Source organism: Phoenix dactylifera, chromosome 14, assembly GCF_009389715.1.
Source record: "Phoenix dactylifera cultivar Barhee BC4 chromosome 14, palm_55x_up_171113_PBpolish2nd_filt_p, whole genome shotgun sequence".
Lineage (NCBI taxonomy): Eukaryota > Viridiplantae > Streptophyta > Magnoliopsida > Arecales > Arecaceae > Phoenix > Phoenix dactylifera.
In genome coordinates this window covers 23,856,398-23,928,486 of record NC_052405.1, presented here as the reverse complement: position 1 = coordinate 23,928,486, position 72,089 = coordinate 23,856,398, and the positions used below count along the sequence as shown (strand labels likewise).

Sequence of the window (72,089 nt, the reverse complement as noted above, 5' to 3'; positions counted from 1 at the left end):
TATATATCAAATAAAATATTAAAACTCAATCTTTTAGTGATGAAAAAATATTTGTCATCATTAAAAAAATTTTGTGACAAGGAAAGTCATCATGAAAACTACAATTCTTTTGTGATAAGCAATTTTCTCATCACTATAAATGTTTGCACTTGAGAGATTTTTTTTTATTGTCATGTAAATGTAAATATATGAAGTAATTCGTGCACGAAGCCAAACCAAATTATTAAGTCTATCCGATTAACTATTTAAAAACTCTTCTTCTCACGCACAAAAACTGGAAGGGATGTAAAATTTATGATTTCGGACATTTCTAACTATTGATTAGGAATTTGAATTATCTTTTGCAACTTACTTATAGAGTTTAATGATTATTTATCACATTGTAGTAGGTATTCAGTTACATGAAATAAATATTAATTATGTTAAAATGAAGAACATTAATAGTTATTAAATGCAAACTTGAGACGGTTGAGGCCAAAAGGATCGAGTCAAATATCAGTCGCACTTGGTTTATACTAAAATATATTCAAAATATAAAATATAATATTAAAACATAAACATCTATATCATATCTAATTTAAATACTAAAAGTTGAAAAATTTTAACAATAATTTATACTTCATAGATAAAGAGGTATCTATATGATATCCAAAGCTCCATATTGTTGAGAAAAATTGGATCTATAAATGTTCAATTATTTTTCTTCTAAAAGTGAAAAGCTACAAAAACTATGCTTTCAATATTCATTTATATACTTCTATAAGAACTCTTCCGATATAAGAAATAGGTTTTTGTGGTGCAAAGGACATATCAGATCACTTTACATTTGTAAGTAAATTCAACAAAATTGTTACACAATACTTCTTGAATAGATATATTTTATTATAGCAGTATTACAAGTTAATGAGTTGTTTTAATAGTTAAGAGGCTAAATCTACGTTCGATTGGTCAATGCTTTAAGGGAAGAGTTTCTCTAGTTTATTATAAAATATTTTATTAAAGGAAAAGAATTAGCCTGAGTCACAGAACCCAGCCATTCCGGTTGGGCCATGTGGAACCCAATCATGTTTGAGTTTCCTATGGATTTAATAAAATGATTATATATTTTGTGACAACATATGTCACCAAAAGTAAGGGCTTTTGTGATAATATTTATTGTCACCAAATAACAAAGCATCATCACCATTGCTGATATTAAATGACATAATATATATATATATATATATATATATATATATATATATGGTACCAACTTTTCTTGTCACAAAAATAAGCATGTTTGATGATAACACAGTATCGTTATGAAAATCTTTAAGCTTTGTCATCATGAAAACGTATAGCTATGGAAGTATATATAACAGCCAAAATCACGTCATGAAAACATTTGGTGACGAGATTTTGGATATTAGTATACTGACTTTTATGATAAAAAAAAAAAAACATGTTTTACTTTAGTATTTATAGACCATACGTTTCTAGCCAATCGTGAACCATTAATTTATTGGCAATGTGCAAGAAAATGACTTCTAGTTAGAACCAAGGGACATGAGACCCGAGAAATTATACCCTATATTTCGTGCACCACATAGTAGTGCATGCCGCCAATCACAGTTACCCATATTTGTAGGCTTTACTTGTCAGATGTTTACCTCAGTGTAGTACTATAGAAACGAGTGGCTATAATTATCGACATGCAGAACCAGGTGGTTCACGCTATTTCTCCATGAGACATTTAGTCTTGAATTGAAAAGACATGTAATAAAAGCTAAAGTGTTGCCGTCTGGGAAAGTGATATTGTTTATCCAATCCAAAGTGATGTTATCTTGCCTTTCCCTTCCAACAAGCGTTCTTTCAAGTAGTCTGCATGCCGTCCATTAGATGGCACTATATTTATTGCCATGGACGAATTTGCAAGGATTTAAGTAGCTCTGCAAATATAGGTGAGTCTAGGAGCCAAGTTTCAGAGTCTAGGATCCAAGTTTCAGCTGGACCCTACTCCATACAAGAGTCAGAAGACTGGGAACTTCATTATTATTATTCAGTAAACAAAAAGAGAGGTTTTGTTTCAGGTGCTGGCGAGCATTATATGCCCATAATGGAAGAGAGGTTGCATTACCTACTGCCCATCACCTTCATGAATTCATTTTGTGGACAAATGGGGATGACAACCTAAAATGCCCCCTTTCACCATCCAAAAGAACCAAACCTCCAATTGTGCATGTCCATCATTCTCCAATTCATGCAGCAAGTAAAGTAGTCTTGATTTAGGTACTTGTGACTTATTTGAGTTCAAATGCTACCTTCACCATCTTTCGTGTCCTCGATATTTTTCGAGAAATCTTACCCATCCTCTTCGCAAAAAGAGAATAATACAATATGATTGCTCTGGATGTCATGAAATATTTGATTTGTAGTAGGAAACTAAGAACCTATGTAACAGAGTTTTGGAATTGGCATATCTAATTAACTGTTTATTTTAATGTGAGAATGTTGATGATTTTAATTGCCCATTTGGTGTCTTCTTTTAATCTAAATCATTTGCATAACTAGGCACCTTTCTAATCTCTTTTTTTTTTTCTTACCCTGCTTCCTTGCATTCACTAACCTCTTCTATAAATCGATTTGTCTGCCTTGGTAATTCTTTGCTTTCCTTACCACTGATCTTGAATTAGATTTTACTTAAACTTCTGAGCCCATCGATCATCATAAAATTTTGCGGCTGACATTTAGTGCTACAGAGTGGATGGCATTACACATTTATTTCCAAGAAATAAATTTGTGTGTGATAGTAGAGGAAGAGGATTATTCAGCTGCCTCTGTAGTCATGTTCATAAAAAAAAATGGGGACAACATGCTTAGCTAATATCCTAGAGACATCCATTAACATGACACCTAATTCCTAATGCAAGATATCCTTGGAAGAAGTATGATAAAGGTTAATAGTGAGCCATTGTGGGCCTTTAACAGCAAGACCATCCATAGCTACTACTGCAATTAGCTATAATCGGTTGGATTCCATGTGTTTATGAGGATGAGAATTTTCTTATGACAATGCATGGTACTAGGTGACCATGCGAACTAACCTAAATAGAAAAGGTGGTCCTCTCAATCCAAATGAGTCATGAAGGGTCCTTTCCAACCTTGCTAGGAGGTTGGTAAGTGGTCCTAAAATACATGAGATATATAAGCATGGATGAATCCAAAAATATGCTACCTAAAGTAAATCATTTCACTATAAATGGTTAGCTGCCACTGCTTGAACCACCTAGGCCATGTGACAGCATCCATAAAAATACATCCAATGCGACCTTCGAGAAGGGGGAAGAAAACAAAAATCATAAATTTTCCTAGCTATGTGATCAATATTTCTAATCTATATTTACCTATTTCATCTTTCGAAACTTTTATACCGAAAGCTTCAAATGTATGAAATTTCTTGATAACATATTTTGTGGTGCTTATCTGAATCACTGCTAGGATGGTGCACCGAGGAATAAAATAAAAACCTACCTACAACTTAAGGGTAATGATGGAAGCACTTGCACAAGTTTAACTACTCAATATTAATCTCGGCCTAGCCCACCAAGAATCTAGGTCGAGATCACCAATGAGCTCTATGAAAGTGATTAGATGTGCAATTATAAGTGTGCCAAAAAAATCATCTGTGTGCGCAGTTTAGCTATATTGAGACTCTTGAACATGACACTGATTATTGAATAATGGAAAGTCCAGCATAAAATTGATTGGTTGAGGGCAAGTCACATTGTTAGAACTCCCTCAACTGTGCTCTTCTATAAAAGTGGTGAACGGCTTTTAACTAAAAATCAACCTAAAGTGCAATGAGAATTAACTCGAAAATAATAAAATCTTGCCCTTTTCATATCCACGTAGAAATCTATAGTTTAGGTTAGAAGGGACTTATGCTAATTCAACACAGACTTACCCGACCCAATCCAACCCAATACAAAAAATGCAACAATTTCACAACTTGATTTAAGATGTGTGGTCCAAACTCCAAACTACGCGAACGGCTGCTACACAACCAAAAGTATTCATAGGACAACTTTGATCACCACGGCATAATGAATCGACCCGCATCTATTAAATCCGATCTATTTGCAGCTCTAATGATTTGTCCTTAAGATCCAAAATAAACAGAAGCTTCTTCTCTATTATTGGCTTTGGACCTCCTATTCGCACGTGTGGGTCCGCAGCGGGAAGAAGTGAACACGTGCGACAGATCTTTTTAAAAAGTTGTGAACAATATACAAAGGGGGATATTGACCGGCAGGATGGTGGCCATCTTTTCACCTGAATGAAAATTTTAAATTTTTGAGGGGTAAAACGGTCAGGTGATGGCCGGGAATGGTGGCCGCCTGGGGGTCTGAACCGGGCCATGGGAACCCGACCGGGGCCGGGTTAACCGGCGAAGGCAGGAATTAATTGCAATGATTGACCCGGGCATGAGGGGGACTAATTTAATATTTAAACCCCTAAAGTGTTAGTACTAATAGCAAACAAGTACATGATAAATTAATGATACCCTCCATTTGATTAACCTTTTATGCTCAAATACTATTTGATTAACATTTGATGCTTCCAATTCACTCTGACTTTTTAACCCCACTGGCCATTTCTTCCTTTGACTCCAATGATTGCAATGGATAGAAATTTCAAAAGTTTCCCATATTTCACCTTGGTTTTCGAAAAATAATATTTATTAATATTATTTTTTTTGCCAAACTATTAATAATAGTTTAAGTGGCAAATAGAAGGGGATGGGTGGACCATATTAGTTTGTTTATATTAAATTAGGTTATTCCATGAGGTAGAGTAGGAGGTGGGGGAGAAGGGGGATTGGTGGAAGGCCACCACCGCTCAAATCAAATATATGTATTTTACCTTCACTAGCATGTGCCTATCAACAGAAATCCAAAGGCACCGAGGATAGAATAGCATTAAGGGCACTATTAGACAACTATACATGAATGAATCTGGCTTGGTAACAACATACTTTAACCTTTTGCAAGTGCTCATAAATTTCTTTCAACTTTACTTTTATATGTTTCTTATCTTGCTCATTTCTTCTCCATTAGGGTAAAAGTAGACCGAAAAAAGCAATTTATCTTCTTATACAATATGAATGTCGGAAGCATGTTTACTCCTCGAGAATGATCCCGTTATAGTGCCTAGTCTACAAAGCTCTCTATTTTCCTACTAATTGAGCCACTACCATACCCAATCTCAGCATATAAATTTTCTATATTGATATTTTAAAATATTATCTTATAGTTGCAAATATAGATCAACTAGGAATTAGAATAATTTTTTGATATAATTCATTGTAGTAGTCATGGTTATGTCTTTCATAGACAAGACTTAACAAATGGCTACTTTTGTGCTTAGTTAGTCATGTATTTTATATGCTTGCCAGAAAATAAATACCAGCTATAGCCATATTACTCTTCTTTAACATTTTCAAAAAAATGCTTTACAGATTACTATTCTATGTCTTATAGTTGTTGTATTCTTAGCCAAATTTATCGATATCTTTGCTTGAATGACTACTTAAATGCTTTGATGATTACTTTTTACTCATTTGACTTGAGATCTTGATATTTTTAACTTAAATATCCAATCAAAATTTTTAATATAGCAAAAGCGTCAATTTTGCAAATTTATCCTAATAAATTTTTCAAATTGGTTTTCTAAAGATTTATCTACATAATTAGACCAAATTTTTTCTGTTCATAAATTTCTATATGGCAAAGTAAATTGAATTTCTTAAATTTTAAAGAAAAATAGAAGTTACCTCCTATATGGAGAAGACCCGACAACAATTAAGCGAAGATCATGGCAAATTAATACCTACACCATCTTATGAATTTCATTCATACTAACTAATATGTCAAATCTAACTCTTACCTCTTGTAATAAAACTTTTTTTTGAAATATTTTCTTAAATTACTAAAACTCTATTTTGTGCTTTGCACTTAAAAAGTTAATATACAAAATAACAAAATAGAAAAAAACAATCACTTGACTAGAGAGGCTTCTTTTTGCAACATTGGCTGAAAATAAGACAAAGCTTGGTTAGGAGTCATAAAATTTCTATATACAAATAATCAATTTATCTATCTGGTATAATCATTCTAAATTTAATTCCAACACTTGCATATAGAATCACATTCAAAGGAAATAATACGCTCATATTTGAACAAACATACATATATTTTAGAGACAAAAAGAATGGTACAACAAATCCCACATACTATTTATAAAATCTTATTTTTGTCTATTAAATAAACACCTACATAGGTGCAACTTAATCTCCTATACATGACCAAGAAAAAGAAAAGTAAACTAATTTTTTTAAAAACAATCTGAAAATTAAACCTGCCAAAAATATTATTTATTTTTTTCAAAGTGCTGAAACCTAAAAATCACTTGTGGTCGTATTTCTATTTTTTCTAAAATAATATTTGCATTTCTTTTGTAACCTTTTCCCATTCTCTCTCCACTTCTTTTTCATCACTGCAGAAAGAAAACTTAAAACCCCCACCACCTACCTCTCTCTCTACACTCCACTCCCCTTCTCTTCCTCTTTTCTCCCCATCACAGCCTTTTCAAACCCCCCCTCCCTCTTCTCCTTCTCTCTCTCTCCTTTTTTTTTTTTCTTCTCCTCCCTTCTCTCTCTCTCTGCAACAAAGCTGAGCTAATTCCCATAAGGGTTTACAGCAGTAGGGGGGACACGGCTTTCTTTGACGTTCAAGGCCCGGCATCTCCTCACCGCCGATCGCGGTGACACCATCTCTCTCTCTTCTCTATTTCCCTATTATATATATAAAGGTCAACAACTTCCTGTCCTCTCCTCTCTGTTTTCCACCACCACCCCTCCTCCCTGCTTCAAATCCCCCCCCTCCCCCTCTTCCCCACCTCCCCCCTTCCTCTCGCTCTCTCTCTTTCTCTCACGCGCTCGCGCCCCTTCCTCCCTTTCTTGCCCAGTTCTCTTATAAAAGTCTCACCTTTATCCATTTTGCGTGCTCTTATCCTCTTTTACAAGCCTTAGCAATGGAAAAGGAGAGATTTTTCAGCACCACACCCCCTCAAAATTGGCAAGCCGGCGAACCCCGGCTGCCGCCACCCCCGGAGATGACGTCCGTCCCCGCCGGCGACTGCTTCCTCAACCTCAACTGGGAGCAGGCGATCGAGCAGGGCACCCACCTCGACTCGGCTCTCTCCTCCCTCGTGTCGTCGCCGTCCTCCAACCCCACCACCGTGGCCGCCAACGACAGCGTCGTCATCCGGGAGCTCATCGGCCGCCTCGGAAGCATCTGCAATTCCGGCGAGATCTCGCCGACTTCTCGCTACCACGGCACCAACACCTCTTGTTACAGTACTCCCCTGAATTCCCCTCCCCAGCTTAATTTGTCCATGATGGAGGGCCGGGGAGGATTGCCGGTTTCCGGCAACATGGCGATGCCCGCCGCCCAACTGTCACCGTTTGCTGCCGACCCAGGGTTCGCCGAGCGGGCCGCGCGGTCATGCTTCGGAGGGAGGAGCTACGGCGGGTTGACCAGCCAGTTCGGGCCGTCGGAGACCGGCAAGCTGTCAAGGGTCTCGAGCAGCCAGTCTCTGATGGGAAGTGGGTCTCAGATGGACATTTCGGAGAATGGTAAGGAGACTGCAATGCAGGAGAGAGCCCAATTGGAGATGGGAATGAGGTCCAAGTTAGGGGGTAGGTTGTCGGGGTCTTCGACGCCGGACAATGGGGAATTCGGCAGCGGGCAGGAGGAATCATCGGCCTCGGATCGGATCACAGCTGGTGGGGAAGCATCCTTGAGGGGCAACAGTGAGAACAATGCAAGGAAACGGAAGGCACCTCCAAAGGGGAAAGGAAAGGAGCCACCTTTGTCCTCCTCTGGCACGAATCCTCCCAAGGTAGGCTAAAGTTAGCTCTTTGTTCTTGTTTATCGGTTCAATTCCGTATGTAATTCGCTCTTCCAGCATCGTAAAGTTTGAGTTTTTTGAATTCCAGAGATCGGAGGAGGTGGATTCCAGTGCAAAGAGAAGTAAACCAGCTGAAACCAATGGAACCGACAAAGATGCAGCGGTTAAGCCGAAGGCCGAGCAGAATGGCGGTGCGAGCTCTAGTGGTGATTCTGGTCAAAAACAGGGGAAGGAGAATAATGCCAAGCCCCCCGAGCCTCCGAAAGATTATATCCATGTCAGGGCTCGAAGAGGCCAAGCCACCGATAGCCACAGCCTTGCGGAAAGGGTAAGCAGAAAGTGCTAATCTCAACTGATAAGCCATTCCTTTTGAGTTCTGCAATTGTCTTGACCTCTCTTTTGTCAATGCCTTCTTTCATAATTTACCAGGTTAGAAGAGAGAAGATCAGCGAAAGGATGAAATTGCTCCAAGATCTAGTGCCAGGCTGCAATAAGGTAAGACTTTTGTGCCAATGCTTGATCAGGAACTCCAATTGCCCATAAGCTTTTAGAGATCGTCGCTGTTTGATGAATAGAGTTTAAGCTTGAAACTTTTGGAAATTGTAGGTAACTGGCAAAGCAGTTATGCTTGATGAGATTATAAACTATGTGCAGTCATTGCAGCGCCAAGTTGAGGTATGCATGTCGATAATTTGCAAGATAACTCTCTGAGGAGGCTGAAATTTGATCTGAATTTAAATTTCTGGTTTCAGTTCCTTTCGATGAAGCTGGCGGCCGTGAATCCTCAGTTAGACTTCAATGTGGAAAATCTCCTCCCAAAAGATGTGAGCTTTTGTGATCTTGCCAGTTCTCATTCCAAATGCACCCATCAAAGTGGTTTCTTTCTGCCTTAAATTGGATTGCCTTTGTGAATTTAGATGCATCAAGCAAGTGGGCCTATGCCGCCGCCGCCGCCGCCGCCGCTTTATCCATTAGATGCCTCAAGCACGGCATTCTCGTATGCTCACCAACCTCAGGGGGCATCTCTGCAGAGTGTTGTGACCAATGGCCTGGAGAACCAGTGCTCTTTAAACCCATTGGACTCCTCTCTGCATCGAAGTCTAAGCATGCAATTACCTCCCCTCGATGGCTTCGGGGATGCCACCTCTCCGGTAATAGTCTCGCCACTGAATTAACATGGTATATATTTTGCTTGCAGAGGATGGCCATAATATTATCTGTAGACTAGAATAGATAACATGTTAATAGAAGGAATGTTGTTTCCTCAGGTTGGGACTTTCTGGGAGGATGACCTCCAGAGTGTTGTTCAGATGGGGTTTGGGCAGAGCCAGGAGAATGCATATTCCTCTCAGGGATTCCATGGTAATTGAATTAGAAGACCACTTCTGTCAAGTTGTTAGTCCATAATGGAGAAGGATTTTTGTGGGAAAAACTGATAATCTGCATATCGTATCTAAGTGCAGGTACAATTCACACAAATCACATGAAGATTGAACTCTAATTCTTTGAATTCAGAGTAAGAGAGACCTTTGTATATACCGAGATGTTGGTTCGAGACATCACAGGAAGCTTTGAACTAACAACCATTAGGTCTGAGCGCAAAATTTGTGCAAAGATTCCTTTGACACCAGTTGTAGGATCATAACCGGTGAGCGCGAGAGCAAGAAGAAATTCAGTATTATGATGTCGTATTGTATTATCATGAGAATACTATTAGTTCTTAGTTCATGATGTTTCTATCATTGTTCATTGCAATTCTCACATCCTCATTGCGTCTTTTGTGAGATGAATTTGGATGAGTGTTGGAAGATCTTAAGGATACTGTTACTGCCTTAATTTGTGGAAAAAATGAATTGCTTGCTCTGTAAACAGCTGTTGAAAGGACACAACTGGTCTCTTTCGAGCCTTGGATATGAATTGAAACAACCTACACCTTCTCCACTATAATACTAACTAGTTGAGCTGTATCAGCTGCAAGTTTGTGGAATCTAAACTCCTTTTCTTCCCTTTATACGTTACATGCCCTACCTAACACTGGAAACATACCTCCCACCGACCCCATTCTTTATTCGTCCAGCACCAATATAAGCTGTCCTCCAACGCTGGCTCGGTAGACAGCGCTGTTATGACATCAAACCGACCAGGTTGGCAAATTTGAGTTCGACAAGGATCGGTCGGGCAAAAAAACCTTGTTTTAAAGTCCAATCTACTATAGCTTTACAGTTCATGGCGGATGAAAAGATGTTGGAACCGGACTCCAGAGTGGATTAGATTCCCTCAAGCACGGGTGGGGGGCATTTCTCAGAAAGTTCACAGTAACAAACCCAATATCGACACCCTTCTATTCCCCGCTCAGACCACCGGAATGCGGCCATTGATGGGACGGTACATCGAGCCCACCTGTCACCCACATGATTCCCATGTACCGCACCAATCCACGACTGCCACGGTAGACTGGTGATCTTAGCAGGGAATAGAGTGTTGCTGCGAAGCAGCTCTCTCTCTCTCTCTCTCTCTCCCCTCTAATCTGTTTGGTTCTAATCATCAGCTAGTTTGTCATGGTAAGTGTTTGAAGGCTTGCATGTAAACAACTGCCTCTGGCGATGCTTTTGTTGTCTGAAAGTACCCATATAGAGCTGAAGGCCATGGAAGGTTGCATGGCATTAACTCCTGCTGCCCTCTAATTTAGACAAGCATCATTTGGCTGTTCTCCTTTTGATTCAGAAGTCGACGCAGCTAATCATCACTGCATGTCTTCTTCTCTACTTCAACTTTCATAGAGCTTAAGGATCATCTCTCCACACTCTCATCCTCAGCCTGAGCTCAATACTTGGTTTGCGTTCGTACTCGATTTATGTGGCTGTTTTATGGGTATTTCCTGCGAGGGCTGGGGCCGACACCACTGCAACTTTCTCTGGTAGACAAACCTTGAGCTTTCGAGGTCAATACGGATGTCGAGGTGGTGGTCCAGAGTGATGGAAAAGAGAACAGTGAGGAGGTATGGAGATGAGTTTGTGGGGTAGAAATGATGATTACCTGGCCCATTAACCAGAATGCCGTAGTTCCCATCAGCTCCACATTGGTGATGTCCTCCCCCGCTTTCACCTCAACAAGCATTGCTTTTAACTCAGGCTGGTGGCAAAGCACAGGCTGTTAGGTATCATTGGCTTCACCAACCATCCGAATCAGTAAAACCGGCATTGCTACTTTCCAACTGCAAGTGCAGCACTAGGAGCTCAGATTTCCAAGCATATTTCCCTTATCAAAATAAGATCTCGGGGCTTTTCATGTCACTCTCTAACCTCCTCTATTCCTGTAGCGTATTTTTTTTTTTTCCCCTCTACACTATTTCAGCTTTTGGACGTACTGCTGCTGCTGCAGGAGCCATATTTTTGTCTACTTCCATCAAATGTATCAAAGCATAGCAATTTAAGTTGCTTTCCAATTGTCTCCCTTTCCCCGCAGTGAAAGTGGGGACTCGCAGTTCCCTCTGCAAGCTTAAACTCCACGGTTTGAATCATAATCAGATCCAGAGAATATTTCGGTTGTCTGAGTTCATTCTCATCAGTCCTTCAATGTCTCGGGTTTGGTCCGCAATTACATTCATGGTGGGGAGGACAAGGCCATTAGACCTCTGTTCTACGGTCTCTTTGATATGATAGACGCTCCTCAATCCCGTCCTTTCATTGCCAGTGTTCCAAATGCACTGTAGGTAGGCTGTCTGCATTAGATTTCAAATCAGCAGAAGAAATGGGCATTGCCACTGAGCCACATGAAGCCTTGTCCCCCCTCCACACCATCTTCTTGACATCCAAAGCAACAAGGAAATGATAGCAGGCTGGGGGAAAGAGTAAGCTTGCACCTTCCATTAGTCCACACACCTTTTTCTAGGGGTTGTTGGAACCTTCCTCGTAGGACGGATAAGATACTTTAGGACCGTACTAACTTGGATTAAATGAGATTAAGAGTTAGTTTACGTGTGGATTTCCCTTTAGGTAATTGAACGTGCTGATCCATATAGATAGGGACGGGCTCGGGATTAGAAGTAGGTTTTGAAGTAACGTATGGATTTGTCACTCCTTTTGTGGATTGACTTTATCTATGTAATGCTCCAGTTACTCATCTCCATCATTACAGAGAGTCATGTCTACATCATGGGTAAGTTAGGTTCAACCCAAACACTTGCAAGTGTTCAAATATCTTGTCAACCAACTGGCAAAGAAGCCAACCTCATGTCGTTCTGATTAGACTTGTTTGCTGCAAACATGAAATGCTGCTGATTATGGGGTGATTCAGGAGACATTAAGATAGTTTCATAGCATAGTTAGGAGATTAATAACCAGAAAAAAGTAAAGGTATTGGGAAATGGTAACAGTAGTTCAGAGTCTAATTACGGAGATCACAGAAAGACGCCTACGTGACGGGGGAAAATGACCCCCCAAGAAATGGCCATTCTATCCTCTTGATAGGGACTGAAGTTCTGTTTGCTTGTCGTGACAGGATCATGATCTTTTCACATCATAATTGTTCATGCAAGATTAAATTAATTCTTCAAACTGCAGGAAAAGGAAAGTTGTGGTGATAAGCTTGCTGTCTATGGTAATGAATACCCCAAAATCTCCTTCCAAGTACAAATCCAAAGAATAAGAAAAAATGTGTTGGATTTCTTATGCACTTCCATATTCTGAACCAGGATAACTAGCAGATACGTGCGACAAGATTTGCAATTTACCTTAATGAATAATGGATAGTCAATTTAGAAAATTATATTCAAAATTCATACAACAATACAAAGAACTGGCTCATTTAGATCTGTTCTGATTATACAAGGCATAAATGTGACACGAGAGGTAACCTGATGGAAAATTACAACTGTTCCTCACAACCAGTGAGAGGCCAGAAATTGTGGATATAACCAATTGACATCAGGTACTATCAATACTTGAGGCGTACAACATCTTTTTTGTGATACAAACAAATGGCTGACATCTAGTTCTTTATTGCTTCAGATGTTGCACCGATCATAACCAGAAAACCATGAATTGGGATCTGTGCCTTTAGAAAATCCATTATCCCCTTCATGGCAAAGAGGTTCGAACTCCTGTATACATCGCTGATCAATGAGAGTCCCCCCTACATCATATTCGGCCGCAGCACGATCATCAAATTCTGCAGGTCTTGGAGATTCTTTTGGCAAACGTGACTCCACAAGAAACTGATTTAACAATAAAATCTCTTTTTCATAAGTCTTCTTCAAAGTATCTATCTCTTGATAGGCCTTCTCAGTCTCTTGTTCTGCCAACAACACACGCTTCTGCAAAAGAAATAGAAAGATATGGCATGTTTATCTAACAGAAATCAATGCCAACTACTGATTCAATAACAATGATATATAGCCAAAAAGCCTCCCGTTCAACTCTCCGATGAACATACGATGCCTTAATGTACTTGAACTTCCTTAACTGTCAAAGTAAACCCATACCCAGGGACACTTTAATTTATCTTTTGTTACTTTTCCACCAGGGGACTCAGTAAATAATATAAAGAAAGTCACTGTTACAAGTTTAAATTCCATCATGTTGCAACACAAAAGGCTCTTTGCAAATGATTGGGTGGTTAAGACAAGGTCCAACTTCATAATAATAATAGCGCAGCATAACAGCTATCAATTTGTGTATCCAACACTGAATTATTAAGGTTAGACAAATAAGACATTATGAGAAAAGCCCCAACACAAATTAAATTTGTAATGTTCAAACAAAAAATACCAGACTCCCAAAATTCAATATAGAATTTTCAATATCATTGACTAATTCATTTTTACAACCTAAAATAAGAACTTGAGTATGAACCTAAACAATTGCTCAGGGTGGGTGGGTGGGTGGGTGAGGGAGAGCATGAAGCCAATCAGTATGAGAAGGTGAACTCAAACACTATCATGTTAAATGCTCTGCAGTCATAAATCTTATGTGGTTGTAAACAAATTACAAACAGGTAACCAAAATAACTTCTAAACTAACAATGATAACATAACTTGGAATTATTATATTCCATACTCTACGCATAACCAGGACAATCCAGCCTTCTCTCAACTATTTCGGATCGGCTTACAGGTCCTCATTTGCCAAGCATTCCTTAGTATTTATGCCTAAAACTGCAAAAACAGTAATACAGTGCCTTATATAACTCTCAGAAGCAGAGAGAGGGGCACTATAATTCTGATTCTTTGCAGTTACCACAACAAAGAAGGTTCTCAAAAGTTATCAGCACAAATAAATATATATTATTAAGGAATCTTCCATCACATTGAAGATAATTTTATGAAACAGGACATATTTCTTATTCAACTATTCAGGAATGAGTTCAAGAAAAAAATGGGAAAATCAATTTCAGAAAAGGTGGGCAGCAGGTCAAGGTTCTACTACAATACAAAACTACACAGGAAACTGGTATTAATTTTGCTAACCAAAAATACATGGTAAATGAACTCCAAAACATATGGGTGGTTCCAGGTATATTAGATGTCGTAAATCATGATCATCCATGGTGTGGATCCTTAATTTAAAATACCCAATTGCGCTGCAAGGATTAATGTCAACAGAAAGCATCTTTGAGCAGAGTTTCGAACCTATGCATCCTCCCATTTCTATTATATGCAGGATCTGCTTGAAGGGCCAAAATTTTGGAAGTTTGTTGCATTAAGAGCATCCTCTTTCTGCCTTGTCTGCATAGTATAGTTTATGACGTCCATGTCTGTCATTCAGTCTTGGTCATGTGACCAACCCTATACTTAGGCAATTGTTTGCCGCTTTAAGTGATCTTCTTTTCTAATATTTCAGTGTAGGGCCAGCAAGCTGTCAAAGCGCTTAGCCAAAAGCAGTCCTTCATAATAAAACAATGTCTCTTACATCATATGATCTTGTTTCCTCTAGTAGTTGGGATATTTTTTATTGATGCCTTCTCAAGAGTGCTTGTTGATGCATCTAATATGAACTGGTGCTTAATTCATAATTTTGTGCCTCTACATTTATTTACTGGCTACTGATACAAGAATTATCCAGTGCTATTAACTACAGACCTGCATGAAGCTGGATAAACAGCAAGTCTAGTGGCAAATCTAGTTATACTTGAATGGAACTAATAAATTCAGTTGTTTTAGTCCCAGTCCAGAGATACGAGATCATACAATGTAAAGTATGCCAAAAGGATTTTGTCAAGATAAAAGGGTGTATATTGTTGTACGAATACATGGTAATTCAGCTTGTAGAGGCGCCAATTGCTTCCATGCACAGTACAATATGACTAAGGGCAATATGGCCATGTACTCTACTTTTTCCTTTAAATCAATGATTAACCATCCCAAGAAGCCTTGACCCTGTTTAGGATGGACTAAAGCCAACATTGCCCGTCATATTTGTTCAAAGTAAAAATCAAAGAGGCCCAATTTTTCTTTACACCACTAAAAGTAGTTTATCTCGTTTTACATTTAAGACTTACAATGGAAACTGGAGAAATTGCAGCATGACAGCTGATGCTCCTCTAAAAGATATCTCAATGCAAGAAGGCTACTTTAAGAGGGCTTCCAGATGATTCAAAGAGGGATGAGAACCATGGATGACTAAATCACAAGTCAAGTGTTGTTCAATGTGGATACATCCTATTCATATAAAGAATAATACTTATTTTGTGTATGGTTCATAATTTTGCTTAGTTGATGATCAGAATTAGATGCATGTGGATAAGAATCTCATATGTGAAAGTTACATACCCCTAGTGGCTAGTAAATGATTGGTGGATATGCAATACAGTCATACCCTAACTATAGCTATATCTCCATACCAGCCACATTGTTGTGCTTTATGCATGGTATGCCATACAGTATCCGATAGTATAGGACGTACCATATTGTATCGGTTCGGTACTAATACACAGTATGAGGGGCGTACTGATACTTAGTATTCCAAACTGGCCCTCATACCAGACGTACCAACACAGTGATAGAATGGCATCGATATGGGGCCACTGAGATGTCAATTGGGATGCTCCAAATGGACAAAATCTATCATGACTACCATGCATGCTATCATCAAGCACCATGAAAACTAGTTATCCTAGCAGGTTGGTGGAATCTTTTAACCATGAACACCATACAAAGCACCAGAAGATGAGCATCAAAGGTGCAATAGGGTCAAACCAACCAAAATAGCTTGAAGACTTAGCCCAAAAGATGTAAGGCCAAGGCTCTAGTAGGCCCATATCTAGGGTCGACTCGGGAGTTGTAACTAAAATTGTCCTGCAAGCATGTTCTACATGAGCTTATGACTAGGCCAGACTCTAAACTCGAACCAACCCAACTCAACAAAGAGTCTAGGCCTAGATTGAATCAACTAGTTACCCCTAACACTACTTTAGAAAAGGTGGAGATCGCTTAGTCCTTAAAGCGGTAATGTCCTGATCTCCATGGACCTTTTGGCTTTTGCAACATATGCAAGTAGCAAGAAGCTTTGTGGTCAGTAAACACTTTCACCTCTCTCTCTCTCTCTCTCTCTCTCTCTCTCTCTCTCTCTCTCTCTCTCTCTCTCTCTCTCTCTATATATATATATATATATATATATATATATATATATATATATATATATATATATATATATATATATATATATATATATATATATATGTATATATATGTATGTATATATATGTATATATGTACATATATATACATATATATACATATATATATATACATATATATACATATACATATATATACATATGTATACATATATATACATATACATATATATACATATGTATACATATATATACATATACATATATATACATATGTATACATATATATACATATGTATACATATATACATATGTATACATATATAGACATATGTATATATATATACATACATATGTATACATATAGACATATATATATATATATATATATATATAGACATATATATATATATACACATATATACATATATATATATACACACATATATATATATATACATATATATATATATATATGTCTATATATATATGTGTGTATATATATATATATGTATATATATATATATATATATATATATATATATATATCTGTGTGTGCACCTATCCCTCTATTCCCCTCTCCATACACAAACACAATCAGACATGCAAAATTGAAGCAAATTTGATGCCTTTTCCTATATGTTTCGTGCACATATGTGCATGCACAAATGCTTTAGACTACCAAAGACTTACCTAGCTGATGCCTCAAATCCTAATCATTAGGTGTATGGCTAGTTTTCCAATGTATTATTATTCCTACTCATTTCAGGCACATCTACAGTATCTTGTTTCCATCCCAAACAAGAATGATACTGCGTGCACACAAGCATGTGTACCTCTATGCATGTGCATTTGTATAATTGCATTACGGCAACAAAATTGATTGTAGCATATATTTGTGCAACTGCAAGTAAATTTACCTGAGCAATTGCAGCAGTTTCCTCTGCTTCCTTTAGCCGCACTAGCACTTCTCCTGCAGCCTGCACAGCTTCAGCAGTATCCCTAAGTTGAGCCTGAAGGCCTTTATTTTCATCCCTCCAATATCGCCTCTCTTTTTCTCTCTCTGCTCTTAAAACCGAAATTTCAGCTGCAAGGGAGTCGATGAATCTGGACTCACTTCCCTTAACCCCAGCTTTTGCTGCTGCTCTCTTTACGTCTTCAATCCCATCACTGATCTTCCGGTGCCTCCCAAGTAAAGCAATATGCTTCTCCTGAAGTTCTGCATACTGTTCCAGAATATGGGCATGACCTTGCATTGCTGTCTGCAATGCCTCTTTCAACTCTTCTGTGCATTTCTTCTCGGAATCAAGTTCTCGCTTCCACTTTTCAGCAAGAGAGCGACTTGCTTCAAGTTCACGTCTAAGCTCTTCAGAAATAGAAATCCACTTACTTTCAACTTTATCCCAATCACACATCTCCTGTTTTTGTTTCTCATCAGCACTTTCTTCAGCCAACTCGGAGATTGGACTAAGAGGTGTTGAATTGGGTTCAATTGAATCGGCCAACAGAAGCAATGGATTTGGTTTTGGGGTTGACATGGAAGAACTCATGTAATATTGCACTTGGCCCTTTAGATCTTGAATCTCTCCCATCAACACATCCCTCTCACCCATATCACAGAAGTTCCTGTACCGATCTAACTCATCTTGAACTCTTTTAAGCTCAATATTTACACGCAAAACTTCTGGATGATTCTCATATTTCTCGTTAAGAAGCTGTGTTTGCCAAAATAATGGTAGATATCAGTACAATAATTATTGATGGACATTTTCATAAAGAACCTTTGATCTGACAACTACAAACTAAAAAATTTATAAAACTGGCAGAAGAAGCTGAAATACTTTGTGTTCATTCATAAGTGAAACAAACTCCTCCTCCATGAAATCTTCTGTTGGCAAAATACCATCCATAAGACTCTCAAGGCGGGAAATTTTATCTTCACGTGTCTCTGCAATTACGGCACTGCATTCACGTTCATGCTTATATTGTTGGACCTGCAAAAGTAATGATGATGAGGAGAGTACGGCATATATTGACAAATTTAGTAACTGAAAGGTGGAAAAGGATCCCAACCAAACGATTTAACTGGGCAATTTCAGCAGCTTGCTTTGCACACTGATCTTCAACTGCCATTTCTCGCCTAATGGCACCAGCCAGCACCTTCTCCACTGCCTACAGGTCACAATAAACATTACCCTCTTTAGTACAATGTGTTGACCTGGGTCCAACAGGTCTAATGAATGTTTACAAGAAAATATGAAATAACAATATAATACAGATAATGTTTAAGCATATGCTTTTAAACCTACTTTCGGAACTTGCATCTTTTGTTTGTCTGATGACATTGATCCATCAACAAGTACTAATTGCAACTCTGTGTTGTTGCTATGTTCATCTGTAGAAGCTCCATTCTTACAACGATTACAGATAAATGTAGATAAAATTCCTGGTATTTCTGATTCTTGAACAAGTGTTTGTACACCAGCATCAACCTTAATTACTGGCCCCATTGGTTTGACATCAACAGGTCTGATAGAAAACATGAACGACGACCTCCTTAGAGCTGAACTATGCCGGTGGTTATCCATAATTTGAAGACCATGATGAAGACTGGCTGCCAAATGTTCAGTTGGTGCCAGGAATTTCTTACAGGTTTGCATGATAGAAGCATTCAATGAATTGTGATTTGAAGTGTCTGCAAAGGATAAGTTTATATCCCCTGAACGAGATTCCACATTTTCTAGTATATTGTTCTGAGATGCGGACTTAGATGATGATGTTCTGAGACTCTTCCTGCTGCGATTTTCGACTATCGGTGAGGTGCTCAATTTAGGTGACTGAAGAACGGGGGATGTCCGGCATGGCACACTAAGGCTGGATGGTGATATGATGGAATCTGGAGAACTGGAAGAAATTACGGGTGGATCTGAAACCAAAACATGTGCCTTTTCTTCCAGAGGTTTACTTTTACCAAGCATGTCATTATCTGGCAAAACCTGAATCTTTTCATCATTCATCTCTGCTGTACGACTTCCATCCAGTGGTTTGTCTACACCATCGTCAGTAGAACAATACCCTTTCCCATCCAACTTGAGGCAAACATGGCCTTGATCTATGTGCTCTAATTCACGACCTTCCAATGCATTAACTTGATAAGTGCCACTGCCAGACCCAGATATATGACCTGACTGTGTATCTCCAAGAACCATTCTATTATCAGACTTACAGAACAATACTTTCTCCTTGGAAATCTCTAACACAGCAGGTACTTTGTCTTCGGATGGCTGTAATCCTGCTTCGAAATGGGGCTTCTCAACATCATTCTCATCAATTTCCATCTCTTCATCACTGTCATCTTTGATAACAGGTAATGCTCTAGGACGGTTAAGGCTCATTCTCAAAAGATTCAAGCTCCGCCGTGCATTCCATCCAGTTGAATAACTTCCACTGCTCTCTGATTGGGTTCCGTGGGTCTTCATTCGTAGAAGTTCATCCTATTGAAAATATGTAATCATACAATTAAATCAACTGCAGGAAAACCAGATTAAATGATAACCTTTAATAAATAATGAACATATGATTGAAATCTACCTTCAGTTGGCGTATCTGCTCACGCAAGACATTAACATCATCCTGTGTTATTTCATTTACTACTGCCTTGTTTGTTATGACTTTTGCACGCTGTGCAAATCTCAAGGTACTTAATGTTTCACTCTTGCAGCTGCCATTATCAATAAATTCCTTATCAAAGAGAAAAGAGGAGCAGAAAGTGGGGGAACATATCTCCAGAGACTCTGAAACTTTACCTCTGTGAAGGGGAAATGGCACATAATATTGCTAGCTTTGCATTACCGCCAAGAGATTCCTGCAGTAAAAATGTCAGCCTGGAATCACGATATGGAATATGTCTCTGTTTTCCAGACTGTGAAACTTCTGCAAGAATATTAATCAAGTTCCTGCAACTCTCAAATAAGAAAAATCATCAAAACCAGTGTAATTTGATATATGTAGAAAAATGATCGCATATATTATATGTTAAAAAATATTTTAGATGCCTCTTTTGCTGCTACAGAGTCGTGCATTTTCTCTATAAAAGTATAGATGACCGAATTCATTCTTTGGTGAAGAAATGTCAGCTATTATGGTTCAGGTATATAAAACATTCTTTGAACATATCAATTGGGGAATGCTGATCAATATACTTTCCACATACCAATATGTTTAGTTTTACATGACAAAAAATTCATTCTTACATGCAATATAGTAAAATAAGACCAATATGGTGAATGTCAAGCTAACTGAAGTTTCCAAGAAACAAATCCACTAGCAATGAAGGTAGATGACGATAGAGTACAAACTAAAGGAGCATCCTTCCTGTGAATTCTGTAAAATATAATTTTCTAACTGTAATGGTCAGGAAGTGTTAATTACCTTACTTGGGTGAGAAGCAACAGGCAATTTAAAAGGTTCAACTAGCATATTAGTAAATAGAAGCACTTCAAAAGAATTGGCGCATGATGAGCCCTCCAAGTTTATTATAGCAAAAACAATAAATTCTAACCGTATGTAATTCCTAGCTAATATAAAAAAGGTTAACAATTCGCACATTAAGAAAGATAATCATCAAGAAAACACACAAGCAAGAAGACATTACTACCAGATAAATATACCAGCCCTACCAATTCCATTAGCAATATATACATTTTGACTTAGCTGCACCATTGTTCAAGATTTCAAGATAAACTCCCTCGACATATGTTTTAGGAGATAATCCCCTTAGCTCCTTAAATAGTGGCAACCAACACAGAACTCATACTACATTCTCAAACTCAAAGTCTCTTGCTGTCTTCTAATGATTCTAGAGATTGCAGATGTCTGAAAGAATCTAACAATTACTATACAATATATGATGCAACTAGATTCCTTGAGTATCCATGTTCTTTCATATTCCATGACTGGTCTTTTAAGCCTCATTTCCAGCAACTTAATGCGATCCCATAGTGAACCACTCTCAAAAAGAAATTTTTCATATCAATGTTAGTAGATGGATCATGATTTTGACACCATTTGCACTGATCTAGCTGGTATAACATGTGGGATCATCTAATAGCTTCAAAGGAAAGACCACTTCTTCCACATCACTGAACATAATTTTAAATCTGCTTGCCTACTCCAACTCCTCATCACCATCCAATTGGAAAGGATTCAGTTTGATTGAAGCAAGGTTTTAAGTCCTAGCAGGATAGGGGCATCCCGGCTGCCGCATCCCATTACTACGAGAAAACAAGACCAAGATGGGGTCAAGACTTCAAAACCCAGCAATGCGGGGAGAAAAGAAGAAAAAAGGAAGGAAAGATGAAGAAAAGGAAAAAGTGAAAGGAAATGAGAAGAATGAGAAGAATAAGAAGAAAAGGAAAGAAAAAAAAGAAGAAGCAAAGGAAAGAAAGGAAGGAAAGAAGGGAAAAAGGAAAGAGAAAGAAGAAGGAAGGAAAAAAGAAATAAAGGAAGGGATAAGAAAAAGAAAGAAAAAGGAAAGGAAAGAAAGGAAGGTAGAAGAGAAAAAAAAGGAAGAAAATAAAAAAGAAATAGAAAAAAAGAAAGAGAGGAAAGAAGAGGGGGGGAGAGGGGGAGGATATTGTACCGAGTTACATGACCAAGACCGCGGTCGAGGCGGAGCAGGATCGTGGGGCAAACCGTTCCATGGAGAAACCAGGACACCCCCATCCCACAGGATTTGAAACCTTGGATTGAAGAACTCACTCTTACAACATGGCACGAGCAGAATACACCCATGATGTGCAGATATATCTATTCATCATTTGTGCTTATCTTGCCAACATAGCATTTCCATTTAAGGCATCACATAAAATTTCCTTATGTATTATTTCAAATTTAGTTACTTTTTCTACATATTTATAAAGCTCAATTAGTTTTTTACCTAGATGTCCACTTTAAGGGTTTGATCTTGTATCCATTCTTGGTCTGCAACCACAATGAAAACTACCAGGTTAACAAGTGAGGATGGCCCCAATGGCCTTATGTTGCTGTTATTGCACCCAAGGTGATCTGTGTGAAGAGTCATCTACTCAATGTTTATTGTCACTGAATTTGTTAAATGAATCCAAGCATATTGTTTTACTATTCGTACACCTATTGTCTCTTATTTTTCTAAGAAATTGTGGAGTTGCATCAACATCTACAGTAAAACCTCTTTCATAGCTGTATCACTTATACAATGCCAGAATTTAGATGATGGACAATAGCATACCAAGCCATGTGGTATCGATCATGATGAAAATTTACATGCACACTACATGTAGGTGTGTCATAAGCTGACCTATTTTTGAAAATATCAATCTATTCTCCTGTATGGCAGAATAGCAATCAATACATTCAATATAGGAAGCATGCTTCAGTACCCTATCAAACTAATTAAGATTACCAGAATTACACTAATAACAATGTACTTTCCACATTCATAACTTCTCACTTTTATATATGAGCTCTCTCTCTCTTTTGTTTTGAATTTATAATCCTATAGTTGGCTAAAATGTTTCTTTTGAGGGGAAAGGGAGAGATAACCCACACGCCTTTTCACTAAAAGAGTGGAAAGACTATGCAATACAATAAAAGGAAAGAAGATAAAAGATAAAGAAAGAGGGGAAAGCACAAGAGATAAGGAACTAGTTTCACATAGTTTACAGGCAAATTCTTTAAATACCATTCTACAAATAACCAGAGTGTGTTCATCAACCACAATATGAATTTTTAATTTGATTTAGGATGCTAAATGAAATCAAATTCTTCTTTGAATGTTTAAATTGTCTCCAAAAATAAAATAAAGTAGCCTAAAAGCCAAATAAAAAAGTATTTTCTAGTTTGTCATGGCATTCATTAGGCATGTCTTTTGATAGGTGCTGCATATTTTCATGCCAACACATCACAAGCATTAACACAGTGTGGGACACACCATGAAAGACCTTGATCAATGGAAATAGATATATGATACCCTTATACTTTTTGCAGCATGTGTTTTGCCTCTACCATAGCATTATCCTTACAAATAAAGCACTCAAGGATTGTCATCACACGAAAGTAATTGATTCTCCCCAGAATTTTTTGAACCCAAACCTCGTCATCCTCTGAGTTCAGATTGTGATACCATCTCCTTACAAATCAACGTTAAGATTCACCATGTCCTATTCATATTGATATATTCATGTGGAAAATTATTCATATCATTATGTATTATATTGACTTGAGATTAAAAATTCTGTTTCATTTTTGGTTTTGCCAAGCCGAATGAACAAGTCTCGGCATTTTAAGCCAAAAAATTAAAAATCTAAATATGAACTCAAACAAATTAACAAATTAATATTGGACGAGTACTATGTGGTATTTCATTTGGTTAAAACTTCCAGAAAAAACAAAATTTTAAAACAGCATATACAATGAAAAGTGTATTATCAAAAGCTATGGCCTCATGTAATCATATATATTTGGTTATCCCATATTATTTATTTGTTGCTTTATAGAAACATTCCAACTCTTGTCTGTAGACCTGTATATGACTAAGAGGATGGAATGCGATATTATGATTCATTTGATTTCATAGAAATATATGAATGTCACTAGATTTGTCTTTTCTTCAAGTAGAGTATATGTGTAATCAGTAGAATTAAGTTCAAGAAAAATGAAATCATACCCAAGCTGTGAAAGGGAACGATTAATATTCCCTGCTTCCTTTAAACGTTCTCCTGCTGCACCAGTTTGCTTCTGTCTTTCTGATCCTGCCAAATCAACAAGGTTGATTCTGCTGGTCCTTAAACTGCTTCGCCCATCAGCCACATTCTATCAGATGTTGAAATAAAAAAAAACACATTTTTAATATTTAGTAGAATCATAACAACAAGTCGTAACTGACATTTCAAATGTTTTTCTAACCACAAAACACAAGAAGGCATTACCTTGGCTCGACATTCAACAATACAAGTAAACACACAATGTGAACGAGAACTTTCTGCATTTATACTGGTAGCACCAATCCTCCTGTTTGTCAGTCCCTGTATTTCATAGGGGCACTATAAATGAATCATGTGATTCTTAAAAAAATGCTCAATAGAAAGCTATTCTAAAAAAGGAAACAATCTGAAGCCAATCTTCTAGAATTTAGGAACTGCCTTGAGTAATCTAGGGTATAGTTGGAACTTGGAACTTACATATTACAAAAAAAAATATTTTCAACAGTAATACTCTGATCCAAAGTCTAAATAATTTAAAAAGAAGTACTTAATGTAGACTGCTCCAGATTTTAGTGAAAACTAAAAAAGATTGAAGAATATGGACATGTTTAGCAACAAGTAAATTCATAAACTATTTTCAAATACTCTCACCCGTTTTACAAAGGTAATAACACAAGTGCCAGTCACAAACTCTAAGTAAACAAAAAGCTTTAACACGTGCTGAGAATAGCATTTGTCGCAAGACTCTCTAGAGATGACTTCCCCTTTGTCTATGCACACATGTTTCCATAAAAGCACTTCAGTTAAAACTTTACAAAGTCAAACAAGCAGTTGTATAAGTTCTAAAGCCAGTTCCAAAAATTGAGAAATGTGAATTGATTTAACAAAGTTATTAGAATAATAAACAAATGAGTACCATGAAAATGTACATGTTTTTAGAACGAAGACTTCATACCAACACAGAGTTTATAATAGTCTAAATCAACTTCTTTGGACTCATCAAATAGCCCTAAAAAATTGAGATTTCCAAATTTTACTACCCAGTCATCCAATTTCAGAGTGGGGGCTCCACCCACAATTTACTAAACCATTTACACCCAATCACATCGTGTACCACCTCTAATGGGACAAAAATATCTCATTCTCATTGTTTCTTACTGCAAAATTCCCCTCCCCCCTAAATAGCACAAACTGTCCCTCCCTTTCTACACCTCACTGTGGACTATCTAATTAAATGATGTTATCCTAATTGAGTTTCAAGCACTGAGCTCAGGCTCTACCTCCCATTTACCAAGCCATTTCCACCCAATCACGTGGTTTCCCACCTATAATGGGACAAAAAATATCTCATTCACATTCTTTCTTACAGCAAAATTCCCTCGCCCCTAAAAAGCACAAATTGTCACTCCCTTTCTACATCTCACTTTTGACTATCTAATTAAATGATGCTATCCTAAGTATTGAGAGTTTCAGGCACTGGCACAAACAGGGCTCAATACCATGCATCCCTTAACTGAAAATATGGGAATAAAAGGAAATTATTGAACTAGAGGATCGAATCAACTTGAGAAATGTAGTAATGGAGACGGAAGATGAAGCCACATAAAGAGATAAAGACGTAAAAAGGCAGGAATAGAGTGAGTTATGGTGTCTTCATAATACATACTTATGAAATGATCAATCTAATAGCAAGATACAGTAACTTAATTCAACCTACATTTTAGAAGCATCTAAACGCATTTACATCTCATCTAGATGTGTTTTAAGATGGTTAGATCAATAGTTATGATTAATAATATGGATCTATTCACATGGACTGCTATACCAATACCATTCATTTGGTTTCTAACTGTTTTAATGATTGATCATATAAAATTACTATTTTATCAGCCATCGTATAATTTGAATCAATATATAGGAAAGGGTTTTCATAGAGGTACCAAAAGACACATACCTACAAGCACAAGGTTTTTATATTTACATCAAGGCAACATGCAGACATACACATACATGTATGTATATAGACATAGATACATATTTACATAAACATAAATACATATTACATACACACACATACATATATACATACATGCATATAAGCTTATAGATGTTCCCTACAAATGACTTTAATCCCTTAATTTCTGCAGTTGATCATTTATGCACCAGAAAAAGCAAGGGTCTTGAGTACTTTCACTCGCAATTGATACATGTGATTATCTAATAATTTCGCAATCAACAAGGAAATGAATGAAAACTATATTAAAATTATGGGGAAAATACCAGAAAACATAGCAACAAGGTTTTGTTGTACCAACACAACAAATTTATACATATATTGACATATGTCAATGCTCTATGTATCGTCAACGGACACGCACCTAGAAATTGCTATGTTGCAATTTTATATTTCAAAATAATGTTATAAAAGAAAATAAGAAGATTGAAAAAGCCTTGCCTATGTTCAAGCGTATGATTAACCTTGCCCTAAGAACGTGATTTGTCTCCTAAGTGCCGGACTGTAGCGATCTCATCCCTAAGGTACAACAACCCGGCTTAGCCCGATGCTTCTCTAACATGCACGATTGCTGGGAGGCTAAATCCAATCAACTCCTTCAGTTGCCCAGAAGAGAAACAAAATGAAGAAAAGGAGTGGGAAGAAAATAGAATGAGAGAGTGGAAAAGGGAGAGTCACTATAACATGAAAGTATAGAGTACAAAGATGGAAGTGTATAACACGATGCATCGCACCTGTATCCCTCCTCGCCTCACCACATGACGCACATGTGTATGTGCATGACTGGCTGGCCGACGTGAGTGCGTGGGTGAGCATGGTCACCAACCCAAGCCCAATCTCCTTGAAGCCCAACTTGGGCTTCTAAGGATAGGATTTCTGTAAAAGCAAGAGAACTTGCAATTACATTTCCAATGTGAAACTACAAAGAAAGTATTTTAAAGCTTTCAAAATAACAAGAAAGTAGAAGATAGAGACCCGTTTAAAATTTAAATCTTTTCAAAATTTAAAAATTCCAACAATTCAGAACAAAGATTTAAAGTTTTAAGAAAAATATAAATAGAAATATTTGGGCAACTTATATCGTGCAATGGGAGAGGTGTCTTGTAGACGTAAACCTTATTTAGTATTAATTATATCCATTTGAAGAAACCGTGGTGGATTAGACTTTGAATTAAATCTTTTTTTCTCAGACTTCTACATATCACACACATAATACGGATCAATTAGATTTTTATATGGTCAGCGCGAATTAAAGGCCTTGCGCTTAGTACCTTGATTTTTCATGAGAATTTATCAAGGTTAGCCCAAACCCCTAGTCATTGCGTGTACAACTATTCTCACATAGGTGAGTCCTCTAGAGGATACTTGTGATCTAATACCCTGCAGACTCTCTACTTTAAGAGTATAACTCAAAACCATTCAAGTTTACTTTACACTGATATGAGTACTCATCATAAGGATGGGAGGAGATATACTTGAGAATGTGCTTAGACACGATCACTCAATCAACTTCGTTTCTACCACATTGAATATCTTTCATGAAATCTCCAATCATAAAGATTATCCACTACTGCTAACCAAATAATAGGCTTAAGCCCCATCCCCCTCAATGATTCTAAAACTCCGCTCCTAGATAAAATCTTGGTTAATTGAACTGCCAAGTTTTTCAAAGACTTAACAAATTTCATAAAAAATACATAATTCCTTTTGAGTTGTCTTTAAATTTATGACGAAGCTAGATATGCCGATTCATCTTTTTATTAGTACTTTTTTGATCCGTCAATTATATCACAATCTTATTATCAAAATGGATTGATATGGTCGGAACTGGCTTAGGTACTAAAGGTAGCTCTGAGATAAGATTTTTAATCAATTCTGCCTAAGTATAGATGGTATCCAGAGCAATCAACTCAGCCTCAATAGTGCTCCGGGATATAATAGTTTTCCTAGATGATCCCCAAGCTATGGGGACACCATCGAGAAGAAGATATCCAATAGTTAATTTCAGATCAAGAGAAACAATAATCCAACTTGCATCACTGTAACTCTCAACCACCTCAAGGTATCCAGTATATAAGAGAGAGATCGAGGGTTCCCTTAAGATATCGGAATACCCTCTCAAGCTGTCTAATGAGATTGATTTGGATTTTGGGTGTACCTACTTAGTCTTCCTATAGCATAGACAATATCAAATCTTATCATATTTGTCACATATAGGAGAGATCATATGATTTGGGAGTATCTTAATTGATCAATTGGTTCACCTATTTTTTTTTAGGATGAATACTATGATCATAGGGGGTAGATTACCAATTTCTGATCAGAGTATCCAAACTTTTCAATTATTTTCAAAATGGAATGAGTAAGGAAAAGAGATTTCCCTTCAGAAGATTTGATCAACTTCATCCCTAGTAACATCAGTTTCATCTGAGTCTTTCATATTAAAGTTATTTGAAAGGAATTGATTGATCTTAAATATAATTTTTAGAAAAGTTTCAATGATTAGAATACCATCAACCTACAAGCAAAGGATCATAGAATCATCGTTGATGACTTTAGAATAGACACATTTGTCATGATCATTAATGGTGAAACCAAACGATAAGATAGTTTTATCAAACTTTTAATCCATTATTAAGGTGCATGTTTTAGACCGTATAAGGACTTACAAGGTTGCATACTTTGTTCTCTTATCCCTTCACAATGAATCCTTCAGGCTGTCCATGTAGATGTTTTCATCTAAACCTCCAATTAGTAACGCATTTTTCACATCCATTTGGTGAATTTTTAACTTATGGATGGAAGTAATGGCAAGAAGGGACCTAAGGGTTGTGATTCTTGCTACAGGAGATAGGTATCAAAAAAAATCTAAGCCTTTTTTCTGGCTATACCCCTTAGCCACTAATCTAACTTTATACTTTTCTATTGACCCATCAAGTTCAAGCTACTTATGGAATACCCACTTATGACCTAATAGTTCACTACCTGAAGAAGGTCAGTTAGGATCTAGGTTTGGTTTTGGAATATAGAGTTGAATTCAAAGTTTGTCTTTCTTCCAAAACGGGACATAAGGTAAAGACATTGCCTCTGCATAACTAGAAGGTTCACCCTCTACAAGGAAAGTAAAAATTCTTCACCAAGGTCCTTTTCTTTCCTTGTCCTTGTGCTCCTAGATTCTGAAGGTTCATCACCAGAGTTATAACTTTTTCTCTTTTTCAATTCATAAGAGAAGTTGGTTTTTAGAATGGAAGATAGTTTTTAAATAAGTAGCAAGTCTAGCCTCTATTAAAGTATTATTAGAGATGTCACTTATCACAAAATTTATTACTAGAAATCTATTGGTGTTACCATCTAAGGAATACCCTAACAAAATTGCATCTATGGTTTTAGGTCCAATTTTTCTTTTTTTAGGTTCTGGTATACCTATCTTAGCTAGACATTCCTATATTTTGAGATAATCTAATCTAAGAATTCTACTCTTGTAGAGTTCAAAAGGTATTTTATTGCGATCCTTAAAAGGTATTCTATTTATGATGCAACAGGCTGCTAAGAAAGCTTCTCCCACAAGTTCTCAGGTGCAGCTGAACTGATTAATATTGAGTTCAAGGTCATTAGGGTATGGTTTTTCCATTTCACTACACCATTGAACTGCAAAGAGTAAGCAGGAGTTACCACATGAATGATCCAATGTTTTTGGTAAAATAGGGCCATCTCATTCAAGGTATGTTCGCCACCTCGATCAGACCTAAGTCAAAATTAAGAATTTTTTAGTTTGGATTTCAGCTTCAGCCTCAAAGATTTTGAACCTATCTAAAACTTTATTTTTAGATCTAATTAGATATATGAAATGATTACCTCCCCATGTTGGTAGTTTGGTAAGAGCCATACAACACTATGAACAAGATCAACAAAGTTAGAACTTCTATAGACTGATTTGAAAAATTTACGGGTACCTTTGCCTTAAACGCAGATTTCACACTTGATCTTTTTCTCCATATGGATCTTGGGAATCAGATTTAAGTTAGTCAAAAATTGCATCCAATCAAAATTCACATGACCAACCCTACCATGCCAAATATTAGAAGATTCAAGTTTGAAAACAAAAGATGGGAACTACACTTAATTCGAATAGGCCTTTAGATACAAAACCTTTTCCAATAAAAACATTATTACAAGTGATTGCAAGCTTATTTGATTCTAATACTATTTTATAACCTCCAAATATAAGACGAGATCCACCGATTAGGTTCCTCCTAACGTTGAAGATGTATAACACTTCATGAAAAATTAGGACTTTCATAAGTCATCTTCAAGTACACTCGACCTCTTCCCAACACTTGTGCTATTGAATCATTCCTAAACAGTACACCTCCTCCACTTGATTCTTGAAAGGTGTAGAACTAGGAGCGATCAAAATATATATATACATTAGCTCCAAAATCAAGCCACCAATCACAAGATGAATGACAGAGAATACCAAAGGATTTTGATTTTTAACCTGAAGGAAGGTCCAGCACCATCTTTGACCATGTTCACTTGAGATTTAGTAGCTCCCAACATTGACGGTACCATCTCAAACTGCCCAATTCAGGACGTACCGAGCAGTACTAGAGACAGACCAGGATAGTTCCAGCCTTCAGGTCAGAAAACCGAGGGAGAGGGGAAAAAAAGAAAGGAAAAGAAAGAGGGAGGGATAGGCAGATGGAGGGAGAGAGAGAGAGGGGGCAGTGGTAAGCGAAGGCTGCCGAAATGGGGCCGAGGGAGGGGGAGAGAGCCCTCTCTCCGCCGTCCACTCCCCACTCTTACCCTCCCTTCCTCTCCCTCTCCCTTTCTCTCTCCCTCCCTCCCTCTCTTTTCCTCTCTCCCTTCCCTCTTCCCCACCCTTGCCGGATTTCCTATCAATTCATGCTGGAACGACATGGCACGAAGGCAACACCATAACGTATTACCAACCTACCAGCATAGGTATCGATTCTGGAAATGCAAATAGGAAGTGCTCCTTTCTTCAATGGTTTAATCTTCCTATAATAGCAGTCCTTTGCCATATGATTGATCCATCCACATTTGAAGCAGAAGGTCTTCTTCTCTTTTAGCTTTTGATTGGGACAGTTTTAATATTTAGAAGGTTTGGAGGAAAAGAATTGGTTTGATGGATCTTAGGATTTTTCCTTTCTAAAGGTTTCCCTCAGGTTATGAAATGGGTATGAGTGGATTAGGTCTGAGTGGATCTTGAATCCAAGATCAGATTTGGGTTTGAGCTTAAGTTGGTGCTCTTCTTCAATTCTAATAGAGTTAATGACCTCCGTCAGGGTGAAGTCATCTTGCTTATGACTTGACTCATAAGAAAAACTCAACCAGCATGGAGGGAGAGAATCGGCTAAAGCTTGAACCTTATAACTTCTAGAAAATTTTCAACCAATCACCCCAGTCTTTCTAACAAGACATTGTAATTCATAGATCTAGACATTAAGGGATTTGGATTTCACCATGACATACTTACGGAACTTAAATACGGTGAACTAATAGAGACCGGAATCATCTATTCCATATTCCACCTCAAGAGCATCCCAAAGCTCCTTAGCCAACTTGGTGAGAAGGTACACATCATATAAAGAATCGAAAAGGGAACTAAGGGTCCTACGGCAACAATGGAAATCAATCTCTTAAGAGGTTTTAAAATGGGAGCTAGTGGATCCAAATTCTTAAGAACTAGGAGAGATGGAGATTGAAAACTTAATCCGAAAGGTGAATTCAAATCAAGAAACTCTATGGCAGAAAACAAGCCTAATGTAGTGAGCCAATATTTTACTTGGTTCCACCACCTTCTAAAGCAAGAATCATTAAATTTCTCAGGTTTGAAAGCACTATGATCGTCAAAAAAAGCCATATTATGAAGTTTTAGTTGATTAATTCATTCTGCAACCACAAGTTTCAAGGGGTTTAGCCCTATATGTTCAAATAATTCATTTATGGCTAGGTTTATGAAATAAATGCAATAAAGAGTAATAATAACAGCAAAATTAAATAATTGCACTAAAACATGTGACAAATAAAATTAATTTTTAATTTCTGCACAGCTTTCAAAGCAGAAAGAAAGAATTTTTTATTAATTTGCTATTTTAGAAACCTTAGCACAAATTTTTTAAGAAGCAGAAAAAAGTTATATTTAATAATTTCTACACATATTTTAAAGCTGCAAAAATATTATATTTTGCACTATTTTCAGAGGAATATTGTTTTTCTTGAGGTTGTTTTGTAACATGATTCGTATCGTTTTGAAAAGGAGAAATAATTTCAAATCTAGACAATATGAATTTCAAGTGGTACTTGAATAAGCAAATACAACAGTTTCTAGATTTATGAAGACTCACGTTCTTAGATTGTTGGCGGAAATGCACCTAGAAATTGCTATGTTGCAATTTTATAATTTCAAAATAATATTATAAAAGAAAATTCTATAAGAGGAAATTCAGAAGATTGAAAAGGTTGTGCCTCTACCAAGGCGTATGATTAACACTACCCTAAAACATGATTCGCCTCCTACGTAAGGATCTGCAGCGATTGCGTCCGCAAGGTACAAAAACCCAACTCATCCCAATCCTCCTCTCATGAGCACGATCGCTAGGAGGCTAGACTTAATCAACTCCTTCAATTGCTTTGTAGAAGAAAAATAGAATGAAGAAAAGAAGTACAAAGAAAACAAAATGCCGGAGTGGAAAAGGGAGTCTCTATAACAAGGAAGTATAAAGTATAAAGATGGAAGTGTGCTTGTGTGCTCTATTCTGGGCCCTGGACCCAAAGCCTATTTATAGACTATGTCCGGATGACCGAGGCAATGCGATGGCACCGAAGATACGTGACATTTCGAAAATACCGTATCTCTTCGGAAACCAACATATACTTCCAAGGCGACATAACACTTTGAAATAAAGCATCTAGGAAAAAGAGTACGCGTTACGCGACGTGTCATGCCCGGCCCCCCTTCGCCACGCACTGCATAAATGCATCTCACAATTGGCCAGCTGCGCCGAGATGAGCACATGCATGTGGTCACCAACCCAATCTCCTTAAAGCCCAACTTGGGCTTCTAAAAATAGAATTTCTATAAAAGCAAGAGAACTTACTTTTACATTTCCAATGTAAAACTAAAAAGAAAGAATTTTAAAGCTTTTGAAATAACAAGAAAGTAGGGAATAAGGTTCCATCTAAAATTTAAATCTTTTCGAAATTTTCAAATTCGAACATGTTTTACTTTGGAAAACAAGAGATTTCCAATGCACATAGCAGTGGCAATTTCTAACCCAACCTGTTTACCATACACAACCCATCTAACCTAACCTATTGGGTTCACAAGTCGGGTATGGGTCAGCCAATCCCAACCCGCCAGTTGGTCAAGTCGGGTCTAGATCAAGGCCTCTCGACCTACCAGGCCTTATAATGATTAATATTAAAATATATTGTTCCATTAATTTTAAGTAGTTAGGCGAACATTATTTATTGGATAAATGATCCAATTGCCCAAACATTATTACATTAATCCAAGGTAGGAGTAGAATTGGAGATGATCAAACAATAGCAGCATTAATCCAACTAATGGTATTGACTTGGGACTTGGGCGCATGGAGAGATCCCCAGTCCTACCCAACTCTCCTCATTCTTCTCCATCTCATCCTTTCTCCTCGTCTCCTATCTTCACAATCACGAGCGCCATGTCTCTCGCTTCTTCGTCTCATCATCTCCATGATCACATGCCCCACATCTCTCCCTGAGACACCTTCCAATGCACGAGGTCTTTCGTTGGCAATAACACCACCTTGCTGGTGTGGAGGTATGAGAGGAGATGTGGCAGATCCAAGAGCAGGTCCAACCAACAAACGACCTCAACGATGTCAAGTGCGACGCCATCCACATGGACATCACTAGTGATCGTGACTGGGACCCCCACCCCTTCAAGATGTTTGATGCCATGCACATTGAATGGCAAATATTCAAGGATCTCATCACCAAGACCATCGATGACCTCACCGAGCTCTCCTCCAAACCCTCCTCGCTCCACTGCAATCTCATCTTCTAATTTCCCTTTCATTTCTTTATTTTAATTAAAATATTTCCAATGAGTTATTCTGACTATTGGAAACTGGTGCAAAAATTCTGATGTAACAGATTGCAAGTCAACAGGCCAGCTATGGATCAGCAAGTTGGCTACAGGTTAGGTCAGGGTTCTGTTCAGGCCCTATAAACCTTGATATATATCACCTTAACCTTGCCCATTGATTGCCACCCTATATGCACGTCACTATTGCAATTATGAATATAGTCTACAGATAGAGGAACTTGAGGGTGTCATCAATGTAATAGACTTGAGATCAATTAAATAAAGATGTGTTTCCAATGTACGACACAAAAATTGGATAGCAATGAGATTTCATGATAAATAAATGTTGGTGCAGCACAGGCTAGAGAAATCATGATTTAGCTGGTTGTCTCAGATTGAACTAAACAGCCATGAAGGAAGAGCAATAAAAAAGAACATGAAGTTAACAAAGACCCTATTTGGATGGCGGACACTGCTGGCCATGGATCAGCAGGAGGTCCACTCTAGAGATGTAAAAGGATAGAGGAAAACTTGTTGCAGACTGATACTTAAAACAGAAAAAAAAAAGACAGAGAAAAAAATATAGAAATAAAATCCAAATGGTCAATATCCCAAATTTACAGAGCATTACATGTTCTCTGCAAACAAATATATGAAATAAATTATGCAAAATATGCAAACAAATATTGTTTTTAAACTTACCTATCATGTCAGCTTTATGCAAATTGTTGAAGAAAACTCATTAAGTTACTTGAATGTAATAAATGGAAAAGGAAGAACTACATCATATAACTTCAAAGAATCATGATAGATATCCCAATAAATGCACCTTTGTCAGTAGTTGGATTACATCATTCACTGTACACACATACTCCTCTGTCAAGCAGTCAACATATACGCCAGTTCTTACATCTTCTCTAATCTGAAAAACATCAGCCAAATCATCAAAAACATAAGAGAATGTGACAGCTAAGGGAGGACAAAACAGATGAACACTAAAGCTATTTTTTACCAGAAGATTCCTCTGAGTAGGGTCCAACAGGTCGGTGATTTGCTCATTGTAAATCTGTAAACATATGAATCAGTTGCATTACAGATTAGCATAGTAGCCTAGCAAAAAATGCTTGCATTCCAAAGTATTATCACCACACTTGCCTCCAAAAACGAACAGCGGCATTGATAATTCAGCTGATTGTCAGAGTGCTTGGCTTGCTCCTAGAACCAATTATGAATGTGTAAGTACGGACAAATTAAGTACCCTACTTAGCAAAACATTCAAGAGCTACCCACTTCATCAATCCGGGAAAAGAGCTGCTCAAAGACTCGGGGAGTCAATCCTCGCTCATTGCTTGATGAAGCATCTTCTGACAAAGCGCTCGGAGGCCCCCACATCGTATATGTTTTGCCACTGCCGGTCTTTTTCCAACATATCAAGTTCAGATGACTAATTAATGTTCTTGGCATTAAATTCCACCAAAATACAAAGAAATTGCAAAACAAATGAAGTCAAGGAAGCTTTGGGTACCTGTCCGTATGCAAATATGGAACTGTTGAACCCAGCCAGGCAGTTCTCCACCAATGGAAGTCCAACAAGATGGAAAATATCTTCCTAAAACATAAATCAAGAAGCAAATGAGGGCGTATCTTGAAAGATATATTGATAAAACTTAAAACTGACAAAATCATACAAACTTTACTGTTCAGAATCGATAACAAATCAAAAGAAAAACTCACCTGTGTGGATCTGGAGTCAGCAACCGAATCAAAGGTGAAGGCATGATCAAGGATCGAAATAGAGTTTGGTGAAATCTTCTGTACAATTAGAGCCCCTTCTTCCTCCTCCTTGTTCAGAGGCCGCATTCGCACTATCACCTGATAACCAACAAAATAATCAACGGAGAAGACAGCAGAAAAGGGGAACCATCAAGAAAAACCTCCCAGTTTTCCAACCTAGGGTTCAAGAAGCCTCTAAAGAAGCGGCGTACCTGAACACCAGAATCCGAGGCCATGGAGGCCGGAACCCCATTTTCGGGTAGGGTTTCCAAGCTTAGCTTCCGCTTAAGAGGGTTGCCGCCATGGTTCGAGGAGAGCGGCGGCCGCGGGGGGAGTGGGCTCCGATTCTTCGTGGCGAGGGTCTTTCCGGCGACCGAAGGCGACCGGAAGGGGGACGATTCCGGTGGGGTGGGGCCGGGGTCGACGTTCTCCTTGGGAATTCGCGGCGGCCGGTGCTTATGAGGAGTTAGGGTTTCGGATGGTGGAACCCTTGCGCTCCTCTGGTGCGAGTGGGCCTTCATCAGAGATCAAGAGGTGGCGCGCCGGTGAGAGGTGGAGATCGGAACCCTAGGAGAGGGGAGGGAGGGAGGGACGGCGAGAGAGAGAGAGAGAGACGTTGGGATGGGGGAGGAAGGAGAGGGACTGGGATTTGAAATGGGGAAGGGTAGAATGGTCATTTTAGGATTTATTATTTTGGAATTTATTGATGGGGATTTGAATTTTGAGTCAGATTACCCGCGGAGGAGTTTGACGCGAGGATAGTATGTGGTTTGAGGATTCATCAGGGCCGTCCAGTAGTTCATCATATCGATATCTAGCGATGGGAATGGACCTGATGTTGACCCTACTTTGTCATGGTTGTAGATCCCAATGAAACTTTTATCCAATCAATGGGTATATTAGAAGGGTAAAATTTTGAAATAATGGCAACTTTAAAAAACAATATTATGTGAATGGTCAAACCTAAGAGGGATAACATAAAAGGTTTTTATCCGATCTACATGCCAATATTCATTGAGTTTACTGGAATCATACATCTAAGAAGTTAAGTTTTCCTAATTATTGTTCCCAAACTAATGTTTGACAAATGACTCGCATATGGAAGCATGCTTGTATGGCTATGATCTCCCATCAATGCATATAATGGTTATGATCCTCCTTCACAATCTTTATTAGGAAAGGATGGAAAACTATGATTCCGCCGATCAATAGAGGTTTAATAGTCAGCTTTGATAACAAAATTTTAAATTAGAATACATGATGTGTGCACTTGTATAGAAGGGATGAATATTTGATAGTTTGTCAGAGATATATCACTCGGGAGAGTACTTGATTAATCTTCTAATTTCATCTACTATCAACCATGTATATAATTTTAATTATAAGAGATGGAATATTGATAAATGGTTGTGATTCCATCAACCAAATGTATATAACATTTTGTTATTTAAATAAATTGATAAGTGCACATTCGGTTTTAATTTTATTTACCCATAAAAGTGTTATTTTAAGAAAGTATAGATGCCTATAGTGAGATACAAGGGACACATTTACTTTGAGTGAGATTTTGACTTATAAACAAAAAGTAGTAGTGTTGTTTTTTCCACTTCAAGCAAAAGATAGCCTAATCATCACCTCCTTATCGGTGCTTATTTACACTCTTAATAAATAAAGAAAAAAATAGAGTAAGAAGTATTGAAAAGCCTTTATAATTATATATAGAGATAAATTATGAAATATTGCTCATCTATAGCAATTTTTATTAGCAATGATTATAGAGGAAGTTCGAAGGATATAGCTTTGCATCATCAGTCAAGTCCAAAAATCCGTTAGTAGGATATATGCTTTTAAACACTTATGTGCACAAATATTTATAACTAATTAGTGATGAAAATAGAAACATAAAAAACCTCTATCACACCTCATTTAAGATTTCTCTTATAAAAATTTACAAAAAAAAGTCTAACTTTTAAAAAAAAAAGTCATTTCATCTAGGATTACATCCAACTTAGTTTTTGAGATATACTATCAAACGAGAATTAAGATCATAATTTCTCTAGGTATAAATTTGCCCAAGAGTTTGTACACCTTGAGGTTTAAGTTTCCTTCTCTTCTTTAAATAAAATAAACTTGTTTTTGCTCATTTCAATTGTTTAAAAGAAGAGTTTAAAAACAAGACAAATATCCCCTTTGGTTTTTTAAATAAACGTAGGTCTCATTCATATTCCTCTTGGTGACTGCAGCAATATTTACATCAAGGTTTTTAAGGAATTGTGATATCCATGTCCCAATATTGAAGAACAAGTCGATTTGTTAGGAATTATTTGTATTAGATCTTAGAAAATGCATATCATTGTCACAATAATCAATTGGTCAATAGGTATACTTCATCTTATGGTAAGATAATATCATAAAATATATGGAGTTTATGCTACAATTATCATTTTTTGTTAACATTTAATCTTTGGGAACTAAATAAGGGGTGGGATAAGAGAATATTCTACTTTATCCTTCGTATAAGTGGCGATGTTATCTTGAATAGGGTGGGATATTTCATCCTTGGTAATTCGATCAAATTGAGGATTGACAATTGCCTATGTTTCCGAGAATTCCACTAATCTAATATATTTTAGTATATATATATATATATATACTAAAATAGAGGCTCTACTTGTGCAAAACTCTCCATTCACCATATGGATGGCCATACTGATGATGTTATTAATAGAGCTCTTTATTGAGTAGTGCTCTTATTTAATATAGTTCTTTATCTAATTTTGTTAATAAAAATATTAAATAGTATTTAAAGAACTTTTCATTACTATTGCTAAATTAATATAGAAATTAATAACATTATTAATTACCATATTTGCTTATATATGCTGATATGAATGAAAAATACTTTTTCGTTGATACTATACCTTGCCTATATCCCACATAGGTCATTAGATTACACTAATATTTTTATTAATTTTTATTGCATGTTTATGATCATGATCTTACTTAAAAGTGAGAAAGTACAACCACTATGACCCTTCTATATTGCATTTAAATATCTCTTAAATATAATAATTTTTTATTTGTTATTATACATCATGATCATATTATTTTTATAATCACATATTATTTTACTATATTGATACATATATATATATATATACTATTCGAATTTTGTATGGTTAAAGTATATCATAACATTAATATCAAAAGTTTATTATAAATAACATAAAAAAGATCAAAGCTTAATGCACAACAATATTAATAATATTAGTATAAACTTTATTGGTAAAGAATACTTAGTAATATGAAAGAAATTATCTAAAAGTAATACCGAATGTAATGTGTATATACTAGTACATATCTAAAATGGAGACTCAACTTATGCAGACTCTCCATTCACCATATGGGTGCCAATATTAATGGCATCGATATCAATGTGCTTGATTATCATTAAAGTTCATTGCTTATGCAAAAAATATTAATGATGTTGATATTAATATGCTCAGTTATAATTAAAGTTTATTGCTTAATAAGCAACAAAATTTTTTCTATTGAACCCTTTATATTGTTATATTATTTTGCAAAAATAGTTTGAAAAAAGAAAAAAAATTATTTTCCATACACGATGTGGGGCCAATGTTAATGACATTGATATTAATGATAGAAATTTCTGAGTAGAGGCTCAGCTTATTCCATTTGCCATGTGGATGTTGATATGAGACTGTGTGTAATGTAGGCTCAATTTGTATAGAGCTTTCTATTAGCCACATGGATACCAAAATTAATGGTGCCAATATTAATGTGTTCAGCCATCATTAAAGTTCATTGCTTAATATACAATTGATATTAGAAAAAATTATAGCAACACTTCTTTTGACGAGAAATACTATCCACCCAAATTTTTTAAATTTTCAATTAGATCCCAAAGTGCTTGATATGTATGGATCGAGGAGAAAGTGCTTGATATGGTGCCTAGTTACTTCTTTGGTGGTCACAGAGGATGTGTAGGCACTTCATCCCATAAGCATTTGTAGATGAAGCAATTAGGGGATGGGCTAAGTGTATCTTTTGAAACTTCAAGGGTCCAAATGTTACTATATATTATAAATTTATAGGTCTATTTGTAATATTTTAAAAATACGATGAATGAAGATGTTTGCTTTTTGGTACTAGCCATCTCTTTATCTCTCAGGTCTATAGACTAGAATGACATGTTATAACTTTTTTAATATCATGAAATCATATTTTTGAAAGTGAATCCTAGGTTCTTCGGTGTTAAGCATGCTAAAATTTATTTTTTTTCTAAAAACCATGGCTGAACCTGATCGGGTTGCCTACGTACCCCTTCATAAGGAGGATCAAGTCATACGTAGTTCTTTTTAAGTTTTAAAACGCAGCGAAAAAACCGAATCAAATAATTTAATTCATGTATGCTTACAAGATCAAATCTAGAAATCAGCACCTTAAGAACAAATAGGATTATGCCGGAATCGTTGAAACAATTATGCTAAAACTTTCATGCATGATTAACTATCAGATCTGAAACTTAAGAACTCGATTCTGATTAATCTCCGAATATCCATCGAATGGATTCTGGAGATAACTCCGTGAGGAGCCCCAAATGAGGGTAAAACCTCGGAAATCAGACCTAGACCCTGACTCCAAAATAAAATATTGATGTGGGATTAATACCTTTTATGATGGAAGAAACTTATAGATCTAATCCTTGACTTCGCAGCCACACACACGAATGGCCTCTATGAGAAGTACACGCGAAGCCCTAGGTAGATCGTCTTCCGCGGGAGTGCTAGCTCGCGTAGGAACGTTACAATGGCTGAAGCTTTCTCCTTCTAAACACTCAACCTTTGATTGTTCTTTAAGGAGATGGAGGATGGACATGAGGAAGAAGGAGAAGAAGGGATGGAGGCCCTCAGAGAATTTTTTCAAAATTTTTTTGAAACCTCTAAATATGGTATATCTTGAACCCAAGGCATGGGGGTCTTTTATAGCCAAAAGACCACCCTACGCTTCACACCTAATTTAGCCAACTAATTTGGCTGATAAAATTTCCAAAAAATTCTGGTGGTTCGGCAGCTAAGATGAGATAAATATATCCAAATTTCATGCATTTTGAATCACTAAAAGATTGAAATTCATGCATCCAAAGTTCAGCCGCAGACCACCCTATTTCATACACCATGCAATCCCTACAAATTAGGAAATTCATCTAAATCTTTCTAGAAAGATTTAAGGCGCTATTTTTATAGAAAATATAGCCCCACGCCTCTTCTCTTCCCACGCCAATTTTTGGCCAAAAATAAATAGGATAGGCTTAGAAAATATTAGGAATAAATTAAGGTGTCATTCTTCTCCAAGAAGATAAGGATGGGTTCCTAAAATTTAGGGATTCTTCTCCTTATCCAATTCTGATTATTTGGACTCATAATCCTCATCAAATAAGGTCTTCTAATTGATTTGGATCAAGCCCAATCCAATTGGGTCAAGTCCCATCAATTGCGTCAAGCTCAATCTACTTGGGTTGAACCCAATCCAATTAGGTCAAACCCTGATGCAGCCCAAATTGAATCCTATTCAATTTGGCTCAACCTAAGCCCAATTACTCAATCAAATTGAGTTCATTAGCAATCTAATTGCTAATTAGTCCTCCAATAATTCAATAATTATTTTAATGCAACTTTTGCTTTGAATAATTTGTAAATCAAATTGACCAAATTACTCCTGAATGATTCTTAATCATCAATCAGCCATTTGATCAACCTAGAAACTTCTATGCGTGTCACCTCATATGTTCGAACCTAAGTCGATAGTATAGGAACATCTTCCTATACTAATCGATGTGACCATCTAGCAATAGTACCCGACGTCCGAATAGGCCGAATATATGCGAAGCAAATATTCTAGAACCTTGGACTATGGTTACTGTATAATTCAATCCCTTTGACTCCTAATGCCAGGATGTCTTAGAGCTCACTGTCAACCCTATAATTAGTTCATCCATTATATGATTAACTTTAGATATTCCGTGACTCCTCACTGGGATTACCCTGGCCAAGATTTTGCTAAATTAATCACAAGACATTATCTCCTGTTTCCAGGAGGGGTCAATTCCATCTCGACTCACAACTGACTATGCAAGTACTTGACTGCACCCAGTGACCTTCCGTTACTGAATTAAAAATTCAGGTAGTCCGGTACCAAAGTACAGTGAGTTGCTTGTTAGTCACAGGTTGCGATCTCAGGTCAGAGGGCCAAACTTATACCCATATCCACTCGAAACATCTCTTGACAGTAGAGCGTTCTGGAATTGGTCACGTTCGGTGAAATGTACTCCTACACTTCACCTGTGTGGCATACCAGTGTCTCCACACTCCTTGGTTAAGAGGACAACCAACGTATATGTCACACAACAACCTAATCTCGATAATGTTGTCGTCCTAGTAACAACATATCATTTGGTCGCGAACAAGTTTAAGGACTCAAAGATAAATCCTCCTTTATTATAACATAGGTCCTAAGGACTTCATCATATAAGAGTTCATTTGAAGATGAAATGATGAATAATGCCAAATAACACTTTATTAATTTGTCAATTCATTTACAAAATTCAATCTTCAATATGCTGACGATTGACATTTAGGATACAATTTCCAACAACTCCCACTTAGCCTAATGCCAATCGGCACAGTATCTAATACCCATCTTCGACTTGTGTTCGTCGAACTCTTTGATGCCGAAAACTTTGGTAAATGGGTCAGTCATATTTTCTTTTGTATCAATTTTCTGTAGAATCTGCCACTGTGTGCTACTTGAAACTCTTCCAGCAGATAGCACCATGTTTAAGAGTAAAGATATAACCTGACACGCTCTTGCTATCATCTCGATCTGACTGAAAACTTGAATCGGTATATCCCTCAAGTTTTAAGTCAGAATCACCGTAGACAAGCCACTGATCTTTAGTATTTCTCAAATACTTAAGGATGGTTTTTACAACCTTCCAGCAGTTGCTATCTAGATCAGACTGGTGTCTGCTTACTACTCCTAGTGAGTATGCCACGTCTGGTCTAGTACATATCATGACATACATTATAGATCTCACTGCCGAAGCATATAGAATCCTATCCATACTCTCTCTTTCTTGAGGGGTTGTCGGACAATCCCTTTTAGAGAGGTTAATTCCATAGCCCATTGAAAGATAGCCTTTCTTGGAATTAATCATACTGAACCTTTTCAGTATAGTATCAATGTATGTGGATTGGGATAATCCAAACAATCTTCTAGATCTATCTCTATATATCTTCATCCTTAGGATTGTGGAGTGATTGATTATAACCCTATTTGATTTTGATGAGCTCAAAGCATTTGAGTATATCTTATGTTTACTAATGAATTCAATCTAGTGTTTCAGTGAAAATCTTGTAAATTTGTGGTTAAGTGTCTCTAGATTTGGTTCAAGACATTTTGGATAAGTTAAGAAGTCAACTTGAACCAAAGTCTGAGACTCGAGTCGACTCCGGGATATTACGAGTCGACTCCAAGCGTATCAGAAGCATTGGCACAGGCGCGAGTCGACTCCGGAACATTACGAGTCGACTCCGACTGAGAACAGACAGACGAACAGAAAGACCCAACTCAACCTGTCAGCGAGTTGACTCCTGAAGAGCGTGAGTCGACTCCGATGCTTGCCGAGTCGACTCCAGAGTAGTATGAGACGACTCCAGGGAGTTACAGACAGAAAGACAGAGAAGTCATTTTGGACCCTGAGAGCCGAGTCGACTCCCGCAAAGCTCGAGTCGACTCCGAGACAGCGCGACCCCAAAAAGACAGAAGACAGTATTGTTGTCTCTGAGACGCGAGTCGACTCCAAGACACTTCGAGTCGACTCCAAGGCAGCGCTACTCCAAAAAGACAGAAGATTGTTTTTCGGATACTAAGAGCCGAGTCGACTCCGAAACAGTCCGAGTCGACTCCAAGACTGCACGAGCCAAAAGACAGAAGATCGGGAGTTTGGGCTCTGAGCGGCGAGTCGACTCCCAGAATTTCTGAGTCGACTCGAGTGAGTGAAGTTGAAGAATATCTCTATGAATTCCTTGGAATGAGCCGACTCCAAAAGTGCAAGGTCAGCTCCAGATTTTGGCGAGTCGACTCTGGGTTAAGTCGAGTCGACTCCCAGTTGAGAAGACCACTTTAATTCAAATCCGGAACAGTTGCCGAGCCGACTCCAGAAAAGCATGAGTCGACTACTGCTACAGCCGAGTCGACTCCAGATCGCGCGAGTCGACTCCGATCCCAACGGACACATTGTCAGGATGTGCAGAATGTGTAGAACGGCTAGTAAAGTGTGTCTAACGGCTAGTTTCCGATGGGAATGGCTTAAATAGCCATAGAGAACTGTAGCAAGGTAGAGAAGTAACATTCCTTTCAAAGAAAACACAATAACTTCATCTGTCAAAGGGATTTCAACGGAAAAGAAGGAAGAGAGCCATTAACTCCATTCAACCAACTCTTCCCAGCATTAAAGAAGTCTCCTTCTGCCTTCAAGTCTTCAAGACGTTCAAGATGAGACCCAAAGTTCGAGAAGCCCTCCTCTACATCGTCATAAAATAGTTTGAGGGCTCTTAACTTCTCTATTGTTTATATTTCTGAATATCTGCTTTCTTAGAAGCTGTATTTTTCTCTTTGTTCCTTCTTTTCATTTGGTCCTTACTTGATTCAATCAGGGGATTGAATCAAGGGTGTATAGGTTTGTTGGTGAGCCTAGGTTGAAACCAACGTGTAAGGGTTCGATTGTGATCCCGGAAAAACAATCAAGTGGTTCTAGTAAAGGTGAGCCTGGGAAAACCGACCGAGTTCGTTGTGACCTCGTAAAACAACAAGTTGGGTTGTGAGCTTGTAAAACAACTGGCTGTAATCCGAGGGGTTATAGTGAATTCCCAAGTGAGGCTTGGGGAGTGGACGTAGGAGCAAGGGTTAGCTCCGAACCACTATAAAATCATTGTGTTTGTGATTGCATTTGTCTCTCTTACTTTCATTTCATTCACTGCACATAGCATCTAATTAATCAACTTGCAAAAAGTATCAATTAGTATCTCACAAACCATTTAATTGTAATAATTATTTTAAAACCCAATTCACCCCCCCTCTTGGGTTGTCTATCTGGGCAACAAGTGGTATCAGAGCCGGAACTCTTTTACCCAAAGAGTAAAAGATCAAAATGACAATCCCATTTGGATCTTCCCACATTGAGGGCCAGTTTACCCAAAGACCCCCATTCTTTAATGGATCCGACTACTCATATTGGAAGGCTAGGATGAGAATATTTATCCAAGCCCAAGACTATGAGATGTGGACCATAATACTAAATGGACCACACATCCCTTCCATTTATGTAGAGGGTGTCACTGTACCCAAACTTGAAAAAGATTGGGATGACAATGACTTTAGGAAGGCACAACTCAATGCCAAAGCAATGAATGTGCTTTACTGTACATTAGATAGAAATGAATTCAATAGAGTCTCTACTTGCAATTCTGCAAAAGAGATTTGGGATAGACTTGAAGTGACCCATGAGGGCACGAATCAAGTCAAAGAATCCAAAATAAATATATTAGTTCATAAGTATGAATTATTTAAGATGGATTCTAATGAAACAATCACTTGCATGTTCACTAGATTTACTGACATTGTCAATGGCCTAAAAAGCCTTGGCAAAAATTATACTAACAGTGAGCATGTCAGAAAGATTCTTCGCTGTCTACCAAGGTCATGGAAAGCCAAGGTGACGGCAATCCAAGAAACCAAGGACTTGAACAAGCTTCCACTTGAGGAGCTTCTTGGATCCCTAAAGACGCACGAGCTCACAATGAAACAATACAGCGAGGAAGAGTCCTCTCACAAGAAAAAGGTAATAGCATTAAAATCTGTTTCTACTAACAAAGACTTATCTTGCAGCAGTAGCAGTGAAGAGGAAGATAATGAGGGAGATGATGATGAGGTTCTCTTTGTAAGAAAATACATCAACCGTAAGAAGACCTTTCATCAAAGGAGAGGCCCCTCAAGTTTCTATCACAAGGATAAAGGTAAGGAAAGGGAAAATGAGGCGATCGGATGTTATGAGTGTAAGAAGCCGGGGCACTTCAGAGCTGAGTGTCCTTTGCTGAAGAAGGGGAGCAAGTACAAGAAAAAGAAAGTCCTTGTCTCCACCCTATCGGACTCCGACACATCATCATCATCATCGGATGAGGAGCAAGAAGAAAAGGCCAACCTTTGTTTTATGGCTAACGACAATGAGGTAACATCCGGAACACATTTAGATTTTACTTTCGATGAATTATATGATGCCTTCAATGAATTAATGGACGAGTACAAGACAATAAACCTTAAAAACAAAGAATTAAAACTAACTAACCAAACTCACCTCCGTAAGTATGATACATTAGTTAAGGATAAAGATGTTTTTATTAAAGAAAATGCAGAACTTAAGACTAGCAACCAAATCTTGAGTCAAAAGAATAATACCTTAACTAAAGATAACGAAAGGCTGAACAAAGAAATATTAGAACTTAAAAATAATAAACATATCTTAAAAGAGAGTCTCACAAAAGAACTAAATGATCTAAAAACAGAAAAACAAAAATTGACACTAGAACTTGAAAAGTACAAACCTTTTGTAGAAAAATTTATATATAGCTCAGAAAAATTAAAGATGATACTTAATAGTCAACGAGCTGTATTCAATAGAGCTGGTTTAGGGTATAAACCTAAAAATAAGCAAAAACTCCTTAGTAATTTCTTTGTTAAAGCTGGATAAAGTAAAACTAAGAAAATAACATGTTTTTGCTGTGGAACATTAGGACATAAAGCAAATGTGTGTGATTATAGAAAATGAAAAACTAAAAGAAGAATTAAAAGGGTTTGGGTTCCAAAAGGAACCAACATTACTAACCATGAAGGACCCAAGAAAACTTGGATACCTAAAATTATATGATTTGTTTGTGTAGGAGTGTCTTGCAGCCAAGGTCGACAAAAATTGTTGGTATTTGGACAGTGGCTGCTCAAGACACATGACGGGTGACAAGGATTAATTCTTCACCCTTGAAGCTAAGAAGGGAGGTGCTGTGACTTTTGGAGACAATAACCAAGGTCACATCATTGGTATAGGTAAAGTACAAATTATCCCTTCAACTTTTATTAATAATGTTCGATATGTTGATGGTCTTAAACATAATTTACTTAGCATTAGTCAATTGTGTGATAGAGGTTTTGATGTTTTGTTCAAAACATCCTTATGCATAATAACCAACTCAAATGACAATAGTTTAGTTTTTAAAGGAATAAGACGTGGGAATGTGTATGTAGTAGACATTGAGGATCTAGCCAAACATAACCCATGTTTAGTTGTTAATGAAACTAAGGACAATGATGCTAGTTGGTTATGGCACCGTAAGTTAGGTCATGCAAGCATGGACACAATATCAAAACTAGTTAAAAGAGATTCTGTGATAGGTTTGCCAAAACTAAAGTTTGAAAAGAATAAAATATGTGAAGCTTGTCAATATGGCAAACAATCAAGGAACTCCTTTAAATCAATAAATTGTGTCTCTACCTCTAGACCTCTAGAACTACTACACATGGATCTATTCGGACCAACTAGAACCACAAGTCTAGGTGGAAATAAATATGGTCTAGTTATTGTAGATGATTATTCTAGATACACTTGGGTCATGTTCTTAGCTCATAAAGATCAAGCATTTACAGTTTTTAAGAAATTTCATAAGGAAGTAACAAATGCTAGAGATATTTCAGTCATAGCTATTAGAAGTGACCATGGAACGAAATTTGAAAATCATTTATTTGATGAGTTTTGTAGTAAAAAGGGGATAACTCATAATTTTTCTGCACCTAGGACACCACAACAAAATGGAGTTGTGGAAAGGAAAAATAGAACTCTAGAAGAAATGGCTAGAACCATGTTATGTGAAAGTAACCTCCCTAAGTACTTTTGGGGAGAAGCCATTAATACCTCATGTCATATATTAAATAGAGTTTTATTGAGACCCATTATAAAGAAAACACCTTATGAACTTTGGAAAAATAGAAAATCCAAAGTAAATTATTTTCATGTCTTTGGTTGTAGGTGTTTTGTTCATAATAATGGAAAAGATAATCTAGAAAAATTCGACTCTAAATCTGATGAGGGTATATTTTTAGGGTACTCTACAACTAGTAAAGCCTATAAAGTTTTTAATAAAAGAACCCTAGTTATAGAAGAATCTATACATGTTGTTTTTGATGATTTTAGTGATATCTCTTCTAGTAAGAGAGTTAATCTTGATGATGATGCTGAAATTCTTGAAGAAAAGATTGATGATATGACATTACATGATGATGAACAAAAATTAATTGGAAATGCATCATCAAGCCAACAGGCTATTGTGGATCATGGGCTGACTAAGGCTTGGAAGTATGCTCACGGGCATCCTAAGGAATTAATTTTAGATGATCCATCTCAACCTGTTAGGACTAGGGCATCTCTTAGAAACTTAAATAATCATCTAGCTTTTGTCTCACATTTTGAGCCCAAACACATAGAAGAAGCTGAAAAAGATGTAAATTGGATAAATGCAATGCAAGAAGAATTAAACCAATTTACTAGAAACAAGGTATGGAATCTAGTAGAACGACCTTCTGAATATTCAATTATAGGTACCAAATGGATATATAAAAACAAACTTGATGAAAATGGAATTGTAATAAGGAATAAGCCTAGACTAGTAGCAAAGGGGTATAATCAAGAAGAAGGTATAGATTTTGATGAAATCTTTGCTCCTGTGGCTAGACTCGAGGCAATTAGATTATTATTAGCATTTGCATGCTCTAAGAATTTCAAATTATTTCAAATGGATGTAAAAAGTGCATTTTTAAATGGGTATATTAATGAGGAGGTGTATGTAGAACAACCTCCTGGTTTTGAAAATCATCAATACCCTAATCATGTGTATAAACTGAACAAAGCATTTTATGGTTTGAAACAAGCACCTAGAGCATGGTATGAAAGACTTAGCAAATTTCTACTAGAACATGAGTTCTCTAGGGGAAATATAGATACAACACTGTTTCTAAAGAAGAAAAACAAAGATATGTTAGTAGTGCAAATTTATGTTGATGATATTATTTTCGGTGCTACTAACAATCGCCTCTGCGAGGAATTTGCTGATTTGATGCAGAGTGATTTGAGATGAGCATGATGGGAGAGCTGAACTTTTTCCTCAGGCTTCAAATCAAACAATCTGAAGAAGGGATCTTCATCAATCAAGCTAAATGCATCAAGGAGATGCTTAAGAAGTTTGATATGGAGGGAAACAAGTCAATCAGCACACCCATGAGCTCATCATGCAAATTAGACCAAGATGAATCAGGTAAATCTGTAGATCAAAAGATTTATAGAGGTATGATAGGATCTTTATTGTATCTCACTGCAAGTAGACCTGATATCATGTTTAGTGTATGCATGTGTGCTAGATATCAGTCTAATCCTAAGGAATCTCATCTAATTGCAGTCAAGAGAATCTTTAAATACCTAATAGGAACAAAAAATATAGGTTTATGGTATTCTAAAGAATCTAGCCTGAACTTAATAGGATACACAGATTCAGACTTTACTGGTTGTAAACTTGATAAAAAAAGCACCAGCGGGTCGTGTCAATTCTTAGGAGAAAATCTAATCTCATGGTTTAGCAAGAAACAAAACTCGGTTGCATTATCTACTGCTGAAGCTGAATATGTTGCAGCCGGGAGTTGTTGTGCTCAAATCATGTGGATCAAACAACAATTGGAAGATTATGGAATTAAACAAGATAAAATTCCTATTAATTGTGATAACACTAGTGCTATTAATCTAACTAAAAATCCAATTCAGCATTCAAGAACTAAACATATTGAGATAAGACATCACTTCATAAGAGATCATGTACTGAATGGTGATGTGACACTTCAATTTGTTTGCACTGATGATCAATTAGCTGATATCTTCACAAAATCCTTGTGTGAAGAGAGATTTAGTGTGCTTAGGAGAGGATTAGGAGTGATTGATCCATCCTAGTGATATTCTCTTCTAGTTCATTGATTTTGATGATTATCTTGTGTTAAATATGGAGTTTCTCATCAAATCAGATCATAACTTAGTGATTGTCCCTTGGTTGGTACGAAAATAGCATGATTTTTAGGTGCGTGCCAGAGTTCGAGTCGACTCGAGTAAGTTTCAGAGTCGGCTCACATGGTGGAGTCGACTCGCACATAGACGGGAGTCGACTCGAGATCGATGGCGGCATAAGGGGAGTCGACTCGCCCATAGACGGGAGTCGACTCGAGGTCGATGACAGTATTAGGGGAGTCGACTCGCGCATATTTTGGAGTCGACTCGAGGTCGAGTCGACTCGAGGTCGAGTCGACTCGAGACTTACAGGAGTCGACTCGCGGTCGGGATCCGAGTTTTTTTAACCCTAATCCAAGCGTTTAATCAAAACTTCTATTCACCGTCGCCACTGTTCACAAACCCTAGAGCCGTCTCCTACATCGTCTCCGACCGTCCTTAGGGTTTTTCCCGTCGACCTTCTTCCGTCCATTAGGGTTTTACCCCATCCCTAGGTCAACCATGCCCCGCAAGTCGATTGTCCCAAGCCGAAAGAGGCCCCAACCCGCGAGCGGCACCGAGCGACGGTCCAAGGCTCGGAACGATCCCGTGAGGCCACAACCTCCGGTTCGTTCCCCGCCGAGGCCGGTTCCCTCGCGACCGTGCGCCGGAAAGGCGGTCTCCACCGGGAGATACGTCAACTTCGACTATCTCTTCCGGGAGGACTTCACCATAGGAGATAGGTTGAGGGCCCAGGGACTCGAGTTCTTTTGTTCCCTAGATCTCCCCGCATACCCAGGTCTAGTTAGGGAGTTCTATGGAACAGTACATAGGAGAAATGGTGGGATAGAGGGGACCGTAGCGGGTGTCCCATTATTTATTTCGGAGGATATCATTGCTCAAATCCTCCATCTTCCCCAAGTAGGGGTATCTCCTACTCATCCTGAGGATAGGACTGAGGCCCTTACGGCCATTTTAGGGAGTCCACCCAGTCCCCACTCGATGAGGTGTCCGCTAGTTCACTGTCAGTTGAAATGCGGCTCCTCTTGAGTATCATCTCTAGGACCCTTTTCCCTAAGACTGGCCGCTTTGATTTTGTATTTGAGAGGGACCTAGCCCTTATGTTCTACATCCTTCAGGATACTCCAATTAACTTTCCCAAACTCATTTACAGATACCTATGTGAGCCACTAGACAGACCTAGGCTCACCCTTCCTTATGGGATGCTATACACTCTTATCTTTAGGGAGTCTGAGATCCCCATTCCTGAGGGGAAACCCTCTCGCGCACTGCGATGGATAGATCGCATGGGTGAGGAAACCCTACATAGGATGGGATTTCATAAGGTAGAGGGAACCTGGGTCAGGAAACCATCCTCCTCCACACCTACCACTAGACGCTCCCCCAGTCCTGATCCAGTTTCAGACTTTCCTACCTTTCCCTCCACCTCAGCAACCCTCCACCTCAGCACCCTCCACCTCAGCCGGACCCTCCTCCTCAGCTCCACCCACTCAGCCGATGGAGGTCCGGATTTCTCCTGAGCAGCTCCGGGAGTTGCGGCAGGAGATTGTGCGGGATCTTCGGGACGACCTGCTGAGGGAGCTCCGAGGTCCAGCCACTGCCCCTTCTTCTGCGTTGGTTCCCTCACTTTCAGCCGTGACCGAGATGACGGCTCATCTGAGGGAGGAGATCTTCAACGTCAGGAGCCTGATACAAGCCCAATTCTCCAACATGAGCGATGTCACAAGCAACACAAGACAGATGCGAGATGACATCCGACACGACATGGGCAGCCTGAATCAGGGGGCCGAGCACTTGGCGAATGTCTTGGTTGCCAAGTTGGACACACTCCAGCAGACTCTGACCGAGCTATCCACGACGCACAGTAGGGCCACCTCGGCCATTATCACCCAGCTAGGGAACGTCACGGATGGAGTCAGTCTCCTAATGGAACAATCCAGACTGAGGGGAGGAGCCACATCCTCGAGGAAGCTCTAGCTTATTTTGTTTACTTTGACATGTATTTACTGCTTTACTTATTGTATTCACAAATGCACTTACATATACATCAATACAATGAGTAGACAATTTTCTTCAATATTGTGCACATTGATCTCTACTTGCTTGTGTGTTCTGCTTTCTTCCTTTTTGATACGATGACAAAAAGGGGGAAAAATATTTAATAGATATGTAAAAGGAATCAAAATGAAAATCAATTAAAAAAACTCTTAAAATACACAATAATTTGTTCTTAGTGGATTCGATACCTCGAGGCTCATTATCTCTCTGTTGGGGCTCCTAATGGAGTAATCTCCAGAATCTATTCAAGAAATATTCGGAGATTAGTTGAATCCTGCTTAAGAACAAATTGGCAGATTTTTCCTCTAAACTAAAAATTTAAGTTCAAAAGCTTTCATACACTAAAAAAAATTTCAGAGAATCAAAACAAAGTTGAATGCATGTGTTGAGGGGGAGAATCTGAATTTTTAAGAAAGCAAAATCATTAAATATATATAAGCCAAACAATTGATTGCGTGACATGAAGGCTTATATAATTCCAAATGAAAGGGGGAGCTTTAACTTCGAAATTTATTGTTTCACACCTTTCAAGTTTGGATAAATTAAATAACCAGACACTTGAATTCATTTTAAAATTTTATTATAAATTTCCTTGTTTGTTGAGCAATTCACTTTACATATACTCAATGTTTTGTCATCATCAAAAAGGAGAAGATTGTGGAGTGATTGATTATATCCCTATTTGATTTTGATGAGCTCAAAGCATTTGAGTATATCTTATGTTTACTAATGAATTCAATCTAGTGTTTCAGTGAAAATCTTGTAAATTTGTGGTTAAGTGTCTCTAGATTTGGTTCAAGACATTTTGGGTAAGTTAAGAAGTCAACTTGAACCAAAGTCTGAGACTCGAGTCGACTCCGGGATATTACGAGTTGACTCCAAGCGTATCAGAAGCATTGGCACAGGCGCGAGTCGACTCCGGAACATTACGAGTCGACTCCGACTGAGAATAGACAGACGAACAGAAAGACCCAACTCACAACCTGTCAGTGAGTCGACTCCTGAAGAGCGCGAGTCGACTCCGATGCTTGCCGAGTCGACTCCAGAGTAGTATGAGACGACTCCAGGGAGTTACAGACAGAAAGACAGAGAAGTCATTTTGGACCTTGAGAGCCGAGTCGACTCCCGCAAAGCCCGAGTCGACTCCGAGACAGCGCGACCCCAAAAAGATAGAAGACAGTATTGTTGTCTCTGAGACGCGAGTCGACTCCAAGACACTTCGAGTCGACTCCAAGGCAGCGCTACTCCAAAAAGACAGAAGATTGTTTTTCGGATACTGAGAGCCGAGTCGACTCCGAAACAGTCCGAGTCGACTCCAAGACTGCACGAGCCAAAAGACAGAAGATCGGGTGTTCGGGCTCTGAGCGGCGAGTCGACTCCCAGAATTTCCGAGTCGACTCGAGTGAGTGAAGTTGAAGAATATCTCTATGAATTCCTTGGAATGAGCCGACTCCAAAAGTGCACGGTCAGCTCCAGATTTTGGCGAGTCGACTCCGGGTTAAGTCGAGTCGACTCCCAGTCGAGAAGACCACTTTAATTCAAATCCGGAACAGTTGCCGAGCCGACTCCAGAAAAGAATGAGTCGACTCCTGCTACAGCCGAGTCGACTCCAGATTGCGCGAGTTGACTTCGATCCCAACGGACACATTGTCAGGATGTGCAGAATGTGCAGAACGGCTAGTGAAGTGTGTCTAATGGCTAGTTTCCGTGGGGAATGGTTTAAATAGCCACAGGAGACTGTAGCAAAGCACAGAAGTAACATTCCTTTCAAAGAAAACACAATAACTTCATCTGCCAAAGAGATTTCAACGGAAAAGAAGGAAGAGAGCCATTAACTCCATTCAACCAACTCTTCCCAGCATTAAAGAAGTCTCCTTCTGCCTTCAAGTCTTCAAGACGTTCAAGAGGAGACCCAAAGTTCGAGAAGCCCTCCTCTACATCGTCATAAAATAGTTTGAGGGCTCTTAACTTCTCTATTGTTTATATTTCTGAATATCTGCTTTCTTAGAAGCTGTATTTTTCTCTTTGTTCCTTCTTTCCATTTGGTCCTTACTTAATTCAATCAGGGGATTGAATCAAGGGTGTATAGGTTTGTTGGTAAGCCTAGGTTGAAACCAACGTGTAAGGGTTCGATTGTGATCCCGGGAAAACAATCGAGTGGTTCTAGTCGGTGAGCCTGGAAAAACCGACCAAGTTCGTTGTGACCTCGTAAAACAACAAGTTGGGTTGTGAGCTTGTAAAACAACCGGCTGTAATCCGAGGGGTTATAGTGAATTTCCAAGTAAGGCTTGGAGAGTGGACGTAGGAGCAAGGATTAGCTCCGAACCACTATAAAATCATTGTGTTTGTGATTGCATTTGTCTCTCTTACTTTCATTTCATTCACTGCACATAGCATCTAATTAATCAACTTGCAAAAAGTATCAATTAGTATCTCACAAACCATTTAATTGTAATAATTATTTTAAAACCCAATTCACCCCCCCTCTTGGGTTGTCTATCTGGGCAACAAGGATGTAAGATGCTTCTCCCAAATCCTTCATGGCAAATTGAGATGATAGCCATACCTTTATTCCTTGTAATGCAGAAATGTTATTCTCGATTAAAAGAATGTTATCCACATACAAAACAAGAAATATGATAACTGAACCATTTGCCCATTTATAAATGCAAGGTTCCTCTTCATTCTTAATGAAGCCATATGATTTGATCACCTTATCAAATCGTATGTTCCAACTCCGTGAAGCTTGCTTTAATCCATAAATGGACCTTTGTAGCTTGCACACCTTAGACTCATCTGTAGATGTAAAACCTTCAGGTTGTATCATATATACCTCCTCTTCTAAATCTCCATTTAGAAATACGGTCTTTACATCCATTTGTCAAATTTCATAGTCTAAATGTGCTGTTATCGCAAGCATAATCTGAATGGACTTGAGCATTGCCACAGGAGAAAAAGTCTCGTCATAGTCAATACCATAACGTTGACGATATTCCTTGGCAACCAGATGTTAGATGTATGCCCTAGAAGCCAATTTGGCTGACACATTATTGATTCTAGGGACATAATTTTGTACTTGACTATTTATTATTGAATAAATAAAAGGCATCTTTTTCATTCATATTGTTTATGTGTCTATGAATCGTCCAAGAAATTAATAAGATGATGATACATATTCTCAAGAGTTGAGAATTTGAGCCATGTATCATTGGTGATTAATTTCTAAATGCTCCTGATCAAAGGATCATCACGAGGACGGTGATCGATCCGATCAGTGCACAGATCACTCTCCTTCTGGATGGACGAGACTTGAGTCCACAGTGTAGGGACACTGAAGTGATAGTGCAGGTGCTTGTTAGAGAACAAGGGTACTGAGCGTGACCAATACAAGAAGTCACTTGGATGTCTATCCACTCGTCAGTGACTTGCTTGATGTTGCAGTAGTGTGACTGGTCCTTTGACCTGCAGTGCTTCGGCTACTCACAGTGAGGTTATTGTAGTTTGACTGCACACATACATGGTCTCTAGCCATATGGCTCCATGCAGTGTAGATTGGCTGCAGTAAGTTCACTGTAGGAGTAGGGTATGCACCTATATGGAATCTATCGACCTTGATAGATAAGGAGAGATCCTATGTGATTTATAAGACTGAGTTCGTAAGACCTCGGCCGGGGCAGTATACACAGTGGAGAAAGAGTTTTTCACTATCGAACTCGAGTCAAATAAATCTTGACATATGACAGACGATGGGGTTTGACGAGTTGTCCATGACCTCCGTCCTGTAGGGATCCACGATAGTAGGACTGTATCACATGTTAACTGCACCTAGAGGTTCATCATTCCATTCTGCTGGGTAGCCACTACATGCTGCTAGGTGTCACTGGTGGATGGTGGGACTTATAGGGATTATCTTGATGATCGATAAACCCTAATGAGTTGAGTTGGAATCGTTCCAACCCATTGAAAGGAGTTTTCAATGATATAGTGATAGAGATCACAATATATCTCACTACCAGTCAGAATAGAACCTATGGGGTCACACACACTAGAAGTATTGACCGATCCGATGGTTGAAATCGTGATTAGGAATCACAAGAAATCAATTTGATTGATAAGAAGTTGAAGAAGAAACAAAGGGAATTAATTAATTAGACTTAAACACAAATCCTACTTCGGGAGGGATTCCTAGAGTCCTAATTGGATTAGGGCTGGGAATCCTAGTTGGAATAGGACTGGAATTCCTACTTGGAATAGGATTCCTACAATCCTAATGAGATTAGGAATTTTGAATTAAAATTGGATTCCTACTTGGAGTAGGATTCCTAGAAATCCTAATTGGATTAGGACTTCGGATTCAAATAGAGTCCTAATTGGATTAGGACTAAAATTAAATACATCCTAATTAGATTAGGATTCCTTAAGTCTAAATTAATTATTAATCTAATGAATCAACATGACTCCTAATTGGATTAGGATTGAAGAGTTCAATTGAGTCATGGTTCATTCAAATCCTAATTGGATTAGGACTAGCATAGATTGAACCCAATTTGGCTAATCCTAATTGGATTGGGATTAAACCATAAGAGAGGCACCCAATCCTCTTTGGAAGAGGATTAGGGCATCACAAGAAGGAGGGTTCACGCCCCTCCTCCTCTCCTTGTGTGCGGCATGAAGAGAAGGGCCGGCGCCCCCCTTCCCTCTTAGGCAATATGTCTAGGGCTCCTAGATTGTAGGAGCCCTAGATGGCTTTATAAGGAGGCATGAGGCCGGCGCCCTAGCCAAGAGCTCTCTTCCTCCTCTTGCTGCCGCCACCAGCCCCCTCCTCTCTTGGTTCAGCCGCAAGCAAAGGGAGAGCAAAGTCCAAGCGTTGGCGTCATCCTCTTCCTCCAATCCTTCTTCCAACGCAGGGAAAAGAAAGAAGGCTGCAGAAGCTGTGTTCTTCTTCCTTGAGTCCCTTCTTCTTCTTCCTCCTCTCAAGCACTTTCAAGAGTTGAAAGAAAGAGAGGAGATCAGCCATCAAAGGAAGTCTCTGCAAGGGAGCTAGCACCCCGGGGAGACGAGAAAGCTTTGATCGGTCCTCTGCTTCGTGTGGATACCCGTAGAGGCCGGACGTTTGAACGGCTTCAAGCGAACCCTCTTCCTAAAACCACAAATTCAGATTCGCGGTGATCATCTACCCGCGCAAGGTGAAGATTTGATCTTCCTATTAGTTTTAAAAGGATTTAATTCTTACCTAATTACGAAAGGTCTCGAAACAACGTTCATGAGATGAACGTCGAACTCGTGCATGCCGATTCCGCTGCCATCTGAAAAATTTTTGAAATATCAGCGGCATGGGCGGGTTCCCAACACCAGACGGGCTTTATAGGTCTCTACCTTTCCGTCTGCACTCCGTTTCCTTTTGAATATCCACTTACACCCTATGGATTTAATTCCTTCGGGTGGGTCAACTAATGTCCATACATCATTGACCTTCATGGATTCCATTTCGGATTGCATGGCTCCAAGCCATGCATCAGAGTCATGCCTCTGCATAGCATCCATATAGGTGATCAGATTCTCATCGTTTTCATCAAGTTCGATAGGATCCCCGTCCCGGACTAAGAAACCGTAGTATCTGTCCGGCTGACGTGGTAATCTACCTGATCGCCTTAATGGTGCATCTAAGATGGGTTCTGGATCTCATCTAATCAAATCTGACTCAATTGGTTCGGTGGATGGTATCGGGTCTTCTACATGTTGAACTTTCCTAAGCTCAATATTAGAGCTTTTAGTTCCTTCACTAAGAAATTCTTTCTCCAGAAAAACAGCTCTATTGCTTACGAACAATTTTTGTTCTTCAGCAAAGTAGAAGTAATATCCTTTAGTTTCTTTAGGATAACCAATAAAGAAATATTTGTCAGACTTGGGTTCAAGTTTGTCTATCTTCAAACGTTTGACGTACGCTAGATACCCCCAAATCCTAAGGTGAGGGAGCATCGGCTTACGTCCAGTCCACATCTCATGTGGTGTTTTATTTACAGACTTACTTGGAACCTTATTTAGAATGTAGTAAGCTGACTCAAGTGCATATCCCCAAAAGGATATGGGCAGACTCGCAAACCCCATCATGGATCGAACCATGTCTAACAGAGTTCGATTTCTCCTTTCTGATACACCGTTATACTATGGTGTACTAGGAGGAGTCCATTGGAAGAGAATCTCATTCTCTCCTAGATATGTCAAAAACTCACTGAAGAGGTATTCACCTCCTCGATCTGATCGAAGAGTTTTAATACTCTTTCCAGTTTATTTTTCTACTTCATTACGATATAATTTGAACATTTCAAATGATTCAGATTTATGTTTCATTAAACAGACATAACTATACCTAGAATGGTCGTCTGTAAACGTAATGAAATATGAATACCCACCTCTAGCATCTGTGCTCATTGGCCCACATATATCAGAATGTACAAGGGTCAATAAATCACTGGCTCGTTCACTTTTTTCGGTAAAAGGTGATTTGGTCATCTTACCAAGAAGATATGACACACAGGTTGTCAATAATTCACAATCATTAACACTGAGGATTCCCTTTTTACTTAACCTGTTCATCCTTTTCTTGTTAATATGACATAGCCTATGATGCCAAAGGTAGACATCCGTGACATTATCTAATCTAGGACGCTTACTTGACGTGTACATTACATTAACAGGTTGTAATAACAAGTAGATGCCATTGCTCAATCGTCCATTCATTACAGTAACACCATTCATAATGATATCACAAGAACATTTTTTATTGAAATTTCATAACCGTTCATGGCCAAAAGGCCAACGAAAATTACATTCAATAAGAACGTAGGACAATAGTGACAATCACTCAAGACAACTACATGAGAATTGAAAACAAGTTTGAGATTTCCTAAAGCTAGAACTGGAACAGATCTTCCATCTCCAACATTCAGGAATCTCTCGCTGTTTTCAAATCTCTCATTGACCTGAAGTCCTTGCAACAAATTGCATATATTAAACGGACTTCCAGTATCTAATACTCAGGTCGAATATCACATATAGAGAAATTACAAGGTGTTATCATATAAATACCTTGATCAGCAACTGATTGTCCTTTTCTCTTGCTTGGCCTGCTCGGGTCAAGTGAGATAAGGTACTGAGAACAATTCCTCTTCCAATGCCCCTGCTTCTTACAATAGAAGCATTCTGCCAGATTGTGGTCAGCCTTAATTTTTTTTGGTCTGACTTAGCTTAGCACGTTGCACCTTTTTCTTTTGATTCTTATTTTTCTTCTTTCCTTTCTTAAAAGTACCACAACCCCTGGACGAACCTCCCACTAAATTCACCGACCCTTTTAGGAGTTGGTGATCCTTCTCAAAAGTTTGTAGTAAACCCAACAATTGGTGATAATTTACTACTAGTTTTGTCATACGAAAGTTGGTGAGAAATGAGCAGCACGAACCAGGAAGAGAATTCAGTATAGCATCTTTCCCCAATTGATCATGTAGGGGAGATACTGTTGACCCCCTAATGGATTTTGATGAATACAAAACACTAGAGTTTAATTCCATTTATCTTAACAATTTACTTGAGGATTTCAGGTGATTAACTAAGAATATTGTTAAGAAATGTCTAGGCAAGTTTCCATATTTTTCAAGAATTTATTGAAGAATTTTTGAGTTGAAGAAAACAGATCAGGGACAGCCGAGACGTCTCCGGGTCGTCTCAGAGACGTCTCTGGCACAAACAGGAAGAATTGGCACGTCTGGAGACGTCCCCGGCACCTGGCGAGGCGTCTCGCAGGGTCGGAGTCGACTCCCGACACTGCGGAGTCGACTCTCTCAGAGGCGGCAGAAAGGCCGATTTCAAGGGATGCGCGCGAGTCGTCTCCACAGGAAGCGGAGTCGTCCCCGCAAGTAAAAAGCAGACTTCCCGAGTCGTCCCCAGAGAGTGCGGAGTCGACTCTCTCAGAGGATTCCAGAGGGTGTGTTTTTCGTTGACAGAACTGCCGAGACGTCCCCTGAAAGAGCGGAGTCGACTCTCTTAGAGAATTCCAGAGGACATATTTTTCAGAGATAAAATAGCGGAGTCGTCCCCGAGGCAGCGGAGTCGTCCCCATGCAAAAAGCGTAAACATCCCGAGACGTCCCCGTAAAGTGCCGAGCCGACTCTCTCAGAAAAACAGAAAAACAAGAAGTCAAAGAGTCCTTCTGTGGAGTTGTCCCCGTAAAGCGCAGAGTCGACCCCAAACAACGTCAAAAGAAAGTTTATACAGCCGAGACGTCTCGCGTTGAAGCGGAGACGTCTCCGGAGCGCCTGGGACGCGACTGACACACTTTTTCAGGTTTGTTTGAATTTCAAACTTCCATATCTTTGTGTCTAACGGCTATATTTGCTTTTTGGTCTATAAAAGGGAGCTCTTGAGTGCCTTCCTATATCTTCTCACCAACCCAACACAAGATCATTCAAGAGAGAAGAAAGAAAAAGAGGTTCAAGGGAGTTAGAGCTTTCAAGAGGAGAAATCAAGTGCATTCAAGTTTTCCCAACTGATTTCATGCTCAACCACTCACTCCCACTTGGCATTCAAAGCTCACATTCAAGCCAACGCGATCCACATCGGAAGAACCATCATTCCCCAAGCTTCCAACGGCCAAAAGGGTTCTTCCGGATTTTAATATTTCTCATTTCTATATTCACTTCATTAAGAGCTTTTAAATCCTTGTAAAACTTTTCATTATTGTGCTTGTTCCAGTCAAAGAACTTGGAACAAGGGAAAGGCATCCCAAGCCTAGGTGAAATTGGGGGATTGTAGGGTTCGTTGTTAGCCCGGAGTAAAACAACGAGTTGGGTAGTGCACTCGCAAAACTACCGGACTGTAATCTTGGATTATAGTGAAAATTTCCAAAGGTGCTTTGGGGAGTGGATGTAGGAGCAGTGGAAGCTCCGAACCACTATAAAACCTTGTGTTTGCGATTGACTGTTCTCATACCTCTATCTTTATTCTAGTTCATACATTTGTGTGTTTTATTTTTAATTAGATAAAAAGTTTTAAAACACCCAATTCACCCCCCTCTTGGGTGACCATCTCTGGGCAACAAGTGGTATCAGAGCAGGTGCTCTGTGTATTTCTTGAAGACCTAACCGTCTTAGCCAAAGATCTAGATGGCAACACCCTTCAATAATATTCCTACTGAGGGGTAGGCAACCAATAGACCTCCACTCTTCAATGGGACAAATTATACCTATTGAAAGACTAGAATGAGGGTTTTTATTCAAGCACAAGATTATGCCTTGTGGAGGGTTATAATCAAGGGACCACACGAACCATCTCACATGGTTAATGGCATTCAAGTTCCCAAACCTGAGGAGGATTGGGATGAGAATGATAATAGGATGGTTCAACTCAACGCTAGAGCCATGAACTCATTATTCTGTGCTCTAGATGCAAATGAGTTCAATAGAGTCTCCACCTGTAGTTCCGCCAAGGAAATATGGGATAGGCTTGAAGTTACCCATGAGGGTACCAATCAAGTCAAAGAATCTAAAGTGAACATTCTGGTTCACAAATATGAATTATTTAAGATGGAATCCAACGAAACCATTTCATGCATGTTCACACGTTTCACTGATATAATAAATGGTCTAAAGAATTTGGGTAAATCTTACACTAACCCAGAACTTGTGAGTAAAATTCTCAGGTCCTTGCCAAAAGCATGGGAAGCGAAGGTCACGGCAATTGTAGAAGCTAAAGACCTCAACACATTGGGACTTGAACAACTATTGGGCTCATTGATGACGCATGAGCTCACAATGAAGCAACATGAAGAAGATTTGCCAAAGAAGAAGACAATCGCACTCAAGGCTACTTCGAGTGTGTGTGAAGAAGAAAGTAGTGAGAGTGAAGAAGAAAGCGAAGATGAGGACTTGGGTTTAATAGTAAGGAAGTTTAAGAAATTCATGAGAAGAAAGAAACCCTTCCCAAGAAAGAAGTTTGGAGGAAGAAATGATTGGGAAAAGGAAAAAGAAAAGGAAAGAGACCCAATCATATGTTATGATTGCAAGAGACCGGGACACATCCGTTCCGAATGCCTTCAACAGAAGAAGCACTTTGGAAAGAAAAAGAAGAAGGCGTTGAAAGCAACGTGGGATGATAGTGACACATCCTCCTCCGAGGAAGAGAAGGAAGAGACCGCCAACTTGTGCTTCATGGCATTCGAAGACGATGAGGTATGTCAAAGCTCAACTACAAATTTTACTTTAGAAGAATTATATGAAGCTTTTCAAGAACTCATGAGTGATTGTAGTATGTTAGGAGCAAAGAATAAAGAATTAAAGGCCTCCAATCAAAAACTAAAGGATGATATTAAAAACCTATTAATTGAGAAGGAGAGCGTTAAAAATGTTAACACCATTGACTTAGAAAATAAAAATTCAAAACTTAGCATTGAAAATGAAACGGCAAAAACACTAATTAAGGAATTAAATCTAAAAGTTAAATCCCTACTCAATAGTAATACCTCACTTGCACAAAATGTTGAAACCCTTAAAAATGATAAGGAAGAATTGGCTAAAGAAAATTTGGTTCTTAAAAATGAGGTACATAAGTACAAACCAATTGTGGAGAAATTTACACAAAGCTCTGAAAAATTAAATCTTATTCTATCCAATCAAAGAGCTGTTTTTAATAAAGCCGGATTAGGATATAAAACTAGCAAACAACAAAAGTATCTAAAGAATTTCTTTGTGAAAGCAAAAGATGTCAAAACTGAAAAATCTACATGCTTTCATTGTGGAAAAAGTGGACATAAAGCCTATTCTTGCATTCAAAGAAAGATTCAATCTAACAAGAATACATTTGTAAAAGGTAAAAACACAACTAAAGTGTGGGTGCCTAAGGGGACCAACTACACTAACCAAGAAGGACCCAAGAAAACTTGGGTACCTAAGAGCTTCACATGATTATTTTGCAGGTATGCCTTGCAGCCGGGAGTAAAAAGAGAATGTGGTATCTTGATAGTGGTTGCTCAAGGCATATGACCGGTGACAAGAGCCTTTTCGTCACCTTGAAATCGAAAGGAGGAGTAGTCACATTTGGAGACAATGCTAAAGGTCAAATCATTGGCGTTGGTAAAATCTCCATATCACCCTCCTCATTTATTGACAATGTTTTGTTAGTTAATGGATTAAAACATAATTTACTAAGTATAAGTCAATTTTGTGACAAAGGCTTTAAAGTGTCTTTTGAATCTTCACTATGCATAATTAGTAGTCCAATTGACAATGAAATCATACTTACGGGACATAGGCGTGGAAATGTTTACATGGTAGACCTTGATGATCTCACCATGAAGGATGGCCAATGTCTTGTAGCTATGGATGCCAAAGTCAATGAGACTAGCTGGTTATGGCATCGTAGGTCAGGGCATGCTAGCATGGATTTAATTTCTAAATTGATTACAAAAGATCTAGTCAAAGGATTACCAAAAATAGACTTTGAAAAGAACAAAATCTGTGCTGCATGTCAACTAGGAAAACAAACAAGAAGTTCCTTTAAGTCTAAGAACATAGTCTCGACATCAAAACCCTTAGAACTAATCCACATGGATTTATTTGGACCTACTAGAACTGCTAGTCTAGGGGGTAAGAAATTTGGTCTTGTGATTATTGATGATTTTTCACGTTTTACATGGGTTTCATTTCTTGCACATAAAGATGAGTCCTTTCCCGCTTTTATCAAGTTTTATAATAGAATTTCGAATGAACTTAATCTTAAACTAAAAGCAATTAGGAGTGATCATGGTACCGAGTTTGAAAATCAGCACTTTGAAAAATTTTGTGAAGAAAACGGTATCAATCACAATTTCTCGGCACCTAGGACACCCCAACAAAATGGGGTGGTAGAAAGGAAGAATCGCACACTAGCAGATATGGCTCGTACCATGTTGTGTGAATCGGATCTACCAAAGTACTTTTGGGCTGAAGCAATAAATACTTCATGTCATATTCTAAACCGTGCTTTAGTTAGATCAATCTTAAAGAAAACACCTTATGAGTTGATGAAAAGTAAGAAACCAAATATAAGCTATTTTCATGTTTTCGGTTGTCGTTGCTTTATTTTAAACAATGGAAAGGACAATCTAAGTAAATTCAGTGCTAAATCAGATGAGGGGATCTTCTTAGGTTATTCCTCATCTAGTAGAGCATACAGGGTCTTCAACAAGAGAACTCTCGTTGTTGAAGAATCCATTCATGTTGTTTTTGATGAAGCTAATGGAGATTCTTCTAGAAAAGAAGAAGATGGTGATGCAGGTACACTTGAAGACAGAATGAAGGAATTCTCCATACAAGACAAACAACATGAGGATGAGATCAAAGAAGATTCAATTCAGCAAGATGAAGAAGATCAACCTCCAACAAGAAATCAAGATCTTCCTAAGGAATGGAGGTATGCACATGGTCATCCAAGGGATCTAATCCTTGGTGATCCTTCACAAGGGATAAGGACAAGATCCTCTTTAAGAAACACTAGTAATTATCTTGCATTCGTTTCACAAATAGAACCTAAATCACTAGAAGAAGCCGAAAAAGATGAAAATTGGATAAATGCCATGCAAGAAGAATTAAATCAATTTGAGAAAAATCAAGTTTGGACTCTAATGAAAAGACCCCCTAATGTTTCAATTATAGGCACCAAATGGGTATATAGAAATAAACTAGATGAAGATGGAATAGTAATAAGAAACAAAGCTAGGCTAGTAGTCAAAGGATATAATCAGGAGGAAGGGATAGATTTTGATGAAACTTTTGCTCCTGTTGCTAGGTTAGAAGCTATTAGACTACTTTTGGCATATGCATGCTTCATGGATTTTAAACTCTATCAAATGGATGTAAAAAGTGCCTTTTTAAATGGTTATATAATGGAGGAAGTTTATGTAGGACAACCTCCAGGTTTTGAAAATCACTTACATCCAGATTACGTTTATAAATTGCATAAAGCATTGTATGGACTTAAGCAAGCCCCTAGGGCATGGTATGAAAGATTAAGTAATTTTCTAATTGAAAATAAATTTAAGAGAGGAAATGTAGACAAAACCCTCTTCATTAAAAGAAAAGGGAATGACTTATTGCTTGTGCAAATTTATGTGGATGATATAATTTTTGGTGCTACTAATGATAGTCTTTGTCAAGAGTTTGCCAAGCTTATGCAGGGAGAATTTGAAATGAGCATGATGGGTGAGCTCAACTTCTTCCTTGGGCTACAAATAAAACAATCAGAGGAAGGCATCTTCATCAGTCAGTCCAAATATATCAAGGAAATGTTGGAAAAATTCAAGATGAAGGATGCAAAGGAAATCAGCACACCCATGGGCTCAAGTTGCAAGCTTGACAAAGATGAAAAAGGTAAAAGTATAGACTGCAAATTGTACAGAGGTATGATAGGCTCTTTACTTTACCTTACTGCTAGTAGGCCAGATATATTATTCAGTGTTTGCATGTGTGCTAGATACCAAGCATGTCCTAAGGAATCACACTTGCAAGCTGTTAAAAGAATTTTCAGATATCTAGTAGGGACATCTAATGTAGGCTTATGGTATTCTAAGCAATCTGACATAAATTTAATTGCTTATTCCGATGCTGACTTTGCCGGGTGCAAACTCGACAGAAAAAGCACAAGTGGCACATGTCAATTCTTGGGTGCTAATTTAGTTTCTTGGTTTAACAAGAAACAGAATTCAGTGGCCTTATCCACAGCTGAGGCTGAATACATTGCAGCTGGGAGCTATTGTGCCCAAGTGCTTTGGATTAAGCAACAACTCGAAGACTTCGGTATCAAAATGGACAACATACCAGTTAGATGTGATAATACAAGTGCAATTAATTTAACAAAGAATCCTGTCCAACACTCTAAATCAAAACACATAGAAATTAGGCATCACTTTATAAGAGATCATGTGCTGAAAAATGATGTGATGATTGAGTATGTATGTACTGAAAATCAATTGGCCGATATCTTTACAAAGCCCCTTTGTAAAGATAGGTTCAACTTCTTAAGGAATGCTTTGTGCTTATTTGATCCTAGCAAATAAATTGAACTTGTAATGCAATGCTTTGCTACTCAAGCTAGTAATCCACCACAAGGTCAGAAATAGCAAACCTAGCATCTATTAAGTGAAAGCATAAATCTATCTAAGTTAAATGACGAATTGTTTGACTTTCCGGAGGATGGTTATCCTCCCTTGGACTCTTCATGGAGATATTTTCAGAGCCTATTTCATAGGTATTCAAAATTTGGTCAAACATTCCTCATTTCAATATTAATAATTCAAAAATCATTATCAAACTTTTATAGGGTGTATTATTAAAGGGGAGGATCACAAACAAACTCACTCTATATTCACCAAAAGAAATCATGTTGATTAGTGTGGTTAAATAAAATAAATTGGGAAAAGATAGAAATCATTCAGAAAATTTTCAGTGCTGGAGACGTCTCTGGCAAATCACAGAGACGTCCCCCCGGCAAGACGTCTCGCGCTAGTCGTGGAGACGTCTCAGGAACCGAATGAGGGTTTTTAAAATAGGTGAAACAGCTCGAGCCGACCCGAGCTATCTTCTTTCGTCCCCGACAAAAACAAAAAACCCTAGCCTCCGTTTGCTCTCCACCTCAAACCGAACCAAAATCTCCCCATTTTCCTAGGGTTTTCGATTCATGGCACCTAAGAGAGCTAGGAGAACGGGTGGGAGGCGTCCTAGGGTAGCGACCGACGGCGAGGAACGGAGGAAAGAGCCTTCCGCGCCATCTCCTCCGGTTGCTCCGCCAACCACGACCCTTTCCTGTGCAAATCGCACAGTAACCACTGGTAGGTACATCGACTTTCAGTTTCTAGCAAATGAGGGGTTCTCTATTGGAGAGAGACTCCGAGCCCAAGGTTGGGAATACCTTTGTACCCTAAATACATCAACCTATCCCGGCCTAGTTAGGGAAATGTTTAGCAACATGGCCTTAGGGGACTCGGGGTACACTGGATATGTCCGAGGGATATTGATAGAGATTAATGAGGATGTTCTATCTAGTGTATTACAAATTCCTAAATATGGTGAGGCTCCGACCTCACACCCTCAAAGGAAAATTGCCCTAAACTTAGTTTTAGGACGAGAGGACTGCGGCCCTCTTGATGTGGTTAACTCCCAAGACCTCAATGCCGAGATGAGATTACTCTTGAGCATTGTTAACCGGGTCCTATTCCCAAAAACCGGCCGCTTCGATTTCGTTTCGGAGCGAGATTTAGTTATCATGCACCACATCTTACTAGGGATCCCCCTAAATCTCCCTAGACTTATGTTAAACTACATCTCTATATGTCATAGGTATTTTAGGTTTAGCATACCATATGGGATGATTTTCACTTTACTATTCAAACACTTCAAAGTTCCCATTCCTGAAAATGAGCCTGCAAAACCCTTAAGAAACACCGACTACTGCAATGAAAGTACAATGCATAGAATGGAGTTTCACAAGGTAGATGGATCATGGGTTAAGGTACCAAAAAGAAAATCTCAAATCCTAGAGCCTGAGATCCCACATCAGGAGCCAGACCACCACTCTCCTCCACATAGCCATATGGGCTTTCCTGATGTACCCTCCAGCTCAGCTGGACCTTCCACATCCATGCCTCCTCCTCCTCCAGTCAGTGGATCCTTCTCCCTGTCAGATGAACAGATGCACACTCTAGCATCTGTGATATGCCAGCAGATGAGAGAGGAGATGAGATCGTTGATCACTGCTGAGTTGGCTCCTCTTCGTACCTCACATGAAGGGCTTCTACAAGAATTGAAGGAGATCAAAACTCAGGTAGAAGCTACAGCATCAGAGTTGGTTCATGTGGGTACCCTCCAAACTATACGATCAATTGAGCTACAGGAGAAATTGAAGATCATATCAGATGGTCTTCAAGAGTTGACGAGCCCTGGAGGCAATTTGGGCACCGTGGCTGCCCAACTTAAAGGAAAAATTGAAAGGGCAAGTCTCGAGTTTGAAGCACTAGTAGCAGCCTTCCATCAATCTCAAGGAGATCAGTTCAAAACTCTACTGGACTCAATAAATGCATTTATAGAGGCAGCTGCTAGGGCTATTGAACAACGTCGCCGATGAGGGACATTTTGTAAAAAATCTAGGGTTCATCTGTTTTGTAAAACCCTAGGCTCATTTTGAAACTTCTTTTGTATTAGGAATCAATACTTGTAATGATTTCCTCTTTTAACTTTGTAATGACTTCAAATGATTGCAATGATATATGAATGTCATACAATTTCTTTGAAACTTTGTGTATGTGATTTTGTGATGTGCCATAAAAATCTCATAACATACCTTAAGTGTTCAAACTTGACACAACTTATCAATGCATATAAAACAGGGGGAGCACATCTTCTAATAACTATTTTAAACAAAAAAAAGGTCTGAAATAAATTCCAAAACAAAGGGGGAGTGAAATGAATGCTGCATTCATTAATAGACATAACTTGGACAGCGGGAGCATAACTTGAATATCCTTAAGTGAATCATGGTAACATGCTGAATTCCACTAGAAATTGTGTTTTAAGTACCTAAGAATAATTTGTCCCCTTCATTGTTGATGACAAAAAGGGGGAGTAGATATAATATAGAACCTATATATGGAGTATATGAAGTATATGGAGTAGAACCTAAATATGGAATGCAAAATTTACACTCATACTTAAAAGTTGAATTAGAAAAGACAAAATTGAAGAATATTGGCTGTAAGATAATTGCCCTTCTGGAAAAGAAAGGGGGAGTCAAAAAGTACTTAGCCTTCAATTGTCTTTAGCATCAATACTTCATTAATTTACATTTTAACTTGATTCAAATTCAGTTGATATACCAAAATTGCTCAAGAGCTACTAAGACCAATACTTATGCATAAGGGAAAAACTGAAAATTGACTATTTTGAATTATGCACACTGTATTTAGCTCTAACCAAAACACAATACTTGTACATCTGATCAAATACTGTGTATATATTTAAATTTCGAATTTTGCATATACTCAGTGTTTTGTCATCATCAAAAAGGGGGAGATTGTTGACCCCCCAATGGATTTTGATGAATACAAAACACTAGAGTTTAATTCCATTTATCTTAACAATTTATTTGAGGATTTCAGGTGATTAACTAAGAATATTGTTAAGAAATGTCTAGGCAAGTTCCCATATTTTTCAAGAATTTATTGAAGAATTTTTGAGTTGAAGAAAACAGATCAGGGACAGCCGAGACGTCTCCGGGTCGTCTCAGAGACGTCTCTGGCACAAACAGGAAGAATTGGCACATCTGGAGACGTCCCCGGCACCTGGCGAGGCGTCTCGCAGGGTCGGAGTCGACTCTCTCAGAGGCGGCAGAAAGGCCAATTTCAAGGGATGCGCGCGAGTCGTCTCCACAGGAAGCGGAGTCGTCCCCGCAAGTAAAAAGCAGACTTTCCGAGTTGTCCCCAGAGAGTGCGGAGTCGACTCTCTCAGGGGATTCCAGAAGGTGTGTTTTTCGTTGACAGAACTGCCGAGACGTCCCCTGAAAGAGCGGAGTCGACTCTCTCAGAGAATTCCAGAGGACATATTTTTCAGAGATAAAACAGCGGAGTCGTCCCCGAGGCAGCGGAGTCGTCCCCATGCAAAAAGCGTAAACATCCCGAGACGTCCCCGTAAAGTGCCGAGCCGACTCTCTCAGAAAAACAGAAAAACAAGAAGTCAAAGAGTCCTTCTGCGGAGTCGTCCCCGTAAAGCGCAGAGTCGACCCCAAACAACGTCAAAAGAAAGTTTATACAGCCGAGACGTCTTGCGTTGAAGCGGAGACGTCTTCGGAGCGCCTGGGACGCGACTGACACACTTTTTCAGGTTTGTTTGAATTTCAAACTTCCATATCTTTGTGTCTAACGGCTATATTTGCTTTTTAGTCTATAAAAGGGAGCTCTTGAGTGCCTTCCTATATCTTCTCACCAACCCAACACAAGATCATTCAAGAGAGAAGAAAGAAAAAGAGGTTCAAGGGAGTTTGAGCTTTCAAGAGGAGAAATCAAGTGCATTCAAGTTTTCCCAACTGATTTCGTGCTCAACCACTCACTCCCACTTGGCATTCAAAGCTCACATTCAAGCCAACGCGATCCACATCGGAAGAACCATCATTCCCCAAGCTTCCAACGGCCAAAAGGGTTCTTCCGGGTTTTAATATTTCTCATTTCTATATTCGCTTCATTAAGAGCTTTTAAATCCTTGTAAAACTTTTCATTATTGTGCTTGTTCCAGTCAAGGGACTTGGAACAAGGGAAAGGCATCCCAAGCCTAGGTGAAATTGGGGGATTGTAGGGTTCGTTGTTAGCCCGGAGTAAAACAACGAGTTGGGTAGTGCACTCGCAAAACTACCGGACTGTAATCTTGGATTATAGTGGAAATTCCCAAAGGTGCTTTGGGGAGTGGATGTAGGAGCAGTGGAAGCTCCGAACCACTATAAAACCTTGTGTTTGCGATTGACTGTTCTCATACCTCTATCTTTATTCTAGTTCATACATTTGTGTGTTTTATTTTTAATTAGACAAAAAGTTTTAAAACACCCAATTCACCCCCCTCTTGGGTGACCATCTCTGGGCAACAGATACGAAAGTGCCTAGGTGCTCGATTAACTCAATCATGTACAATACATGATCGGTCACCGAAGCCCCATCCTTCATACGTGCGCTGAAAATAGCACAACTAATCTTGTGCTTTTCAACATCATCAGGAATACCGAAAGATTCATTCAACACTTGAATGATGTCTTCCGGCTGCGCATTCTCAAAATGCCTACTAAACTCATCATTCATTGCAGCGAACATAATGTAACGGACAGTGATATGATCACTGAGCCACTTCTGATAAGTGTCTCTGCCTGTACCCCGTGCATTAGCAGCGGGCTGCTCAGGTGCCGGATCTGTTATCACATAAAGGATCCATTCATGCTCTAGCACAATTTTCAGTTTTCTATACCAATTATTGAAATTTGGACCAGTCAACTTGTCATTATCCAATAATGAGCAAAGTGACAAATTAGTGGCCATTTCTGTATAAAAGAAAATTTGGCTATTAGTATATGAATTGACTAAACACATTAGACTTGGACTTTAGTCTAAAGGTACTCCCACTATTTTATACAAATTGGTAGCCTTTTACCTCCAATTCGAAAAATTACTCTTAATTCTTTAGTGGGCACTAGAACCCAATAGATCGTATATAGGCCCGAGTGTGGCTCGGCTAACCCATATGCACCTATTGGTAGGTTATAAACCAGTTGCTTCACCAAGCAACTTCTAGTGATAATTTTGTCCTAGGTTCTTCGGCAGGCGTGTGCCGCCTCCACCGAATATCCTAGTTAGGTCCAACCATTAAATGATAGGGTTAAGTCTAATCAACTAATAGACGACCAAGCCCGAGTGTGGCTCGGCTCACCTGACTGCCTATTGAAGGTACACTTAACTCATCATATATTGAATGACAATTCCAATGCTTGATAAGTACCAGGTGTGTCGCGCCTCCAATAATTATCAAAACATTGGACCCATTATCACCCAACTTAATGGGAGGCTATGACCTAGTTATCTCCATAACTATTTCATTTTAAGGACCTAATAATTTTAGCGGATTTCATAATTAGGATAGATGAGAAGATCCGGTTAGTCTA

The 72,089-nt window shown here is 38.4% G+C and overlaps 2 protein-coding genes across 3 annotated transcripts; one reads left to right on the top strand and one right to left on the bottom strand.

Annotated features, from left to right (window-relative positions):
• The first annotated feature begins 6,622 nt into the window (after window positions 1-6,622).
• Window positions 6,623-9,819, top strand: LOC103721285 (transcription factor bHLH78-like). 2 transcript variants are annotated; one of them, XM_008811428.4, is made up of 8 exons: window positions 6,623-7,941; window positions 8,039-8,278; window positions 8,380-8,445; window positions 8,557-8,625; window positions 8,703-8,774; window positions 8,868-9,101; window positions 9,219-9,312; window positions 9,409-9,819. In XM_008811428.4, the coding sequence occupies exons 1-8, from the start codon at window positions 7,072-7,074 to the stop codon at window positions 9,435-9,437; spliced, it is 1,674 nt and encodes a 557-aa protein (XP_008809650.1). In that variant the 5' UTR covers window positions 6,623-7,071; the 3' UTR covers window positions 9,438-9,819. The 2 variants fall into 2 exon arrangements, with proteins under 2 accessions (XP_008809650.1, XP_008809649.1); XM_008811427.4 differs by having other exon boundaries at window positions 6,624-7,941; window positions 9,414-9,819.
• A 2,858-nt stretch (window positions 9,820-12,677) lies between these two features.
• On the bottom strand, window positions 12,678-36,751 carry LOC103721287 (kinesin-like protein KIN-12B). The gene is made up of 16 exons (XM_008811431.4): window positions 36,361-36,751; window positions 36,110-36,247; window positions 35,901-35,984; window positions 35,666-35,791; window positions 35,531-35,590; window positions 35,388-35,441; window positions 35,205-35,297; window positions 24,492-24,587; window positions 24,230-24,375; window positions 20,331-20,480; window positions 20,116-20,245; window positions 18,834-20,018; window positions 18,598-18,696; window positions 18,366-18,518; window positions 17,445-18,239; window positions 12,678-13,264 (listed from the first exon to the last, which is right to left on the bottom strand). Exons 1-16 carry the CDS (start codon window positions 36,667-36,669, stop codon window positions 12,956-12,958), a joined length of 3,927 nt encoding a protein of 1,308 aa, XP_008809653.1. The 5' UTR covers window positions 36,670-36,751; the 3' UTR covers window positions 12,678-12,955.
• Window positions 36,752-72,089: the final 35,338 nt, after the last annotated feature.

What these genes read in the sequence shown, in the direction of transcription:
- LOC103721285 (XM_008811427.4), top strand. Translation starts at nt 7,072, where the DNA reads ATGGAAAAGGAGAGATTTTTCAGCACCACACCCCCTCAAAATTGGCAA. An exon ending in CTGGCACGAATCCTCCCAAG is followed by an intron (nt 7,942 to 8,038) that starts GTAGGCTAAAGT and finishes TTTGAATTCCAG; the next exon opens with AGATCGGAGGAGGTGGATTC. An exon ending in GCCACAGCCTTGCGGAAAGG is followed by an intron (nt 8,279 to 8,379) that starts GTAAGCAGAAAG and finishes ATAATTTACCAG; the next exon opens with GTTAGAAGAGAGAAGATCAG.
- LOC103721287 (XM_008811431.4), bottom strand. Translation starts at nt 36,669, where the DNA reads ATGAAGGCCCACTCGCACCAGAGGAGCGCAAGGGTTCCACCATCCGAA. An exon ending in TTGTTGAATGTCGAGCCAAG is followed by an intron (nt 24,376 to 24,491) that starts GTAATGCCTTCT and finishes AACATCTGATAG; the next exon opens with AATGTGGCTGATGGGCGAAG. An exon ending in AGCAGATACGCCAACTGAAG is followed by an intron (nt 20,019 to 20,115) that starts GTAGATTTCAAT and finishes TATTTTCAATAG; the next exon opens with GATGAACTTCTACGAATGAA.